Source organism: Suricata suricatta, chromosome 8, assembly GCF_006229205.1.
Source record: "Suricata suricatta isolate VVHF042 chromosome 8, meerkat_22Aug2017_6uvM2_HiC, whole genome shotgun sequence".
In the NCBI taxonomy this organism is placed as follows: Eukaryota; Metazoa; Chordata; class Mammalia; order Carnivora; family Herpestidae; genus Suricata; species Suricata suricatta.
The window spans coordinates 112,359,594-112,420,541 of record NC_043707.1 but is presented as its reverse complement, the minus strand read 5'-3'; the positions used below and the strand labels follow the sequence as shown (position 1 = coordinate 112,420,541).

Genomic DNA, 60,948 nt, shown 5'->3' with positions numbered 1-60,948 from the left:
TGGCAATCAGTAACCAGCTTAAGTTCTTAACGCTCTGACACCATTCTAGGATGATTTAAGCCAGTGGGTTTTGTTTGTTTTTAACTATTTTGCGTAGCAGATCCCTTTGATGAGCTGTTGAAGATATGGGTCATGTATTCCAAAATACACACACATACACAATTTTGTACACAATTCATGGGGTTGGTGGACTTCCCAAAGTCCATCCTCAGATCTCAGGTTATGCTTAAGCGAAGACTTCCGTGGACTCCGGAATGCCCTTAAAGACTTTTCAGAAGGCTCCTCTCTTCCATTATGGGGACTAGAGCGGCCTAGACAGGTTCATTAGAAGGAGGTTTACCCGATTCGGAGACACCCGACCCCCGCGACCCCTCACCGGCCACACCGAGCTCTCCCCTCCCCCACGCCTCTGCCGCGCAGGTGCGAAGAGCTAAGGGGCCACTCCGGCGCAATGGCTCGAGGAACTGTGGGGGACGCCGGGTGGGGGTGGGGGATGATGAGACCCCGGGAGGGGCGGAGGCGGGGGTGGGGGCCTTCCCCAGGTTGCTTGGCGACCCAACTCTCCGCCCAGACTGTTCCATTTCCTCAGCGGGGGGCGCCACGGGCCGGAATGTCGCTGACAGGCCTCCCAGAGCGGCCCTCTTCCGGCTTCTCCCCCTCTGCCGGGCGGTGGCCAGGGCTCGTGACGTCACAGAAGGCGGGGCCAGTGCCGCTGCCGGGTGCTGGAGGCGCCATTGGAGCCGGTTTGGCTTGCGAGCTCCGCTGAGGAGTCGGAGGTTGGGCTGCAGTTGCCTCCGCGTCCGCTCCCGGTCTCTGGCCCCTTGGCGGCATGGCGTGCGGGGCGACTTTGAAGCGGCCCATGGAGTTCGAGGCGGCGCTACTGAGCCCTGGCTCCCCGAAGCGGAGGCGCTGCGCCCCTCTGCCCGGCCCCACTCCGGGCCTCAGGCCCCCGGACGCCGAGCCGCCGCCGCTGCTCCAGACGCAGACCCCATCGCCGACTCTGCAGCAGCCCGCCCCGCCCGGCGGCGAGCGGCGCCTTCCAACACCGGGTAACCTACGCTGCGGGCTTGGCAGGAAGCCAGGCTCAGGCATTTGGGGGAGGGGGGCGGCTATGGGCGCTGGGCTCATTCCCCCACAGACCCCTTTGCCCTCAGAAACGGGAACTGGGGTGCGCTGGGCCTTGTCGCTTCCGGGGATGGGAGACATCCGGGAGGGGTGGTGGGGCCACAGTGTCCGTTTTCGGCTTTCCTGGAGCTGGAGAGACTAGAGGGGTGGACAGAGGAAGATGGGAATATCCCTGGCCGCTCGGGGCCCTTCCCGTGCGCGAAGCCCCTCCTGCCTTCGCTGCCCGGGCCTGCACGGAGCCGCCCAGCAGATCCAGTGGGCCATGGAAAATGGGATTCTCCTCACGAAGCCGGCCTTGAGGGTGGGGGTTGGGGGCGGGTTCCTGGGAAGGGGCCTGAGTGCGTGCTGTTCACTGTGCTGTAGCTTGGAGGGAGACCTGATTTCCAGAAGGCTTTAGGAACCGGAGGCCGTCGCAGAAGTCATGGAATCCGATTTTAACCTATTTCTAAGGGACTGGCCATGGTTTTTTTTTTTTTTTTTTTAATTGTATAGCTATTGTCTTGAACCATATATGGCTTGAAATCGGTAGGTCGTTAGCTAAAATTTGAGAATCCTTAAACATACAGAGGTTCCGGAAGCAGGAATTCAACTCTCTTTAACTGAGACTCTCTTTGAATAAGGATTCCACATTGGCCAAGGAAAGGGAAGAGCTAGTGTGACCTTAAATTTAGGACAACCCCCCCCACCCCCACCATTGTACAGGAATATAGGGGAAGGTGCATCAGAATTAATATGTAGCAATTTTAAAGGGCTCCTGAAGATGGGGGAGGGTCCTCAAAACTGGACTCGGGCAAAGTCATTTCTTTGTGTGTGTTTTTCTATTCCTCAAGCATGAGCAAAACCATAGGACTGCCTTAGTATCATTCTTTCCTTACCCCTTTTTAATTACCGATGCCTTTGGACTTTTATTTCCCTTTTCCTCTGCATGTCCATAATGCAGATTTCATCCTCTCCCACCAAGATTCCTGCACTTGCCAGCCAAGCTCTGCCAGACATTTTATCTTCCTTGGGTTCACCTTTTCTTTATCGTCACATTCAAAGGATTTATCAACTATAACTATATATGTCTTACCTACTCTTTCACACATTTCCCCCCCCAAACTATGCTTTTGCTCCTTTTTAAGTCTCCCATTCATTACCTGACTCTCCTTGCCTCACAAGGAAGTCTGTTCCACTTTAAATTCCCTGACCACTTACTGTTGCAAAGCCTTATGTACTGAATGAGATATTGTTTGCAAAAGGTGTTTTGTTTTTTTTTTTTGGGGTAAAGAGCCCTTCAAAAGCAGGGGTGCAAAAATGCCCACTTGAAGTGATAATTTTGTTCTGCTGTACATACAGACACCAAGGATAGTCATATAATTTTTCTGGATCTCCTGCAAAATAGAGTTAATACTTCCTCTATCTATCTTGATGGATTTTATGCAAATATCTTATTTCTTCTAATACTACCCTTTAGACTAATTCTGCTGTAGTTCACATTACAGCAAATGTTTAGTAAATGATTATTGAATGCTTTTGGAAGCTTCAATATTGCAGAGTGCAGTGATGGGAGTCAATTTTTATCTTAAATTTTAGTTTTTGCATGGATCATGCAAACTACCTTCTTGACACATTTATATTAAAATATTTTATTTAAAATATTCATTTGTAAAGATTGATCAGTTAAATTCCTTAATGCTCATTGGAGTATGGTTCTGTCATGAAAGAAACAGTATGAATGATTATATGATGCTTTGACTTAAGTGAAAGATGCCTTCTGGATTAAAAAGGAAGAATGGGGGAGGAAATTTTAAGTTTTTATTTATTTAGAGAAAGTGACAGCAAGTGAGGGAGGGCAGAGAGAGAGGGAGGGAGAATCCCAAGCAGGCGCCACACTGTCAGCCTGAAGCCCAATGTGGGGCTCGAATTCCAGAACTGAGAGATCATGACCAGAGCCAAAACCAAAAGTGACACTTAACTGACTGAGCCACCCAGGCACCCCTGCTTCACTTTAAAGAAAAGATAAGTGTCCGAGCACTTATTCGTGGAAAAGCACATAAAATTAAGCCTTTTATTGCTTAAATGAGCTAGGTGGATACCAGGCATAGGGAGGGTGTTACTAACCTGAGGAAGATGTTTGTAAACATGGTGTGAGTCTAGGTGTAGAGCAATTAATTGATCATGACTTGAGAGTTGGAGAGTAACATCCAGATTGATGTAGCATATTAGCTGGGTCTTTTTTTTTTTTTTTTTTATGTTTCCTCATTTTTGAGAGAAAGCGAGCAGGAGTGGGGGAAGGGACTGAGAGAGAGAGAGAGAGAGAGAGAGAGAGAGAGAGAGAGAGAGAGAGAATCTGAAGCAGGTTCCAGGGTCTAAGCAAGCTGTGCCGTGCTCAAACCAACTAACTGTGAGGTCATGACCTGAGTCAAAGTCAGACGCTTAATGGACTAAGCCACACAGGCGCCCCTTAGCTGGGTCTTGAATCATGTTGGGGAAAGATACCCACATTTCAAACAAGGGAAACTGCTTGAGCAAAGGCCAGAAAACGCACAAATTAAGGAAAGGATAATGTAATGCAACTGGATTATAGTGGGAGATGGAACTGGAAACAATTTGGGGCCTAGTCTCAGAAGGCATGGTAATTTCATGTTTAATAAGAGTTTGAATTTTGGACCGTAGCAGCTCGGAACCCTTGTAGAATTTTGAGGATGGGCTTCGTCCGATATAACCTGGAAGCATAACCTTAAATAATAATAGGAGGCAAGAATTAACGTTAACGATCCACTGTTTGTTTTTCTAATGTTTATTTTGAGAGAGAGGGAGAGAGAATCCCAAGCAGGCTCTGTGCTGTCAGCACATCCGGATGCAGGGTGCCATCTCACGAACTGTGAGATCATGACCTGAGCCAAAATCAGCAGTCCAATGCTTAACTGACTGAGCCACTAAGGTGCCTCTAAAGTTAACTATCCGCTGTTAAAAAGAAATTTGTGTTTTCTTTTTTTAAAGAGTGGCCTTTTTGGAGAGAAAAATCACATCTACTTCCTTATTTTTCTCCTGTGCATGCCATATTTAGATTCTTTGACTTGCTAGTCCTTTAACCAGCCTTAAAGTTGTATCTTTCCATTTCTTAACTTTGCCGTACAGGAGGCAATTAGAGGTTTATCAAAGACCTGTTCTCATGAGCATTGTCCTCATACTTGTCCTTTCTTGTTTCAAGCCTTCCTTACATCCTTGTATTGAATCTTGCAAGTATGTGCTGGAGAATAGTATGTTTTAAAGATGAAGTGAAATCTTAATAAATTCAGGAGACTTAAAATAGGAACTTCATAGTATTTTTTAAAGGAAAGTTTTGCTAATCCCACATTGTGTGTTCAGGCTGAAGGTCAGTGAATTTAGCCGTGAGTAGAGCCACTTTGAGTCAGTATCAGTTCCTGGGCTATACTGTCACTTGTTAGAGCATTATTAAAATCTTATTTTGATTTTCAAAACGTTATTGGGCAGGAATTTAACATTTTTATTGAAGAACTAGGCTAAGATCCTGAATGACTTTTCCAAGATCATAGTCACATAACTAGGAAGAAGCAAAATGGCATTATTAACACTTAACCCCCATAAAAAAATAAAATTATAGCAAACTATACATTAGAATAATGTGAGTGGGGTGGTGATATGCTTTCTGGTTTGTTTGTTTTTTATAAAGTAGCTTTATTATCTGGAAAGTGGTTACGTATTCTACTACAAAAATGAAAAACTTGAAAACCACCTCCTTCCAGACTCTGTGTTGTCTCTAGGAATGTACTTGAAAGTGAATTTGTGTGTCCTGGATTCCCTTCAATAGTGTTAGCAAATTTAGTTCAGGACTGCCATGACTCAGAATAGTAATCTGAATCTTATCAAATATTACCTCTCCCAGGATCAGAAAGTTCTTTTCTAAGCCCTGATCATCAGTTCCAAAAAGTACATCTCAGGTCTTTCCATGGTCTGTGTCCAGGATTTCTGGTGTCCTCTCACCCAAAGATCTTGAGTCCCAAATGGGACAAGAGCTTCATTTTTAGAAGGCCTGTATAAGAGAATCACCCCAATATGCTAGTTTGTAAAATTGTACAACTTAATAGAGATCAAAAATAGCTCCTTGTTAGGTGGAGGATGGGTTTTTTATTTTGCTGCAAGTTGTACTCATTAATCCTAAAGCAAACAGCAGATCTGGTCTTCACTGTCACAGAAAGATAAGCAAAGGGAACTATCCGGGAGCTTATGTTAAACTAGCTGCTCTCCCATGTATTGTTGAAATAGCAGGAGGAGGGCACACTGGGAGTTCTGGGAGGAGTGTTTTTAGTCATTTTCGACATTTTTCTTGCTAATATTAATAACATGGAAGAAGAGACAAGTTTGAAGGAATGGCACAATAAAGTGAATGCTCAAGAAGTGTGTTTCTTTTTTATTAGAACAAATTTTTCAGAACATAAAACAAGAATATAGTCGTTATCAGAGGTGGAGACAATTAGAAGTTGTTCTTAATCAGAGTGAAGCTTGTACTTCGGAAAGTCAGCCTCATTCTACAGCCCTCACAGCACCTAGTTCTCCAGGTAAGCAAGTATTAATGTGGGCAGACCATTTAAGAGTTTGTAGATGGAAAAAAAATTGTAAATGGTACTTAAAATGATGGTTTCCTAATCCAGAATTGATTTCATCTAAAGTAATAAAATTGGTAAAAATGTATGCATCATGTTGCTTACTACTTATAGTTTTGAAACCACAGAGTCATGAAATTAGGAAAAAGCCTTAGGTTGATTTGCTTTGGCTTCCATCTACCCGATACCTTCTGTAACTGCAGTGTCTAATGCCGTAGTCATTACATTAGCCACGTGTGGCTGTTTAAATTTAATTAAAATTTAATAAAATTTTAACGTGTAGTTTCTTGGATGCAGGAGCCCCATTTGAAGTGTTGAGTAGCTACACGTAGTTTTTGTATTAGCACAACTATGGGACATTTCCATCATTGCACAAATTTGTGTGTGACAGCACTGCCCTATAACCTTGACAGGTGGTCAGAGAGGATGTGCTCAAAAATAGAATCTCAGGGTTGGAGAATCTTCATGGTCACGTAGTTCAGCCGTCTTGTCTGCCATATCCCTGCAAATAGTCAACAGGCCAATGTTCTAACATCTCCATTGGTGGTAAACTCTTGTCCTTTTAACACTAAAGGAGGTTATTTCCTCCCAAAGTATTCTACTTTTTAATAGTTCTGAGAGTTAAAAATTACCTTGATTAAAAGTTATCTCCTTGCAGAACACAAATTGTGTTGACCAGGAGCTAGGGAGAGAGAGGAAAAGGGGCAGGAAAGCTTAACAGGTAAGGGATGTTTCTTTGGTGTGATGGAAATATTCTGAAACTAGATAAATGTAGTCCAAAATTGTGCCTATACTAAATGACACTGAATTGTTCTCTTTAAAATGGTCCATTTTATGTGAATTTCACCTCAAATAACCCAAAGGTCTTCGTTCTAGAATAACATCCTTTTTAACGGCTCTTGTACATTCATGAGTGGCAGAACTTTATTTTTCTTTTAATGTTTAATTACTTTTGAGAGAGAGAGTGTGTGTGAGAGCAAGCCAGGGAGGGGCAGAGAGAGGGAGACACGGAATCTGGAGTAGGCTCAGGCTCTGAGCTGTCAGCACAGAACCTGACGTGTGGCTCAAACCCACAAACCGTGAGATCATGACCGGAGCCGAAGTTGGATGTTCAATAGACTGAGCTACCCAGGTGTCCCATGAATGGTAGACCTTTCAGTGATATTAATTAGCAAGTCTGTCCTTGATTTTCTTTTGAGATTTTAGTAATAGAATCATGAAGTAATAGAATATGTTATGGGTGCAGGAAAAAACAATACTGTGATGCCTGGGTAGAACTTTTGGTCAGGCTTCATTTGTAGAGAAGAAATTTTGGTTTAAAAACAACTTGTTTCAGAGTGTTAAATGGTTTATAAAGTGGGCTGAAGAAACCATTTCTAGGCTGAAGTCATAATTGGGCTACCAGAGGAACTGCTTTTTTCCCCCAGGATCAGGAAGCCAATTTCTGTGTTTTCTGGCATTCCAGTGGATGTTTTGGTTTCTAACTCCATCTTATGAACATTTCACTCTTCTCTTCCTAGATTCAAAAGGGATCAAGGATGAGATATGTAGTGCTTAACTGTCTCCTTCATTCATATTTCAGTGACTTTGCTAACAGTTTTTTGTAATGGGCAAGTCAGTTGGTCTCCTAAGCTTCAGACTTACCAGATTCTTATCAGAATCACCTGTGGCACTTAAAAAGCGGCCAGGCCCTAACCCATAATTAAATCAGAATGTGGATCTTTTGTAAATTCTATGGGTAATTATGATGCACTGCCTCACTTAAACAGAGGTGTAGACAATCTCTAAGCGTTTGGGAACCTCTGTGAATCTGCTTTCTCTAATCTAGACTGGAGCCTTTGTATCAACTTTTTGTTTTTGTTCTTTACCAAGTGAGCATTGAATATGGGCTTATGTTATGTCATCAGAACTGTTTTTCTGTATACAGATTAGCTAGCACACCTGGATACACATTGTTCCTCCTTGTCAATTTATCTTTGGCCTTTGTAAAACTAATGGCAGAAGTTCAGAGAATTTTATGAAAATATTCCATGTAGAGTTGTGAAAAATAACATTTTTCTAATCAGATTTTCTATCTTAGAACTGTTTGCATGAAGTTATTAATTCTGAACCTTAGAACTAGAATGTACTACTGAGACTAGATTTGTCTTGGAGCACCCAGCTGGATCAATTGGTAGAGCATGCAACTTTTATTCTCGAGGTTGAGTTTGAGCCCCACATTGGGTGTAGAGATTACTTAAGATCTTGTCAAAACAAAACAAAACTAGGTTTGTCTTTTGGCCAGGTACCTCCTGGATGAAGAAGGACCAGCCCACCTTTACCCTCCGACAAGTTGGAATAATATGTGAGCGTCTCTTAAAAGACTATGAAGATAAAATTCGAGAGGAATATGAGCAAATCCTCAATACCAAACTAGCAGGTAGGCTGAGGCAGTGGCTATGCCATTGTTAATACAGTTCAGTCAGATGGTAACTTAGAAAAAGAGCAAGACTTCATGCAAGAAGGTTTAATGAGTTGTGAATATTAAGTTACTCTCTGGTGATGCTAACGTTTCATTTATACATTACATGGAAGAACTTTGCATTTATTTTTCTGAAACAAGATAAACTAACCTTTCCTTTTGAAAAATTTCCATATGAATAAAGGCATTAAGTAGGTTATTTGAGTTAACAGGTGGTTGGGAAGAGTGGGGTATAGTCAACATATTCAGACTTCCTGGTGGGAATGACCTTATGGATGTGGGAAGTCAAACATCCTGTGATTTAGAGGGACATTAAAGTGAGGTTTGGAAAGCAAAGCTCAGGTTAGAACAAAGGGAGTTGATAGTGATGTTAACAAGTAGATCCTTTTGTGAAAGGAAGAGATCTGAATCAGGAATAGAGAGTAGTACCATGTAGTGAAAGGGGACAGTGATGTGATCAGAGGCGTTTTAGGCAACAACTTCTTCCTGTAATAGTCTTATTTCCTAATCTGGTGACCCACACCACATGGTTCCTCAGAATATTAGAAATTCTGCTTTATATTGAGAACTGTTGGTTTAGCAACAAAGTTAAATGAGTTTCTTTATAGTTGAACTATTTTGATCCTTTAATACACTAATTATCGTTTCCCTTCTCCTACCCTCACCCCAAAATTGTTCAGTTGATTCTAAGTCATTTCTCTGTTCAAGGAGTTCCCCCTTTATTTTTTTAAATTAAATTAATTAATTTTTAAAATTGTATTTTATTTTATATTTCTGAGAGAGCACATGCACAAGTGGTGGAGGAGCAGAGAGAATCCAAGCAGTCTCCATGAGGTCAGCGTGGAGCCTGACATGGGGCTCGGTCTCACGATCTATGAGATCATGACCTGAGCTGAAATCAAGAGTCAAACTAGATGATCAGTGACCAAATGTAGGAGGCAGGGATTTGGCTCTGGGATCTAAGAGAAAAGAACAGTGGCTGTTACAAAGGTGAATTTAAGAGTAGATCATTTAAACTACGAAGCTAGCTGTGATCCTGACACTTGATTTTCAAAAGTCAGGGGAGAATTTCTGGAGATAGTATATGTTATCTTTCCCTTACAGAACAATATGAATCTTTTGTGAAATTTACACATGATCAGATTATGCGACGATATGGGACAAGGCCAACAAGCTGTAAGTATTGACAAGTTTTTCTTTGAATTTTCCAACTTCCAGGAGCAAAATCTTGATACTGAATACCTGGTCTCCTGAGAGCAAAACCCCTGTGAAGTAAAATAATAGCCAACATTAAAAAAAAAAAATGTCTAGCACAGTGCAAAGCCCTTTAAATCCTCATGGAGTTTATTTAATCTACAGTAACTCTACTAGGGAGGAACTATCATTAGCCCCCATTTAACGGGTAAGAATAGTGCTTAAAGAGGTTAAATAATTTGTCCAAGCCCTTAAGCTAGTAGTTCAGCCAGGATTGAAACCTAGGGAGTCTGACTGCAATGCCAATTTGTGTGTTACCTGGCTTTTCCTGCAGTAAGGTAGTTTCAGTTGTTAGTTTATGGAAGTTAATTCCTTAAACTAGTTTATGAAATGTGTGGTGAGAATTTCTTAATTCTAGACGCCTTGGAAGTATGAGTTACTCAAAGCATAAAGTAATAAATAGCTGTATATCTAAACTGAAACTGAGTCAGGTTTCTTAAATTCTGGAAAACTTAGGACCTTTTAAGTGTTCAGTTGCATCTTCCATGCCATTTATCACATTTCCTATTGGTTAATATTTTAAAAAGTATGTCACTATAGCTTTCTTAAACACTTTTGTTTTTATTCCTAATTTATAGATGTGTCCTGAAGCTTTCTTGCATATCTGGGTACCAGGTTTGACCTCAAGAGATGGCTGCTGTACACTTTTTGCAACTGGTTTGATATCACATTTCAGCTCCAACTTTGCATCCTGAGAACACTTAAACGTTTCTGCAGGTCCATTTTATACAACTTGAAAGACCTTAAAACTTTCTGGTTGCCACAAGCATATCTTTCTTTTCTGCTCATCCAATAAACAGCTGTGCCCTACTGTGATAGATTTTCCAAACAAAAATACCTGGAGCAGCAGTTTAGCAAAATATGCCCTCAGTGGCACTCAGCAAATGGAGATTCCCCAAGCACAGTTCTGTAAGAAGTGTGTGTGAGAGAGAGAGTGTGTGTGTGTGTGTGTGTGTGTGTATTTTAAGTTATTATTTGTATTGTGCAAATTTTTTGATCTTGGGGAGTCTGGCTGTGAATTTGATGCACGACAATTATGGTTAAAAACATTTGCTTGGTCTACAGAAGATCATTAATGTTTTGTGGCCATATAAGTTGTAATGGTGGATTGTTTTATGTGTAGGTATTATTATTAAATACAGGGACTGTTTCCAGGCACAGAATATGAATCATAAGTTAGGATGGACATTAGATGTGATTATGATGACATAGCAAAGGTCTGTGGTCCTAGGTCTACAAATGCGTGGTGAGGAATTAGGACAGGACAAACTGGAGACGGGCTGTTTGACACGTGGACTCTGCCCAGCCATGTTGAAAAATACTTGACTCCAAGCCTTAAAATATCCATGTGGAGTCTGTGCTCACCTCATTCACACAAAGAGCTCCCTGGACACTGAACCTCTAAAAAGAAAAAGTCTCCCCTGGAGCAGGAGCATCAGGGTTTGCTTGGGAGCACAACATAGGTGAGTGCGGGGCTGGGCCAGCCCCTGGTGGCACTGCTACTTGGGAGGAGCCGCTTTGCCTTTGAATCGGTTATTACAAACAGAATTAGGGTCCTTTGGTCAGGTTCCCCCAAATTCTTTTTAGGAGGTGACCATGTTCAATTGCTTGAGCTTTGTTTTGGCAACCCCCCTGCCCAAAGTTGCTTACAGACTGTTCTTCACCTTGTTCCTGAGGCCGAGGAACAGAAAGTAGCCTCTGTTTTGAGGAGGTGGAAGTTATGTATACATTTATTTTTTACTGTGACTTGTTCAGGACCACATTTTACAAAATGCCTTGTTTCCTTTATTATTGTTTCTGGAAAGGAAAGTTCTATTAAAACTGTTTTAGTTTGACTATAGAATAGTTTTATTAATTAGGGCTTATTTTGAAAAATTCTGAGTTATAAATCAAAAGTATGCCAGTACCTTCCAAAGTAAGGTAATATTCAGAGACAGTTGTTCTGATCAGATGGCTTAGAGAAATTCTGGAATATTCATATTCGAAGATTCCTTATTAATGAATGTCTTTGACTTAAATCTAACCAAAAACTGCAACATTATTCTTTGTACATTTTCATTATATAGTGTTAACAAGCTTAGTTGCAAACAAATAAAATACTTAAGCTATTTTGTTTACCTTGCTTTCTTAATACTGTGATAATGTTTATTCAAATAATTTATGGGAGGCTGCTATAACCATTTCCCCAGTAAAACATGACATTTAAGATTTATAGACTTTTTTAAAAGCCCATCAGTGATCTTTTAATAATTAAATAATTATCTTACTTCACATTTGAAGGGTAGTTTGTTTTATCTCTTCTTTTTCCAGGGTAGTCACTTGTTCCTGGAAGAGGAGCATAGCGGTGGCTGTCATGGGCCTTACAGTGGGATAGTCACACCAAAACAAGGGTAGGGCAGCCGTGGGGGCCATGAAAAGTCCTGGAATAGGGAATGCTGCTGCACTGAGTCTTATTTTGAAATCAGTGACATGCTTGCTCACTATTGCAAGGGTCGGCCCCATTCCCACTAAATACTTCTGGTTGGGAGGTAGAGTAGGTTTCTATAAGGAAACCCATAGACACTCTCACTGCACCCAGTGTTGTTAGGCTGTTACGGTATGGTTGCCCTGTGGGGCCATAGGGTAAGACCACCATGGGTGGGTTTTAGAACCTCCTCACAAGGAACTAGACATGTTTGTTCATAGTGTTTTATCCAGAGAAGCGACAGTTCCTAGGACAGAAAACGGAGACCTATAATGTAGGCCTTAGAATAGCAAAAGGATTTTTTTCCCTAGAGCTTGATTGCTAGAGCTTAAACTTAAGGGGCATTGCCAGGTAGGGAAATGTGTTTGTCCCATGGAGGTAAGTCACTGTCCAGGGAAGAAGTTGACCCACAGAGATCTCTAATGATGGGCCAAGACCTGTGGTCTCAGAACAGTCGTATCTAGCTAGTTAAAGTTTTCTGTTTTAATTCCATTTGTTACTTTTTTTTGGTAAAATCTAAACTGGTAGGGGAATGAAAGGAGTAAGTGTTCATGCTTAGGTCCAGAGGAGTACAGGGGAGATTGAGGTTACTGAGATAGAGATCATTGTTAAGAGCTCCCCAAGGAGAAGAACATAAGGGAGTACAAGGATTTGGGCCAACCTCTCACACATGGTGACTCTCTTCTGCCCGCCAGGGAGAGGATTGGTTGGCTTGTGTAGTAGTTAAAGAATGGCCTTTGGATGTGTGTAGCCCTAGAGTTTTAGTTTGTTATGTGAGTCTTGCCAAACTCCTTAACTTTGTGAGCCATAGTCTTCTTATCTGCAAAATGTATGTATGTACATCATTGTATGTACATCATTTGGGTTTTGTTTGCAAATGCAAGATTAAATACCCCATGTGAAGAAAGTAGCCACAGCCTGGGACACAAAATATGCATCTGAAACTGTTAATAGCAGGTTTCTTTTACAGTGGTCTTCATCAGACCTGAAGACCAAAACCTTCCTTTCTGCAGCAGCAATTCTCAACTTTCCAGTATGAAGAGCCCTTTGTTAACCTCAAAATCTCCCATTCTTTAATTAGAATTTGTACTTTCAGGTGTTTGACTAAGAAAACAATAAAAGATGAATGACAAATGAATTCAGTAATGCCTTTCAGTGAATCTGTATTTTGTTATTCACTATAGCAGGGGTCAGCAAACTAAGGCCTGTTTGTAAATAAAATTTTACTGAAATATAGCTACATCTATTTGTTTGCATCTGTGGCTGCTTTCACAGTTTGCAAGTCCAGAAACAAGTCTTCATGGTCTCTGGATTTTACTGATTGTTACAGTGTTTTTGTCTCTACATGTGCCAGGTTATCTGTGAGCTGGATACTATATTTGAACAATTAATTGTAGGAATAAACAAACAGGATAAGGATGGGGCATCCACTTCTCGAAGGATTTCTGGTTGTCTTTGCCTAGGAATATTACCAAACTTTAATTCATTCTGAATGCTGGAGGTTCCCTACATCATCCAGATGGCACACCAGGTCTCAAGTCAGTGCAAAGACTGGATTACTTTTGTTTCAGCCTTACCTGAAAAGTGTGATACTTTGAAATCTCAGTCTGTGCTGGGTGTTTCCACCTTTAGCTAGCCTTAGGTTTTGATTTTTGTCCCTTTCAGGCCATGAAGCTTCTGAAAGTACAGTGCAGGTATCCAGGGGCTTCTTCCAGATTGGCAGATGACTTAACAGAAAGCTCAGCTTTGAGTTCTAAGCTCTCTGGGTTTTCAGATTTTTGGCTCAGTAATTATTACCTAGTTAGTCTTTCTCTGCTTTTAAGAAAATAATTTTTATATTTCAGCTGCTTTTTAGTTGGTCTTAGCAATAAGCTGACCCACACTTCCTGATGCTCAGTTTCTGGATGTACAAGTTTCTTTGTGTTTTTTGTCTCATCAGAGCTTTGATTGGTGAAGGTACTTAACCTGGCTTGGTACCCAACGTACCTTCATGTTAGTGGAAAGACATGTTTATACTGGCTTTGAGTGTTTTTCCAATCCTTGTATCTTCTAAGTTCTTTATTTGTGGAGGGCAGATATTTGAGTTTTTAAAGTAGCCCTAGTCGGTCTTATGTCCTCAGTACCTGATACGGAATTAACATACATAAATAACTTAGGCATTTGGATCTTGACCTCTGAGAGTCAGTCTAGCAGGGAATGTAAGAAGGCAAGGTAAAAGTTGCTAAGTGTTGTGTGAATGCTACAGATAATGGGGTAAGGGAAAGAATCAATGGTTCTAAGCAGTAGTGATCAAGGAAGTTTTGGGGGGATGTAGAGCTAGAGCAAGGTTTCAAAGGATGAATAAGGCTCAGGTAAAAGTAGGAGTTGGGGACTTGAAATGAGCAAAGGCTAGGTGGTGGGAAATCATAGCAGTGTGGAGAAAGGACATTCTTGTTTAATCAAAGTAGAAAACTCTTGTAGATCCCAGAAAGAGCATGAAGCTAGGCAATAGGGGCTAGGTAGATAATGAAGGGTTCTGGCCACTAGGCATTTAGCTGTTAATCTGTGGGAATCTGGAGAGTTTGGGGGAAACTAATTCAGTAGTAAATATAAGACAGAAGGGCAAATACCAAACTAGAAAACGGCTTGACCAGTTAAAGAGCCTTTCTTTGGTCCAGAAATAACAAAGGCCTATACATTGATTGGGAAGGATACTTCAACATGACTCTGCCTTTGCCTGGCTAAGAAGACCATGGTCAGGTGCCTGGGTGACTCAGTGGGTTAAGTGTTTGATTTAGGCTCAGGTTGTGATCTTGTGGTTCGTGAGTTTGAGCCCCATGTTGAAGCCTGTACTGATGGCGCAGAGCCTGCTTGGGATTCTCTCTCTCTTTCTCTGCCCTTCTTGTGCTTGCATGCCTTCTCCCTCTCCCCCTTCTCTCAAAATGAATACATAAAATTAAAAAAAAAAAAAGAGCATGGTCTTTGTGAAGGATGTGCCTAGTCTCATTTTCCCTCTTCACAGAGACAGACTTTGAAAGATCCTTTTTCTTTTGGTTTGGCTTGTCGCTTTGCCCCCCAGTTAGCTAATCCAGCCCAGTTCCATAACTTCTGCTGTGAGTTGGGGTTTGTTTTTGTTTGCATAGATTCTCTTAAATCTATCTCTTAAATCTCTTAAAAGCACTCTGTGTGGATTATTGAGAAATTTTCCTGAAACTATGCTCTGTACCAACTCAGTCTGGTTTATTTATTTTTTTTATTTGAGAGACCGAGAGACAGCGGGAGCAGGGGAGGGTCAGAGAGAGAGGGAAATACAGAATCTGAAGCAGGCTTCAGGCTCTGAGCTAGCTGTCAGCACAGAGCCTGACGGTTCGAACCCACAAACCACAAGATCATGACTTGAGCCAAAGCCAGATGCTTAACTGACTGAGCCACCCAGGCGCCCCTAGTCTGTCATTTTTAATGGTGCTCCAGTTCCATTGCCTGGAATTAAAGCCCTTCTTACTTGGCAATTGCCTATTCAAGTGGCAATTGTCCTTCTGCCCCCTTCTTCCAGGCTGAGTTACCTGTTCATTTGATAAAGGTTAACTGAGCACCTACTATTCGGTAAGTACTGTTCTGGGCACCAGGAATGTATCACTGAGCTGGACAGACAAGGTTCCTTCTCTTGTGCTTATATTCTTAGGAGATAAAACAGGCAAACTAGTAAAACAAGTTAATCCACGATTTAAAAGTGTTTTGGGGTGCCAGCTCATTTGCTTAAGTGGCTATTGATTTTGAATCAGGTCATGATCTCATAGCTCATGGGTTTGAGCCCTGCATTGGGCTTGCGCTCACAGTGCCTAGCCTGTTTTGGATTCTCTGTCTTCCTGTCTCTGCCCCTCCCTACCCCTCTCTTTCAAAAATAAATGTTGAAAAATAATAATATAAAATAGTAAAGTGTTAAAATAAAATGGTAATGAGAGTAACTAGGTGCCTAAATTGGATTATAAGGAAGTTCTAAGGAGGTGTACTCTTACATAGTACTTGATTTCAGCACTTCATTTTATGGTTTTATAAAACTGTATAATGCATTTATGTGTCTACATGACTCTTTGACTCTACTGAGCAGTTATCAGCACCTTGAGCTACTCTCTCTGATCTTGGCCTTTTTTTTTTTTTTAAGATTTATTTTTTTGCCTTTAAGGTATCTCCACACCCCGAATGGGGCTTGGACTTAACCTTGAGATCAAGAGCCAGCCAGGTGCTCTATTCAGGGCTCTTTAATGATGAGTGACTGAATTATGTGGCTGCTCCTTCCCTTTTCCAGTCAGTGCACTACCTGAAACTACTCTGACTCTCAGATCAAGGAATTTTAAGCCTTTGGTAGGTTGTGTCTCTACAGCCAGGATTACAAGAGATATAGTTCTTACCCTAGAAAAGCTTTGGGAAGAAATGTGATAAAACTTGTTTTGATACATGTACTGTGCATCTGGACAGAGATCAGGGTGTTTCCTGGGGAAGACTACTCTGCTGCCCTGGCTGATCTGTACTCAGGAAGGCTGATTCACTAATAAATCTATATTGGTCTATAAACCAGACTCCAGTGTGTTCATTTATTTTTATTTTAAGTATGCTCTATGTCCAGAGTGGGGAAGTCACGACTCTCAGATCAAGAGTCTCCTGTTCTACCGAATAAGCCAGCCAGGCGCCCTCCATACTTGGGAATAAGTGTGTCAGGTGCAGTAGCCTACCCCCATGAACCTTAACAGCGTGGTTTCTTCATGCGATCGTAACACTTGGGAAACCTGAAGACAAGGGGCAGCTTTACATGTCAGAATGAGGGGCGTTAATTATAGTGATGGAATATTTACCAATATTAAGTTACCCCCGGGGCACCTGGGTGGCTTAGTTGGTTAAGCCTCTGACTTCGGCTCAGGTCAGATCTCACCTTCATTCGTGGGTTCCAGCCCCATGTCAGGCTCTGTGCTGACAGCTCAGAGCCCTGGAGCCTGCTTCCGGTTCTGTGTTTCCTTCTCTCTCTGCCCCTCCCCCTCTCATGCTCTGTCTCTCTCTGTATCAAAAAATAAAACATTAAAAAAAAAGTTACCCCTATCACCATGAACCTGGCACAGCCTTCCCATTTAAGTTATGCTTCCTTAGTTCCTGGTCCTTTTGCATCTTCAATTTGGCATCTTAACCCGCAGTCCACACATTCTTTTGTAGTTTAAATGATCCCTCTGGTTTCCAGTATATTCCAGGCCATCCTACTCAAAAAAGTTTCCTTTTTGTAGTAATCTCTACACTCAAGGTTGGGCTTGAACTCACAACGCCCAGATCACATGCTTTACCCACTAAGCTGCAAGCCTCTGCTTATTGGCGTTTTTTTGTAGCTATCACATAGCTGGAGGCTTGGGCGTGTGAGGGTGGGGAAATCTTCCCAATCCTCTTCCCCAAATGTGCTAGGACCCTCAGGCTACCCCGTTGTTGCACAACTGTGGCAGTGGTATCAGATACAGGCCTGAAGTTCCCAGTGTGTCGAAGGGTAGTGTTAAAGCTTTTCTCGGATTATGACTAAAGTGTGTAAACATGAGGGAATCCTTGAGGTCTAGGACAGAAGTCCCAAGAATGGAGATGGAGGCGGATCTCTAGAAGGCCGTCCACAGTCTGTGCTCATACTGAGGCTAATTTTTAAAGATGTGGGACTGGGGGCTTAGATTAGGTCATCAGGCCATTCTCTTGTGCCTGATGTCTGGAAGCTGGGAGCAAGGTTCTGCTTGGTTAGAATAAATCGTAGCGATCGCGGCGGCAAACGCCAAACGCTCCTGGTCGTATTCCACTCCGTCTCCGTGCCTCGGCTTCCGGAATACCAAATGGAAGAACTCGACTGCTCAGGCTTGCTTCTGCACATAAAGGTCTTTGAGGTCGTCCTAAAATCACACTTCTCCGAAGCAGAGAATCCGCAGAGCAAGTTAAAGGGAAGCTAAACGGAGGACCTAAGAGAAGCGACCAGGCACCCCGTGTAGAGAGCTACGTCACTTATAACGTAAAGCGAAAGTCCTAGAGGCCGGGCGTACTCACCATAGCAACGGCGCAGGCTTAGTTCTGGCGTGGGATTTCCGGGAGTTGTAGTTTTCCAATATGCGCCGTTCAGGAAGACCTGTCAGTCACCCTTGCTCACCGTTCTGATACGGAGCTGTATGCTTGGTCCAGTGGAGGGGGCCAGCCTATCAAGAGTCAACAGTATCTGCAATAGAAATCTACAAGGCTGGCGGGACATTAAGAAAGGTCTAGTAAATGCCTGAGGAATTCGAGAAGCTTTCACCAGAAAACGCTGGAGGGGCGCCTGGGTGGCCGACTTCAGCTCAAGTCATGCTCTCATGGTTCCTGAGTTCGAGCCCCACATTGGGCTCTGTGGTGACAGTTCAGAGCCTGGAGCCTGCATCAGATTCTGTGTCTCCGTCTCTCACTCTCTGCCCCTCCCCTGTGCTGGCGCGCTCTCTCTCTCTCGCTCTCGCTCTCTCTCTCTCTCTCTCTGTCTCTTTCTCTCAACACATACACACACACACACACACACCAAAAACCCTAAAAATTTCAAAAGCAAATGTTCGATAAATGGTCTGGGCAGATTAGTCATTCACCTGAAAGGGGGTGGGAAGCTGGCAGCGAGTGGGTGGGATGTTCCGGGCAGAAGAAACTGCTCCTACAAAGTTTGGAAGAAGGAGCAATTCTAGATGGCTGAGAATACAAGGAGGCTGAATAAGCAATTGTATCTGAGGATTTAGAAATGGGAAGAAATCATGGATAGATCGTGAATGCCAAACCCAGTAATCTGAACTTTTTCTTTTATACATTCACACCTCACACACAACCCAAGAAGCATGAATGTCTCTGTACTTTGTTCATCTTTATCACTTGCTACAGCATTCTGTGTCTTAGTCCCCAGAGCTCCATAAGGGCCATGCTATATGATAAGAGCTCAGGAAGTATTTTTTGAATGATCAGTTTTGAGTTTTAGAAAAGCAACTGGCAGTAATAAGGAGAGTAAGAAGAGAGAAAGGCTGGATGTAAAACACCATCAGAGTTCCAAGTAAATTGCTTTCCCCACCTTCAAATTTCCCTCTATCCAAAGGAAAAAAAAAATTTCCCTCTATCCAAGGGTTGAAATCTGGCACATCAAGCCATTTCTAATGTGAGTCTTGTTTGGCCAGCACTTAAAAAAAATTGGTTGCCCTACATTTTAAGTGTGGTCGTTTTCAGGGTGCCTGGGTGGCTCAGTCGATTAAGTGTCTGACTCAATTTCCGCTTAGGCTGTGATCTCACAGTTTGTGGGAACTGCGCAAAGCCTTGCCACAGGCTTTGCACTGACAGTGGGAAGCCTGCTTGGGATACTCTCTCCCTCTCCCCTGCTAGTGCATGAGCACTTTCTCTCTCTCTCTGTCTCTCTCTCTGTCTCTCTCTCCCTCCTTCCCTCTCTCTCTTTCTCTCAGAATAAACATTTTATTTTTTTATTTTTTTTTAATTTTTTTAATGCTTTTTATTTATTTTTGAGAGACAGAGAGAAACAGTGCGAGCAGGGGATGGTCAGAGAGAGAGGGAGACACAGATCTGAAACAGGCTCCAGGCTCTGAGCTAGCTGTCAGCACAGAGCCTGACGCGGGGCTCGAACCCACGAATTGTGAGATCTGACCTGAGCTGAAGCCGGATGCTTAACCGACTGAGCCACCCAGGTGCCCCCAGAATAAACATTTTAAAACAAATAAATAAAAGTGGAAGGTTTCTGGGGTGCCTGGGTGGCTCAGTTAGTTAAATGTCCAACTTTTGATTTAGGCTCAGGTCATGATCTCACGGTTCCTGAGTTTGGGCCTGGCATCAGGTTCCATGCTGACAGGGCAGAGCCTGCTTTGGATTCTCTCTCCCCTTCTCTGTCTCCCTCCACCCCCACCCCCCACCCCCACACTCTCTCTCAAAATAAATAAACTTAAAAAGAAAGTGGTAGGTTTCACATTTAAACAATAACAAAAGATTTCTGGCTTCTTTTGAAAAATTCAACCAAAAAATTGCAGATTTGACAATTTGGGGCCCTGATTTTCTTCAACAGCTATAGGATGGAGTGGAATAGCTGTTTCTGCCTTCAGACAGGACAGACCCTCTCCAGTTTGTCACATTCCACACCACGCCTTCCATCATTCAGACGGAAGCCAAATACCAGTTGCCATTTACTGTGGTGCTTCTGTTTTTATTTCCTTACTGTGCACTCTTGTTTGACCTTGGAAGTATTTGAGTGAACCATCTTTGTATTAATCTATCCTGCCTGGTATCCAAGGAGTGATACAATAAAATTAATATTTTTTAGAAACATTATTCAGTGCAAAACAGATTGAAGTGAGGAGCTGCAAGGTAGAAAGTAAGAAATAAATTGGTAGCCTGTTGTAGAAGTATTTGAAAGAATGGCCAGTAATTAATTAAAGCTTGGATGAAAGTTGAGGAAAAGGCAAAACACAACTTCAGAGTTCCCTGGCTGAAGGACTAGGAAGATGTCACCAATATAAACAAGAAAGTGGAAGAAGTGGAAAGTGGAGTGGCCACCAGTATCTTGCTATCTCCACTATTTTCTGAGCAAAGCCCATGAATTACTAATCCCATAATCTTCCAGTATTTTGCTGGACATGTATTAGGTGCTCAGGAGACTCTAGTTGAATTGGAACTCTGATCTCAGTTGGGGGAGGGATGTATATATCTGATGGGCTAGGGGGAGCAGAGGGATAATTGGAATTCTTGAAAGAAACCAATTAAATTGTGAGACCATAGGAATTTTCTCCAGAGTGGGTATTCCTGGGGCTTGGAGGCAGTTCACCCATTTTGGGGAAAAGCTTAGGCCAAAATCCTGAAGCAGAGCAAGAATTTGGTATGTAGAAATGGAGACAAGGTGGAAATAGGGTCGTTCCAGGGGGAAGCAGGGAAAAAATCAGAGACTGGGTGGCATGGCTTTTCCAAGAATAAGATGCAACAGCAAGCTCTTAGATGGGGGATTAGGCAGAGGACTTTGGACAATGAGACTGGGAAGGTTGGAAGGCTCGACTTCTTTAAACGTTTTTGAAAACATATCACTTAAAAGGAGAATAAATATTCAGCCCAAACCTCAAACTTTTTTTAAATGTCTTTTATTTATTTTTGAGAGACAGTGCAAGCAGGGGAGGGTCAGAGAGAGAGGGAGACACAGAATCCAAAGCAGGCTCCAGGTTCTGTGCTGACAAGAGACGCAGGGCTCGAACCCACGAACCGTGAGATCATGACCTGAGCCGAAGCTGGACGCTAAACCGACTGAGCCACCCAGGCACCCCAAACATTTATTTTTTAAGTTAGAAATTAAAGGGGCACCTGGCTGGCTCAGTCAATGAAGCCCTGGAACTCTTGATTTCAGGGACGTTAGTCCCACTTTGGGCATGGGGTTTATGTAATAAGAAATAAATGATTAGATTAAAAGGTATTTGAGTATTTTCTTCCCTCCCACCTGGTGTATCATATCACACGCTCCACTTCTGAGGCCCTGCTGTAATCAGAGAGCCACTGGATGTTCTGAAACACAACATGGTCTCTTTTACTTTCTTGAATTTGTAAACTTTAGAAACAGATATTAAGGAACTGTGATTTTAAATAAAAATTAAAACCAAAAAACCAAGATAACAAAGAACTGTGATTACTTTGGAGAACTTTTCACGTGCCTGGAGCCGCCTCAATGTTTTATATTTAACTCATTTAATCCCCAGAGCAACCCTAGGCTGTAGGTACTCTTATGTTTTAAGATTATATTTTTATTTATTTACTTTTTAAGGGCTGAACTTTAATGTTTATTTTTTGAGAGAGAGATAGAGCGTGAGGGGGGTAGGGGCAGAGAGAGAGAGAAAGAGAGAGAGAGAGAGAGAGAGAGAGAGAGAGAGAGAGAGAGAGAGAGAGAGAGAGAGAGAGACTGGGGGAGACACAGAATCCGAAGCATGCTTCAGGCTCTGAGCTGTCAGCACAGATGCGCGACTCGAACTCCCCAAACGGGAGATACGGGAGATGATGACCTGAGCTAAGTCATTTGCTTAACGGATTGAGCCACCCATGCGCCCCAAGATATTTTTATCTTAAGATGAGAAAACTGAGGCATAGCAAGGTTAAGGCACTTAGAGTCACACCTCAGTGGTGGAGCCATAATTTGAATCCACCCAGCGTCAGGTCCACAGCGTATGAGCTTAACTACTACGGGCGGGGATGGAGGTGGGGAAGGTACTGCTTTTTCTCTCCTGTGGACTTACTTGGTCATGTCCCTCACCAATCCGAGCTGTTGTGAGGGTGCTAGTCACCGGCCTGAGCAGGCAGCAGGAACTCACTAACCGCTACGCCGTGTCTAACGCGGTCATGTAGAGGTCACTTTTACCTGGTCCAGACCCTCAGAGGCTGAGGACCGCGCAGGCGCAGACTGATGGGCTTGGTTTCTATGGTTTCCGGGCGCGACTGCAGAGGAAAGGTGTGGCCTCGCGGTCGCGCTGCAAGAGTCGCACTGCGGGCGGCCTTTACGGCAGGCCTCTGCGTCGCTCGCAGATCATCCGGTAGCTGCGGTCAGCGAGGAGACAAGGGCGTTGCAGCGGGAAGGTAGGAGCTGCGTTTGTCCGCGGGCAGTTTAGTGAAAGAGATTTATTCCGAGATGCCTTAAACGAATTTCTTCTTGCTTTCTTGGGTGTCTGTTGTCCAAAGCCCGAACTCTGGGCATGTTTCCTGCGTTCCCAGTCCCCTACACCCTGCCTGTGGGGAAGGCCGAAGTCTGTAAAACGCGTTTCTCTCGGATTTCTGCCGGACTAATGCTTTGGCCGTCTGTTTCTTAACCCGAACTTCGCCCACCTTATCCTGGCTTTCAGGGCCCAGAGTGTTGTCGGCTCCGCCACCCTCCAGTTCCTTTCATTCTTCATCCCGACGTGCGCCCTGCGCTCCAGCCACTCCTGGGTGCTCGTCGCTCAGGCATACCCAACACCTCCGGGTGTAACTCGTGCTGTGCCTTATTGGAATCCCGTGTTCACTGACCTTCTCTTGGCAAAACGCAACCCATCTTAAAGGCTTTTTGCAGTCTCCTAGGCAGAGTCGTGCTTCCTCCTTCCAGCTCTTCACCCTCGTGCTCTTTGCGTTCCCAGCTTCTCTCTCTCCAATCTTATGCTTGCTTTGCAGCTGCTGCTTTGCCCGCATTCCAGTACCATGAACGTTATTACTCAGTAAAGGAAAGAATGGGTAGAAAACATAAATTCACCTGTGAATCCTTATTGACATTTTTGTGCTTCATTCCAGTGTTTTGCAGTTTTTCTTGGACATGGTATACCCTTGATCACTTAACATGTATGTTCAATGTATATTATCCGTTTTTCCTGTAGTCTGCCATATTCTAATAAGTGGGTGTTAGATTTAATTATCCATTTCTCTATTGTTGCAGACTTAAGTTGTTTGAAATTCTTTTTTTGTTTTTTTTCCAACAGTTACTGAGCCCCTACTTGGTTCCAGCCCTCACAGCACTCATTGTGCAATTAGGGAGACATTCAAGTTAATCCATTACAGGGGCATGGAAAGTAAAGTACTCTTATGGAAAGTTGAGATGCTATGTGAACACAGATGAGGGACACCAGATTCAGGATGGTGTCACAGAATTGTCATCTAAGTTGATACAGAGAGAAAAATGTCAAGAAGATGTTTTTGTGCTTGGGCTTTTTTGTTCTTTTTCACTTAATTTCTTCAGACCTGTCTCAAAAACTGGGATTCTTGAGTCAAAACATAAACACTTTTTTTGATTAAAATGACCTTATCAATACAGAAATGATTTTTATGCATTTTTTTTTTTAGGTCTAGTGTTTCTTCCCCCGAGTTTTATGGCAACAAACATATTGCTCATCTACTAAAAACTGGAAGAACTTGTCAAAAGAAAAAAAATATTAATGAGAATATGTTGGGAGAAGAGTGTAAAATATCTTTCTAGAGGGATATATATCATAATTATATCTCATTTTTCTTGGAAATTTCTCATTTGATTGCACTTTTATGGCATTATTTCTTTTTTATCTTCCATTTCAGCCATGCCTTTCTTTGATGTGCAGAAAAGGCTGGGCCTTAACTTAGATCAATGGATGACAATCCAAAGTGCTGAGCAGCCTCACAAGATTCCAGGTCGATGCCATGCTTTTGAAAAAGAATGGATAGAATGTGCACATGGAATTGGTGGTATCCGTGCAGAAAAAGAGTGCAAGATAGAATATGATGATTTCATAGAGTGTCTGCTTCGGCAGAAAACGGTGAGGAGTGGTGGAGTCGGGACTTGAATTATTTCTTTGTTTCTTAGGGCTACTTTATGTGTTTTTAATTGGTTGGCAAGAGCTTGACCAATGTGAATTGGCAAAGCTTTCATGGTGAAACACTTTCTTTATGTAGGTACCATGTCAAGGAAGTTAAAATGCCTTCAGATCTGGGGGGTGGGGAGAAAATATCTTCTGACATATTTTCCTTAGCATTGAACCCTCCTGTAGCCACCAGGTTAGAAATTACATGCGTGTATGTAGTTCCATTTTTGTAGTAGGTTATAAAGCAAAAGTTATCAACCAGCCTTTGTTGTTTGTCCTTGAACATCTCTGGGTGAAAATGTTTCAAATGCACTGAACTGTCATTGGAGAAGAGGGTAAAACCCTGTGAGTCTGTTACACTGAATGTGATAGAGAATCTCTGGGTTAATTTCTACTCTGGAAGGTGGAGGTGTTAGTGAGATTGCTTTAGATCGGTCTGACTGAAGAGGCAGGGGGCAAGGATGTTGACAGCATGATGTCTACCTCCTGGAGGTTGCAGGAACCCCATCACATACAGGCCTCTGTTCTCCCTTAGAGAAGAAATCTTTGGGTGTGATCTGTTATTTTGCCTATTTCTGTGCTCCAGGTATAACAAATAGAAACATTTTTATGACTCCCAACTCCTTGGAGTTCAGGAAAGCAGTTTCGATTTTTAGATAAATTTATTACAAAGTTGTCTGTATCAAAAATTTTACTCTCCTGTCTTTTAACATCTGCTATTCCAAACTTGGAAGGAATTTGAGGGCATCAGGTATTAATTCTGTATTGCTCACTGAGGGAATATCGATGATTAAGTGAGTAATATTGTAGTATGACCGAGGGACAGTATGAGTAGGTCATGGTTAGCCACCTACCAAGCTATTTATTCATAATTTATCTTTTTTTAAATTTTTAAACATTTATTTATTTATTTATTTATTTTTTTTTTTTAATGTTTTTTTATTAATTCTTGATACAAAGAGAGACAGAGCATGAGAGGGGGAGGGGCAGAGAGAGAAGGAGACACAGAACCGGAAGCAGGCTCCAGGCTCTGAGCTAGCTGTCAGCACAGAGCCTGACGCGGGGCTCGAACCCACGAATGTGAGATCTGACCTGAGCCGAAGTTGGAGGCTTAGCCGATGAGCCACCCAGGCGCCCCAAACATTTATTTATTTTTGAGAGACAGAGTGTGAGAGGGGAGAGCAGAGAGAGAGGGAGACACAATCTGAAGCAGGCTCCAGGCTCTGAGCTATCAGCCCAGAGCCCGACGTGGGGCTCGAACTCACAAACTGCTCATGACCTGAGCAGAAGTCAGCCACTCAACCGACTGAACCACCCAGGCACCCCATTCACAATATGTCTTAACTTCTCTTCTTGTGGCCCGAGTTACTCATTGTTCAGATTAAGACCGCTCTGCATGTAGTTAACACCAAAAGAAGGCAGTGTGGTGAGGTGGAAAGAACATTGGATTGAGAATTAGGAGAACTGTTGGTTTTTTTTTTAATTTCTTTTTTTTTTTAATGTTTGTTTATTTATTTTGAGAGAGAGAGGGAGAGAAAGAATCCCAAGCAACAAGGAGATAACAGCACAGAGCCTGCTGTGTGACTCAGTCTCAAACTGTGAGATCATGACCTGAGCCAAAATCAAGAGTCACATGCCTTAACCAGCTGAGCCACCCAGATGCCCCGAGAGTTGGGTTTTGATGCTGCCCATCACTAGTTTTGTGACTTTGGGCAAGTCCCTTCCCCTTTTGGTCTTGGTTTTCTTATGTGGAGATATTAAGGAGTTGCTCTCAGGCCACTTACTCATCCTGTGAATTTGTAAATAGATCTGTTACTACTGTTTTAGATGTCACCCTAAATGATTAGCTGCTTAGCCCTAAGTGAAGATACTAGTGAATCAGGGAATTAAAATCAAATGCTGGTCTGAGTTCTTAGTGCATAAGAGTGGATTTATTTCACACATTAATCCTGTGAGATACATTACTATAATTTTTCCACTATACAATTAAAAAATTGCGGCAAGACCAAAAAATCAAGGCCATTGCCTAAGGCCATGTAGCTGGTAAGTGGTGGAACTGGGATTTGAACCTGGCAATGCTGGGTCCAGAGCCTGTGCTTGTATCCACTACACTAAGTGGTGATTTGTTATAGCTCAGAGAAAGACTGGGTATTAGTTGTTGTGATAGCTCAGTCATGACTAGCCCTCTGTTGAGAGGTTCTTTAATACAGAAATGTTAATAATACAGTCTTTTATGTTAACAATACTGGAATTAAAAAAGGAGTGCAATCTTTTAAAAATACTAATTTTTGGGGTTTTAAATTTATTTTTATTAATTTAATTTATTTATTCTTATTTTTAAATTTCCATCCCCATTAGTTAGCATATAGTGCAATAATGATTTCACGAGTAGAATCCCGTGATTCGTCCCCTACATGTAACACCAGTGCTCATCCCAACAAGTGTCTTCCTTAATGCCCCTTGCCCATTTAGCCCATCCCCCCACCCACAACCCCTCTAGCAACTCTCAGTTCTCTGTATTTAAGAGTCTCCTATGTTTTGTCCCCCCAAAATGCTAATGTTGGGGTTAGTATTTAGGATGCCTAGCGTTTTTTCTTCTGAAGTTAAACCCTGGCTGATTCTTTAAGGTTAATGGTTAATTAACCTTAAGGTGGCTTAGTATAAATATACTAACTCTTCATGCCTTTGTGAAACCTTACCAAAAAATTATTTATTGAAGCACTATTGTAGGAGTATACAGTAAGCAAAACAGCGAAAAGTGCCTGCTCTAAAGGAGCTTACATGGGGTGTCAGAAAATTAACAAGTTAAAGACACCAGTGTCCGGTGTTGATAAGTACAGTGGGGAAGACAGAGATAGAAAGCACTGAGCAAGTTAAGTGGATACTCTCTTAAAGAGGGTGGTCACAGAAGAGCTCAGAGATCCAAGACGTGAGCCATGTGGGTGTGAGGGAAGAATATTCTGGTTAGAAGAAAGAGCAAATGCACAGGTCCCTGAGCTGAGGCAGAGAGTGAGGGAAAGTATTAACACTAAAGTCAGAGGTAGGCCTAGTAAGGCATTATAGGGACAGATTCAGCTGTTTGCTCAGTAAGATGTGAAGCCATTGGGTTTTGAGCAGAGGAGGAATGCAGTCGGGATCAGTGAGTGTGTTTTCTGTATCGAAGAATCCACCTGAATGACAGCTTTCGTACGGTCTTATGTGGCCTGGCTTTCTTTGGTTAGGAAGCCACCAGTGCCCTACCTGAGAGAAAGAGCAGAACTCGGGGCTCAGGAGTGACTGATAGCTGAGCACACATCTGACCTTTATTTCGGCGTGGTAAAGAGAAACCTCACGTTGGCGATTTCTGCTTCCTTCACACCCAGTGAACAGTCACCAGCAGCAGTAGCAGTTTCACACAGACAGCTCAGGAGTGTATCAGCTGTGAGATGATCTCATCTTTCAGTACTTGAAGGATTTAAGTATGCTCAAGTATGCCTCTATGCTTTATTATTTGTAAATACCTGGATTCCTGTATATAACAGGAACATTTTAATTATTTTTAAAGGAGGTATTATTATTCATACCAGAAATTTAGTTAAAGCTTGGGGAGTGATTTCAAGTTGTTTCTTTAAAGAAGGGTTTCGTCTCCAGGGCTCCCTAGGATGAGAAGCTTCCATATTTTAAAAATGAAATCAGGGGGCGCCTGGGTGGCTCAGTCGGTTAAGCGTCCGGCTTTGGCTCAGGTCAGATCTCATGGTTCATGGGTTCGAGCCCCGCGTCGGGCTCTGTGCTGACAGCTAGCTCAGAGCCTGGAGCCTGCTTCGGATTCTGTGTCTCCCTCTCTCTCTGACCCTCCCTTGCTCCAGCTGTCTCTCTCTGTCTCTCAAAAATAAATAAAAAGCATTAAAAAAATTAAAAAAAATGAAATCAGTTTTCAATCTGTTTCTCTAGCCCTCAACTTTATGGCACATATTTCTCCTTTAGTTTAAATACTTCTTTCCTTTGACAGATGAAACGTCTGCATGACATCAAGAGGCAGCGGGATAAACTGATAAAGGAGGGGAAGTACACACCTCCGCCTCACCACTTGGGCAAGGAGGACCCTAGGCCCTGAGCAGAGCTGCTGCTGATGGCTGCTTTTCATGTTTTCTCTTCTCTGCTGGAAAGTTCGTTTACTGAAAATTTCTTTGTGAAAGTGTCTAAAAATAAAGGATTGCTCTATCCTACTATTCTATTTTCTCGGATCATACTTGTCTATGAAATCAAATTGCAACCTATTTTTTAAGTTAGGAAAAATGCCTCTACCTATGCCTTAAAGAAATAGCATCTAGGTAGTAATAAGCAGCATTTAATGATGCTTACTATGTATAAGTTACTTTAAATACGTTAACTGGTTTAAGAAAGTTGCAGTATTCTTTACTGCTTTCATTCTGGCTTATTGTCCACACAGCACAGACTTGGGCTGGGAGAGGAGGCAGTAGAGAGAGTGGTTGTGTTTACTGTAAGGCTTGTGAAGTCTAACTTTAAGGCTAAGAAAATGTGAAGTTTGGATAATTTTGAGGAAGCAATACCACCGTTTCAATTTGCTATCTTACATCAGTGTAAGTATATTTTTAAGTTTTAAGTATATTAGTTTTAAGTATGTTAGTACTTAAATTTTTTTTTGTGATGTCTATTTATTTTGAGAGAGGAAGAGCAAGCACAAGTCGGGGAGAACAGAGAGAGAAGCAGACACAGAATCTGAAGCAGGCTCCAGGTTCCAATCTGTCAGCACAGAGCCCAGTGCAGGGCTAGAACTCACAAACTGTGAGATCATGACCTGAGCCAAAGTCAGATGCTTAACTGACTGAGGCACCCCTCGTATATTAGTACTTCTAATTGACATGCTTAGAAATGGCTCAGTTGGTTAAGCATCAGACTTTGGCTCAGGTTATGATCTCATGGTTTGTGAGTTTGAGCCCCACAGTGGGCTCTCTGCTGTCAGCAAAGAGCCTGCTTTGGATCCTCTGTCCCCCTCTCTCTGCACCTCCCCAACGTGTGCTCTCTCTGTCTCAAAATTAAGCAAACCTTTAAAAAAAAGAAAAATCCAGGTGCACCTGGGTAGCTCAGTTGGCTAAGCGTCGGATTCCTGATTTTGGCTTGGTCACAGTCTCATGATTTGTGAGATTGAGGGCTCCGTGCTGACCGCGTGGTGTCGGTGTGGGCGTCTCTCTCTGCCCCACCCCTGCTTGGGCTCTGGGCCACGCACTTTCTCTCTCTCTTTCTCTATGTAAATAAGTAAGTAAGTAAATAAATAAATAAATAAACGTTTTAATTTATTTTTTTAATATTTGTATTTATTTTTGATACAGAGAGAGACAGAGCATGAGAGGGGGAGGGGCAGAGAGAGAAGGAGACGCAGAACTGGAAGCAGGCTCCAGGCTCTGAGCTAGCTGTCAGCACAGAGCCTGACAGGGGCTCGAACCCACGAACGTGAGATCTGACCTGAGCCGAAGCCGGAGGCTCAACCGACTGAGCCACCCAGGCGCCCCTAAATAAACATTTTTAAAAGAAAAATCCAGATGTAGAAGAGAGGTATGAACCGTAGAAAATAATGTGTTGATATCCTTCAGAATTTTTTCCAACTTTGTGTGTGTGTGTGTGGTAAAATACCATCTTAACCACTTTTATTCCCCATCTTAACCACTTTTAAGTACACAGTTCATTGATGATAAGTCTATTCACATTGCTGGGCAAGCCATCGCCACCATCTACCTCAAGAACCATTTCCATATTGCAAAACTGAAGTTCTATGTCCATTAAACAGTAATTCCCTACACCTTCTCCCCCACTGTTCTACTTTCTTTCTCTATGGTTTGGGTTATTCTGCTTCACATAAGTGGAATCACACAGTATTTGTCTTTTTTATGACTGGTTTATTTCACTTAGCATATTATTCTCAAGGTTCACCCATGTAGCATATTGTAGAGTTTCTTTCCTTTTTAAGGCCAAATAATATTCCACTTGTCTATACTGCTTTTTGTGTCTTTATTTATCTATCAGTGGACACATCATTTGCTTCCATGTTTTAGCTTTTGTGAATAATGCTGTTATGAAAATGGATGTACAGATGTCTCTCTAAGACTCTGTTTTCAATTTTTCTGAATATATTCCCAGAAGTGGAATTGCTGGATTATAAGATAATTCTGTTTTTAATAGAGGAATTCCCGTATAATTTTCCATAGCAGCTGCACCATTTTTACATTCCCACCAACAGTGCACAGTGGTTCCAGTCTCTCCATATCCTGTTGTTGTTAGTAGCAATCTAATAGTTATGGGGTAGTATCTCATTGTAGTTTTGATTTGCATTTCTTAGTGATTAGTGATGTTGCATCTTTTCATGTACTTATTGGCCATTTGTGTATCTTCTTTTGATAAATATCTATTCAAGTCCTTTGCCTATTTTTAAAATTTTTAAAAAATATTTTTTTAATGTCTTTTGTTTTACTTTGAGAGAGAGTCAGAGACAGAGACTGAGTGGGGGAGGGGCAGAGAGAGAGAGACAAGAATCTGAAGCAGGCTCCAGGTTTTGAGCAGTCAGCACAGAATCTGATGTGGGACTCAAACCCACGGACTGTGAGATCATGACCTGAGCCGAAGTCAGATGCGTAACCGACTGAGCCACCCAGGTTCCCCCATTTGCCCATTTTTTAATTGAGTTGTTATTTGTTGAGTTTTATGAGTTCTGTGTATATTTGGGATGTTGATTCCTTATCAGAAACATGATTTGCAAATATTTTCATTTTGTAGGTTGTCTTTTTATTCTGCTGATAATGTCTTTTGATGCATCAAATTTTAAATCTTTCATGAAGTCTAATTTATTTATTTTTTCTTTGTTGCCTTGATGTCCTATTCAGGTAGTCATTTCATATCCACTGTTGTAAGCTTTTCCCCTATGTTTTATTTTTTTCTTTTAAAGATTGTATTTTTTTTTAAGGTTTTATTTTTTATTTTTATTTTTTAATCTCTACACCCCCAATGTGGGGCTCAGAATCACAATTCCGAGATCAAGAGTTGCACTCTCTATTGATTGAGCTGGCCTTTAAAGATTTTACTTTATTTTATTTTAAGTTTATTTACTTTTAAGAGAGAGAGGGAGAGAGGGAGAATGAGCAGGGGAGGGACAGAGACAGGAGGGCGAGAGAGAGAATTTCAAGCAGGCCCACACTGTCAGCATAGAGTCCAGTGCGAGGCTTGATCCCATGAACCTGGAGTCATGACCTGAGCTGAAATCAAGAGTCACACGCTCCACCGACTGAGCCATCCAGGCCCCCCAAAGATTTTATTTTTAAGTAAACTGCACCCAGTGGGCTTGAACTTACAACCCTGAGATCACGAGTCACATGCTCTACAACTGAGCCATCCAGGTGTTCTTCCCCTATATATTTTTTAAAATTTTTATAGTTTTTAAATCTTATGTTTAGGTCATGGATCCTTTTTGAGTTAATTTTTGTATATGGTGTTAGATAAGGGTCCAATTTCATTCTTTTGCATGAGGATATCCAGATTTTCCAGCATCATTTGTTGAAGACTCTCTTCCTTAGTGAATGGTCTTGACACCATTATCAGAAGTCATTTGGTTGTACATGCAAGGGTTTATATCTGGATTCTGTTCAGTTCTGTCCATATGTCTGTGTTTATGCCACTACCACACTGTTTTGATTACTGCAGGTTTGTAGTAAGTTTTAAAATCAGGAAGTGTGAGTCTTGCAGCTTTTATTCTTGTTTTCCAGGATTTTTTTTTTTTTTGACTATTCAGGGTCCCTTGAGATTCTGTAAGATGAGTTTTTCTATTTCTGCAGAAAAACTGGGATATTTATAGGAATTGCATTAAATCTGTAGCTTGCATTGGGTAATACTGACAACAACAATAAATCTTTCAATCCATGAACATAGGATGTCTTTTTGTGTGTTTCTGTCTTTAATTTCTCTCAACAGTGTTTTGTGATTTTCATTGCACACGTATTTCACCTCCTTGGTTAAGTTAATTCCTAAGTTTGGTGCTATAGTTTTTGTTTTGTTTGTTTTTTTAAATGCAGCTGTCAATTTTTCAAGTTTTTAAAGAAGTTTGTAATGTAGGGTTGAGCTTGAGCTCACCACCTAGAGATAAAGTTACATGTTTTACCAACTGAGGCAGCCAGGTGCCCAAAGAGTATTATTTTATTTTTTTTTAATGTTAACTTTAAGTAGAATTGGTTTTGTTAATTTTCTTTTTGTATTCATTATTAATCTTGTAGCATTTTGAGTTTAAAAATATCAGTTGTAGAGCTTGAATATAAGGTTCTCCTCAAAAGAGAAAGTAGATTGCATTCTAGCCCCAAAATTGGAAAAAAAGGATTTGGCGTTTGAGCAATGTCCTGCTTATTCTTTGTGTTATAGGGCAAATCTTTAGCCAGGCGGCATTTTCTTAAACTAATCACCAGTCACAATGGAGAAATAAGCTGGAGTTCTTCCAGCAAGATCCCATGCTATATCCTGTGTCAAGTTGTTTTACTGTGCCCCCATGCACACGAGCTTTTCTGAGTTTTTAAAGTCCAAAATGGGATTCAGTGCATACGTGTTTTTGGAAAGCCAGGCAAATTGGGAGTGTCAGAGAGGAAAGCAGAATATTAATCAAGGGTTAAAGTAGGTACGTCCCTTTCACTCAAAGATCTCATTCCTGAGCTCTTGGTTGTTGAATGAAAGGAAACCGAATTCCATTAGATTGTATTAAAGGTAAAAAATGAGTTGCAGAGAACACTTCATTGTGTTTGCTGGAAAGCATTGCTTTGATATCTTTATAGAATATCAGAAGCCTTCATTTATATGATACTATACCCATAAATAACTCTGGGACAAGCAACCTTGCCTTTTGCCTTTATTTTTGGTCAATTTTGTTCCTGTATTGCTTTTTTGAGTTGTTATTTTTTTGGTTTTTTGTCTTGTTTTGTTTTGTTTTAATGAACCAGCTCTAAGACCCCCGTTCTTTAAGCAGTTTGAATAAGAACAAATAGGACTGTATCTTTTCGGCCAACTAGGTTGGTGCAGAACTGGGTTTGGGAAGCAGAAGAGACAAAGCTGTGAGATTCTTTGCAACTGATGATTAAACACTCAGAGGGCAAGTTACTTGCTCCCTCAAAACAGCATTGTTTGTTGCCCTTGCCTCTTCCTTCCCTGCACTCTGGGAGGCAAAACTCATTAACTCCTTTGGCCTGTGCTTTTCTACCCTGACTGCTGCAACTCAGCGCACAAGGGAAACTACTGAGTGCTTTTGCAACTCATTTAATTTAATTTAACTTTTTTGAATAGGTAATTCACTTGGCTCAAAATTTAAAAGATAGGGGCGCCTGGGTGGCTCAGTTGGTTAAGTGTCCGACTTCGGCTCAGGTCATGATCTCACAGTTTGTGAGTTCAAGCCCCACATCAGGCTCTGTGCTGACAGGTTAGAGCCTGGAGCCTGCTTCAGATTCTGTGTCTTCCTGTCTGCCTCTCTCCCGTTTATGCTTTGTCTCTCAAAAGTATATATTTTTTGAAAATATTTTTTTGTTAACATTTATTTATTATTGAGAAACAGAGACAGAGCATGAGCATGGAAGGGGCAGAGAAAGGGGGAGACACAGAATCTAAAGCAGGCTTTAGGCTCTGAGCTGTCAGCACAGAGCCCGATGCAGGGCTCCAATCCTTGAGTGGTGAGATGACCTGAGCTGAAGTCGGATGCTCAACCCACCGAGCCACCCAGGTGCCCCTAAATAAACATTAAAAAAAATCAAAAGATAGAAAAGATAAGTAATGAAAAATCTCCCCCAGTCATACAGTAGTACCCATACCAGAGGCAAACAGGATTTTGAGTATCCTAGAGATACTGTGTGCCTCTACACACATTTTCTTTGTCCTTTTTTAAACAAAAATGGTAGCAAATGATGCACATGATTTCTGTATTTTGCTTTCTTACTATATTTTATAGAATGTTCCACATCATGCACATGACCCAGTTGAAGCCAATGATTGAGACTTGTTTGGTTATTAGAAGAGAGGAATGATGTTTCCTCTGGATTTAATGCAGAGGAGGTTTAAGTTTATAGTGCTGTAGAGATGTTTTATTTATTTGATTAAGCAACTGCTACTAAGAGGAGAAATATAAAGGTATATATATGTTCAATAGATGAAGAGGAACAGCTAATGTGAGAGAGAAGTGCTGTCTGGTAACATGAATTTCTGCATCAAGTCCTTTATAAAACTAGTGCTGTCCTGGGGCGTCTGGGGGGCTCAGTCTGTTAAGCATCTGACTTCGGTCATGATCCCATGGTTTGTGAGCCTGAGCCCCTCATCGGGCTCATTGCTGTCAGCACAAGGCCCATTTTGGAGCCTCTGTCCCCCTCTCTCCCTGCCTCCCATCCTTGACTCTCATGTGCTCTCTCAAAAATGAAACAACAACAACAACAAAAACAAAACAAAAACCTAGTCCTGTCCCTGGGCTTTGAAGTTGTATGAGTAAATAAATTTCTTTTTTCCTAAGCCAGTGCCAGTTGGATTTTTATTTCTTGTAATAAAGAGGCCCCACTGAATAGCAAATACATCAGAGTTGCCTCATTTTACGTCTTAGGAAATAGGCTTAGAAGAGTGAAGTAACTTCGTTGGTATCAAACATCTAGAACCTAAATCTAGACTTCCACTTCTGACTATGTAGATGACTTTGAGAGACTGTTGCTAATGTGATAAGGAAAACCTGGACAAAATAATTCATAGTTTTCCATGGGACTAACAGAAAACGGTATTATACGTAAGGAAGCCTTGAACTGAACTCCAGAAAAAATAGATAGGTAATTGAATTGGTCATCTTCCAGTCTGGGGGTGTGGGCTCCTGTTGTGAGTATGGGTAGGCCTGCCATAGAGAGGGAGACATTGCAGGGTTGAGGGGAAATCAGATGGGTCTAAGATAACCGTTTGGAGTGGGAAGACATCTTGGAATCTGGAAGAACTTCAAATGCAAATTGCCTGGTTCAACATTCTGCCTTCCCCCATGTTTTGCTAAGGAGATAGCACTGAAGAAGGGGCTTATAAGCATAAATAATGTAGCTGTGCCCATTCTTGGGGGTGATTACATTCTGGGACCCTGTCAGAGTTGACTCCAAAGGTGAACTAGGAATATCTAGAAGTGCATCCAAATCAAATTCTTCCCAGCTCAAATTCTGACAAGATCTGATAGACAACATCTAGGAAGGTTGGGAGTTGGGTAATCACAGGTGATATCAGTTCAACTAAAGCCATAACACACCCCCAACCCTACTCTACGATGAATCTGAATGATAACCCCTCTAATGGTTAGAGGGAAGGGTTTCTTAAAAAATTGTTTTACTTTATTTATTTTGAGAGAGAGAGTGTATGTGCATGTGCACAAGTGGGGAAGGGGCAGAGAGAAGGGGAGACAGAATCCCAACCAGGCTCAGCACCATCAGCTCACAGCCCAGTGTGGGGCTCAAACCCACAAATTACGAGATCATGACATGAGCCAAGATCAAAAATACCATGCTTAACTGACTGTACCACCCAGGTGCTTGGAGAAAAGTGTTTCTAAAAAACAAGTATTATACTTTACTCTTATTATGCTTTATTTCTTTTTTATGGTTTCTTATTATACTTTTTCTGTTCTTTTATATATAGCTTCTTTTTTAAAATCACATTTATTTTTCTTTCTTTATTTTTTTATTTAGTTATTACCAAGTTGGTTTTCATTATATATAGTTTCTGATACATAGTATCAAATTGTAAGACATGCAGAGAAGTGAGAAAATGTGACCCATAATCCAGGAGAAGAAGTCAGCAGAACTATTATAAATAAATATTATAACCATGAAAATTACAGAACTGAAAAATACAATGTCTGAAATAAATGCATTGAATGGATTTAACAGGTTGGAGGCTGTAAAAGAATCAGTGAATGTGAAAACAGATCAGTAAAAACTAAAGCAGAGAGAGAAAAAAGTTTAGAGAAAAAAGGAGTCTCAGTTACCATGGAATAATATAAAGCAGTCTTCATTTCACTGGAGTTTCAAAAGGACAGGAGAGGGGTGCCTGGGTGGCTCAGTCGGTTAGGCCTCCGACTTCGGCTCAGGTCAGATCTCACATTCGTGGGTTCAAGCCCCGCATCGGGCTCTGTGCTGACCGCTAGCTCAGAGCCTGGAGCCTGCTTCCAGTTCTGTGTCTCCTCTCTCTGCCCCTCCCCCTCTCATGCTCTGTCTCTCTCAGTATCAAAAATAAAAAAAAAAAAATTAAAAAAAAAAGGACAGGAGAAACTATCATATATATGAAAAGAATCTGAAAATGCAATTAAGAGAAAAATTCTATTTACAATAGCATTGAAAAGAATAACACTTAGAAATAAATTTAACAAAAGAAGTGTAAAACTTATACTCTTAAAACTTCAAAACATTGGTCAGGGGCGCCTGGGTGGCTCAGTCAGTTGAGCATCCAACCTGATTTCTGCTCAGGTCATGATCTCCTGGTTTGTGAGATTGAACCCTGCATTAGTCTCTGTGCTAACAGTACAGAATCTGCTTGGGATTCTTTCTCTTTCCTCTCTGCCCCTCCCTTGCTCACGCTTCTCTTTATCTCTGTCTCAAAATAAATAAACTTGAAAAAAATCCACAAGACTTCAAAACATTGGTATAAGAAATTAAAGAAAATATATAAAACGGAAAGACATTGTGTTCATGGATCAGAAGATACTATTGTGAGAATCACAATACTTTCCAGATTCATCTTCACATTCAACATAATCCCTGTCAGAATCCCAGCTAGCTTCTTTGTAGAAATTGACAAGCTCATTCTTAAACTTCACATGTAATTATAAAGGACCCAGAATAGCTAAAGCAATCTTGAAGATGAAGAACAAAGTAGGAGGCCTCTCACTTCCTAATTTCAAAATTACTACAAAGCATTAGTGATCCAAGATAGTGTACTGGCTTAAGGACAAACATAGAGATCAATGGAACAGAATTGTGAGTCCAGAAATAAACTCATATCTATTGATCAATTGATTTTTGACAATTTTTGACTTTGGATAAAATCACATTTCCACAGAGATCAGTCAGTAATATGACTATCTGACAGAATAAAATCAACACTCTTTCTTAAAATTTTTTTTTAAATATTTTATTTTTGAGAGAGAGATAGCAGGAGTAGGGGAGGGGCAGAGAGAGACGCGCGCGCGCGCACACACACACACACACACACACACACACACACACACAGAATCCCAAGCAGGCTTCAGGCTCTGCACTGTCATCACAGAGCCCAATGTGGGGCTCAAACTCATGGACCACAAGATCTTGACCTGAGTTGAAGTTGGACACTTAACCAACTGAGCCACCCAGGTGCCCCAAAATCACCACTCTTGAGAGAATAATAACAGAAGCCAGAGTCTTTACTACTTATATCACTCACAGTGTTCAACATATGGTAGACGTGTATACTGGGAAATGTAACCCACAGTAAAGGAAAAAAGCAGTCAACAGAAAGAGACCTTAAGATGATTCACAAGTTCAGTTAGTAGACAAGGACTTAACAGCATCTATTAAAAATATATTCATGAACTTAAAAAGATCAGCATGATGCATAAAGAAATAGGGTATCTTAGAAAAGAAATGAAATCATGGAAAAGAAAGCAAATGAAAATTTAGAATGGAAAACTACCATATCTAAAATTAAAAATTCACTAGATGGGCTTAACAAATTGGAGACAGCGAAAGAAAGTTTCAGTGGAATTGAAGATCAATCAAAGAGGTTTAATACAAAGAGAGATAGCAAAAAAGCTAATAAAAGGAATCTCAAAAGCAAGTCACGTGAAAGAAGTCAGGCACAAGAAAATCTATATACTGTATGATTCCATTCATAGAATTTCAAGAGCAAAATAATTTCTGGTAATAGAAAACAAAACAGTAATTGCCTAAAGAGGGGCAGATGGATGGGAACTGAATGGGGAGGACATGAGAACTTTCAGGGGTGATGGAAATGTTCTATGTATCTTGCTTGTAGTGGTGATTACATGGATGCACATAATTGTCAGAACTCATGAAACTGTATACTTAAGAGCTGTGTATTTCACTGTATGTACAAGATGAACCTAAAAGAAGGCAAGAAACAAACAGGAACAACAACAACAGGTGAAATAAATAGGAAACAAATAGCAGACTGGTACACTTAAACCCAACCAGATTAATACTTAAATGGTAAATCTATGAGTAGAGATAAAAAGTCGCTTTTCTACTTCTCTTAATGTCTCTGGAAACTATAAAATGAGGAGAAAAGTCAAAGACAACTGTGGTAGGCTGCTTCTAAGATGACTCCCAGTGATCCCTATCCCCTGAAACTCATGTTCTGCGTAATCCCTTTGCGTGGGGTGTCAGCCTGCCTTAAATGACTTGCTTCTAATGCGATACAGCAGAGTGACAGGATGTCATTTCTGAGATTAGGTTGCAAAAGACTTACTTCCATCTTGCTGCCTCACTCGTTCTCCTTACTGGCTCACTCTGAAGAAGCAAGATGCCTTGGACTTTGAATCCTAGCCCACCACCCAGCAGCGAGGTAACTCACCTGTCTAGGGGAGGATTTGGGAGATGAGGAAACTGGTGAAAGAGGTTCTTTATTTATTTAAAAAAAATTTTTTTTGAGAGAGAGACAGACACAGAGCACGAGTAGAGGAGGGGCTGAGAGAGAGGGAGACACGGAATATGAAGCAGACTCCAGGCTCTGCACTGTTAGCATAGGGACCCCTGTGGGGTTTGAACTCATGGACCATGAGATCATGACCTGAGCTGAAATCTGATGCTTAACTGACTGAGCCATCCAACCACTACTGAAAGAGGTTCTTTAAAACCTGTATGTGAAGTCCTAGGCAGACCCCAGAATGACTCACAGGACAAAATAAGTAGAATTCATACGGCAAATATGTAGGGGCTGAATTACGGTGAGTAATACCGTGCGGGTTTTCAGATTGGTCTCTGGTCGCACATGAACAAAGCAGACCAGAATAGGACTGCGAGCAGTCTGAAAACTACATTGTCTTTGGCATAACAGCCCTCAAAATGAAGCCGGGACCTGGGCACTAACCTAATACTGTGACTTCCAGCTAATACAGATATAAGTAGGATCAGGAGTCTCATAACATAATATCCAAACATGTCCAGGTTTCAATAGAAAAGCACTCATCATGCCAAGAACTAGGAACTTGAATGAGAAAGCATAATCAACAGATGCCAACACAAAGATAATTCAGATGTTGGAATTATCTAAATAAAGATTTTAAAGCAGTCGTCATAAAAATACTTCAGTGAGGAATTATAAACTCGAAACAAAAATCTCAGCAAGTAGAAAAATATATGAAAGAATGAATCTGAAGTTATTGAGCTGAAAAATAGAGTGACCAAAATAAAAAACTCACCGGATGGGTTCAGTATCCAAATGAAAATGACAGAAGAAAGAATCTGTGAACTTGAATATAGACTAACAATGCAGTTCTAGAAGAAAATGTAAGAGAATATATATGTGATCTTCAGTTGGCAAAGATATCTTACAAAGAACACAGAAGTCACTAACCATTAAGAAAAAATGACACATTGGATTTCACTAAATTAGAACTTCTGCTCATCAAAAGACAATATAAAAATGAATAAGTAGGGGTGCCTGGGTGGCTCAGTTGGTTGAGTGTCTGTTGATTTCATCTCAGGTCATGACCTCCAGGTTGTGGGATTGGGCCCTCCAACAGGCTTTGCCCTGAGTGTGGAGCCTGCTTAAGATTATCTCCCTCTGCCCCTCTCCCTGACTCGCAGTCTCTCTCTAAAAAAAAAAAAAGAAAAAGAAGAAAGAGGAGGTGAAGGAGAAAAGAGGGGCAGTGAGAGACGGAGACAGAGAATCCAAAGCAAGTTCAGCACGTCAGTGTCAGCTCAAAGTCTGGCAGGGGGCTGGAACCCACAAACCGTGAGATCATGACCTGAGCTGAAGTCAGACACTCACCAACTAAGCCACCCAGATGTTAAGCCCATTTTTTTAAATGCAAAAGACTTGAATACATATTTCCATAAGGGAAGATACACAAATGGTCACTGAGCACATAAAAGATGCTCAAAAAAAAAAGAAAGAAAGAAAGAAGAAAAGTGCTAGTGACACCTGGCTGGCTCAGTCAGTAGAGTGTGAGACTCTTGATTTGGGATTGTGAGTTCAAATCCCATGTTGGGTGTAGAGATTACTTGAAAATAAAGTATTTTTTTAAAAAGTGCTCAGTATTATAAGTAATGCAAATTTAAACCATAATAAGATACCACTTCACACCCACTAGGATGGCCAAAAAATTTTTTAAGCTAAGAATACCAAATGTTGGTGAGAATGTGGAACATCTGGAACTCTCTTACATTGCTGATGGGAGTATAAAATGGTATTGCTTTAGGAAATTATTTTCCAATTAAAATTTTTTTTAATGTTTATTTATCTTTGAGAGAGAGGGAGAAAGAAAGGGAGAGAATGAGTGGGGGAGGGGCAGAGAGAGGGAGACACAGAATCTGAAGCAGGCTCCAGGCTCCAAGCTCAGCTCAGAGCCTGATTCGGAGCTCCAACTCAAGGACTGTGAGACAATGACCTGAGCTGAAGTCAAATGGTTAACTGAATGAGCCACCCAGGCGCTCCACCTTTTTTTAAATGTTTATTTATTTTTTGAGACACACACACACACACACACACACACACACACACACACACACACACACAGAGTGGGAGTGGGAGAGGGGCAGAGAGAGATGGAGACAGAATCTGAAGCAGGCTCCAAGCTCTGAGCTATCAGCTCAGAGCCCAATGCCAGGATCAAATTCAAGAGCAGTGAGATCATGATCTGAGCCAAAGTTGGATGCTTAACCAACTGAGCCACCCAGGAGCTCCTTTTCCAGTTTCTTAAAAAACATAGGGGCTCTTAGGTGGCTCAGTCAGTTAATCCTCTGACTTCAGCTCCTGTCTCTCAGTTTGTGAATTCAGGCCCCGCTTCTCTCAGTGCAGAGCTCGCTTCAGATCTTCTGTCCCTTCCTCTCTCTGCTCCTCCCCCACTTGCACTCTCCCTCTCTAAAAAATAAATAAACATTGAAAAAAAATTTTTTTAAGTTAAACATACATTTACCACATGACCAAGAAGTTTCACTTCAAGATGTTTTCTCAATATAAGAGCAAATGAAATGTTTAATCAAAGTTGCATTGAATGTTCATAGCAGTTCTAGTCATAATAGCAACAAACCCAAATGATCATCAATAGGATAAACAAATTGTGGTATATCCATATAATGAAATACTTCCCAGCAATAATAATGAATAAACTGAATTTTTAATTTTTAATTTGTTTATTTTAGAGCAAGTACAAGTGAGGGAAAGGAGCAGAGGGAGGAAAAGAGAGAATCTTTAGTAGTCTCCATGCTCAGTGTGGAGCCTGACACAGGGCTCAATCCCATGACCCTGGGATCATGACCTGAGCTGAAATCAAGAGTTGGATGCTCAGCTGACTGAACCACCCAGGTGTCCCCTAATGAATAAATTTTAGAAATATGCAAGCACTTGGATAAATCTTAAAGTCTTTATGTGGAGTGAAAGAAGCCAGAGTACCCATTGTATGATTCCATTTATACAAAAGTCTAATCAAGACAAATGGAACAAATGTAAAGATGGCAGATCAGTGGCTGTGCAGAGGGAGGAGGGAAGAGGGCTGACTGGGAACCAGCACAAGAAAACCTCTTGGGGTAATGGGATATTCCACATTTTGTGCTTTGTTTTTTAATATTTATTTATTTTTGAGAGAGAGAGAGAGACAGAGCATGAGCAAGGGAGAAGCAGAGAGAGAGGGAGACAAAGAATCCGAAGCAGGCTCCAGGCTTTGAGCTGTCAGCACAGAGCCCACCATGGGGCTTGAACTCATGAACTGTGAGGTCATGACCTGAGCCAAAGTCAGATGCTTAACTGACTGAGACACCCAGGTGCCCCATTCCACATTTTGATTATGGTGGTGGTTACATGAGTGTTTACATTTTTCAAAACTCCTAGAACCATATACTTTTAAAATGTGTGCATTTTATTTGTAAATTTTACCCGTTTTTTAAAAAATTCTGGTTTCTTTAACTCCAGAGCTCAAACTCTTGAAAGATATTGAATCCACACCCACATATCTGTATTCTCTGGTTAAAGCATTATGATTTATCAATGGAAATAAAAAGTAAATTCCTTGGAGGGACTTACAATTTAACCATAATTCAATGCACGCTAAGATAAAATACAACTGGAGGGAAATTTTTAGACTCTGAAGAGGAGTTGGTTTCTGAATTACACTCTACTGAATTTTGTCACCTAAGGAAGTCACTTAAGCCTATTTGAATCACCATTTCCTGAAATGAAGGGTTTGCATTAGGTCATTTCTAAGTTTTCTTGCAGCACTCGAGTTCATTGACCTATGAACTTCCAGCTCATCTGGTGCAGGTTGCATCAGGGCCTTGAAAGGTGGGGCAGGATTTTTACTGGCAAACTTGTGAGCATGGATGGCAATTCAGGGCAGAGGATCACGTGGGCAGTTGGAAAGCGTATCTCTGCTTATGGAAGAGCAAGAGTCCTATCTTCAGAGTGAAGTTAGGGATTGTCGGGGAGTGATGGGGAGGAAACCTAAAAAGGGAGGTGAGGCCAAATTGGGGCAGTGATTGCCAGACTCGGAATCTTACTGAAGAGTACAGGATTCCAGAAGTGTCTAGGAAAGAGGGGGCAGCAGAAGGAAAGCAAACAGACCCTAAATTGAGTCCTTGCCTGCATGTATGGCCTTTTTCTTGATGTTTACATTGCAATAAAAAAAGGTCCCAGATTTGAAAGGTATTGCAGTCTTACTCAACATCACTGCTGTATTTCACCTAATGGTACTCTTGGTCATGTGAAAGAGAACACAAGAATCAAGCTTTCAAAAGGAATTTAGAACAGTGTTTCCTCCATGTGTGCTGTGGAACAGTACTTTTATGAGATGTCACTATGTAGTTTTTGGGGAATTGGAAAAGGTCAAATACAATTCAGTAAAGCTGAGTAAGCCAAGTTGTTATTTTTAACTGTAGAACTTAGAATTTTACTGTGCTAATAGAGTTTGTGAATCTCCAAGTAAAGGATAGACTATTCAATGTTACCCAGCTGTATTTGGTGCAAGAAGCCATTTTTGATGAAGCATCTCATGGGCCTGATGTTCTATATTACCCAGTTTGGAAAATGAAGGATTAGAACTTTCTTATTGATGGAGGAAAAACAGGTACTCTCTTGGGCCTTGTGGAAGAGTCAAAGGTGATAGATCATGGTTCCTACCCTCATGGAGCTCACAGTACAGTGAGAGATGAAGTATGGACACAAATAATCAGCTCATGGTAGAAAGTACTTACTCAGTTCCATGAGGGATTTTCAAGTCCTGTGTGAGCCCAGGGAAGGGAGACGGCCTTGTTGGTGTGAGAGTGGATGCTGGGGGTCAGGGCAGCAGGGATGGGCTGGGGGCTTTGTGGCACTCATGTTGAGCCGTAAAGGATTGATAGGGTTCAGACATGGACATTTGCCAGGTATTCTGGGCAGAGGGTACTCAAGCAAAAGCCCGGAGGTGCTCAGAATCACTTGGTTCAAGGACTGGTTTTCAAGCAGAAGGAGAAAATGGATTATTTAGCAGCCCCCCTCAGTTCCTCTCCACCCAGAGGTCCTCATTGTGAAATGGCTTTGTGTACCATTCTGGTACAACCAGAGAATGCTCAAGAACCATGGGGCTCAGGGGCGCCTGGCTGGCTCAGTCGGTTAAACGTCTGACTCTTGATTTTGGCTCAGGTCATGAACTCACAGTTTATGAGTTTGAGTCCTGTGTCAGGCTCTGCACTGCAGTGCTTGAGATTCTCTGTCTTCCCCTCTCTGTCCCTCTCCCACCCTCTCTGTCCCTCTCTCACCCTCTCTGTCCCTCTCCTACTCACTCACTGACTCTCTCTCTCTCTCTCTCTCTCAAAATAAATAAACATTAAAAAAAAAAAAAAGCATGGGGCCAAGGGGGAACAAAGAGACCTGACTGAATAGGGTGAGATGAGCCGTGAACATGAGTGCAGAAGTTTACTGACAGCCCTGGGGAACCTCTACAGGTTAAGGAGCAAAGGAGTTATGTGATCAGAACTTTGGAAAATCAGTTAGGTAGTCTCTGAGAGGGATGGGTGGTGGGGGCAAGAAAGGCTAGATCTGTGTTTTTAGGAGGAATGTGTTGGCCCATCATCTCTGGCTTAGAAGAAGCAAGGGAAGTCGAGGAGACTAATGCAAGGGCCCAGACTTGGCCAAGAGTAGTGATGACAGTAGAGCAGAGGAGGGTAAAGCCCTGTCACTCCTAAGAGGGCAGCCCTGAAGTCCCTGCCTGCAGTTAGTCAAAATGGTGTCCTCTCTCCTGCCCCACTGCCCAGTCTAGGCACATGGAGGACTTACTCCATTCCAGTGACCATTCAAAGTGACAGTGGCACCTGTCAGTTGCAGACAACAGAGATATGAGCATAAATGACCCAGGCCAGGGTTACTTAGTATTGATTTGCATGTAATTTAGAGGCGCTTACCTGCCCATCCTGGCTGGAGACCAGAGCAACCCTGGACTGCCTGGACTTCTCCTCTTCCTCATACTGATTACTACCATAGTATATATGACCAGCCCTCTTGAAGGGTCTCTTTTAGTTGAGTTTCCTCCTAGTTTGACAATAGCATTTTTATTTCCTTATGGCACAGAGGGCCAGGCACAGGGCTCTGACCAAGGAGAATGATGAGGTCCCTGGACAAACACACCCTCAAGATGCATCGATCCGGGGCCCTTGTTGACAATCCGAATTGTTTTGTTTTTGATCTCCCAGAGACTGAGCACATAAAGGGAAGCAGGGTTCCTCAGGAAGCTCATGCCCTCTGTCACTTGTTGGGCATTGCTTTATCCAAACAGAGCAAAGAGGTTGCCCACTGTTTCTTAGCTCTGGCCAGAAGTGATGGTACACTGGGTGCTGTTGTACACACAACCAGAGGTGAGGTCTGGGGCCGGAGAGGGGTGAGGATTCAGGCAACAGAAGATCGGTAGCTTCCTCTTGATATTTCCCTCTCAGGAAGAAGCCAGGGCGCAGTGGATCAAAGAGACTAGGCTGCTCATGATGCCTGATGTCTCTGAAAGGAGTTTGTGAACTCAACAGTTTAAAAAGATGTGCCTTGAGGGGCCCCTGGCTGGCTCAGTGGGTAGAACCTGTGACTCTTGATCTCAAGGTCATGAGTTCAAACCCCACGTTGGGCACATGGGGCACATTAGAACAATCTGTGCTAAAGCAGAGTTTTGTGCTGAGAGAGAAACATTTCTTCAATGATGTAGCATTGGTTTTGATTTATCAATCAATTTATTTTATTATTAAAATTTTTTTTAATGTTTATTATTTACTTTTTGAGAGAGAGCGGGGAGAGAGAGGACTGAGAGAGAGAGAGAGAGAGAGAGAGAGAGAGAGACAGAATCTGAAGCAGGCTCCAGTCTCCGAGCAGTCCGCACAGAGCCCAACATGGGGCTCGAACTCACGAAATGTGAGATCATGACCTGAGCCTAAGTCGGATGCTTAACTGACTGAGCCACCCAGGCGCCCCTAAATAAATAAATTAAAAATAAAAAACCCAGAAAGAGAAAAGAAAATATCTGCCTTGAGGGGCGCCTGGCTGGCTCAGTGGGTAGAACCTGTGACTCTTGATCTCAAGGTTGTGAGTTCAAACCCCATGTTGGGCAGAGAGCTTACTCAAAAAATAAATTAATTAAAAATAAAAAAGATAAGAGAAAATATCTGCCTTGAGCGTCGTTCTGCCGCCCCACCGCTGCTGATAAGTTTGGGCACTGAGATGGCAGACAGGACCAGGCTAACAGAACCACTTGTTGGAATCCGTGATGAGAAATGGGCCATTTTTAGGCCTTTCCCTGGCCCCTACTAAAACTCCCACATTGCCGGGATCATCCGTCTGGCTGGAGCTTCCAACACAACATTCTTTGCCGTTTTAGAACACAAAGCTGCCTCCCCTCGGGGCTTCGCTCCGTAGCCACCAAGAATCCAAGGCTTTTGCTGACTTCGGTGCTTCTACGGGCCAGCGGCTTACACTATAGCGCTTCCACAAGAATGGGCTGGGAGCTTAGCTCAGGGTCACGTCATGATTAGGGGTTCGCAAACGAGGAATGAGCTAGCTGGTCCCTGAGAGAGTCTATTTTTTATTTATTTTATTTTTTGAGTTTTTACTGTAGCTGCTTAGAACAATCTGTGCTGAAGCAGAGTTTTGTGCTGGGAGAGAGAACATTTCCTCAATGATGTAGCGGAATCCTCTAAGGATCCTGCCAGTGGCTCCTTTTCTGTTGTGACATCCAGTCTTCGTTGTACCAGCACTTCCTGAAGATCAAACACAAGTTCTTCGTTTCTTTTTTAAATGTTTATTTTTGAGAGAGAGAGTGGGGGAGGGGCAGAGAGAGAGGGAGACCGGGGATCCGAAGTAGGATCTAATGACATAGAGACTACCATGTGGGGCTCTAAGTCACAAACCTGAGCCAAAGATCAGGTCACGACCTGAGCCAAAGTCAGACATTTAACTGACTGAGCCACCCAGGTGGTCCCCAACACCACAAGTTCTTATACAGAGGAAACAGGTTCAGACTCCTATAGGAACGCAAGGACTAGTGATACAAACCTTTTGTAGGTATAAACGCGTTCCCTGGGAGAGGGCAGGGCCTCTGGTAGACTCATCAGCAGCCATCCGCAGCGGCTGATGTCCAGCTCCAGCCAATGGTTACCAAGCAGAAATGCGGGCCAGGATGACTTACCTTCTAACAGTTCATGAGAAGCCAGAGGTCTACATTTTTATGAGAGATGTGTGTTTTTCAATGTTGGCCTTAATTTTTTTTTAAGGATGTAGAATGACTTCCCTTTCTAGAAAGATGGAGCAGACGTACTCTTCCCTGTTCCCGCTGTTAAGTATAGCTGAAAACCCTGGATTAAGTTAAGGGTCTTGAGATAAAATCATCCTGGATTATCTAAATGGGCCCTAAATCCAATGACAGGTGTCCTTGTAAGAGAGAGAAGAGAAGACTCGGTTATACTGGAGAAGGCCACTTTAAGATAGAGATGGAGACTGGGGTGATGCAGCCACAAGCCAAGAAGCTGGAAGAGGCAAGGGAGGATTCTCCTTTCAAGTCTTTGTTTTTTTTAATTTTTATTATTTTTAAAATTAAAAAAATTTTTTAACATTTGTTTATTATTGAGAAACAAAGAGAGACAGAGCAGGGGAGGGACAGAGAGAAGGGGAGACACAGAATCCAAAGCAGGCTCCAGGCTCTGAGCTGTCAGCACAGAGCCGGACGTGGGGCTTGAGCCCACAAACTTCGAGATCATGACCTGAGCTGAAGTTGGACACTTGACCTACTGAGCCTCCCAGGTGCCCTGGATTCTCCTTTCACATCCTCGGAGGGAGCGTGGCCCCGTTGGCACTCTGATTGAGGACTTCCGGCCTCTAGGTATGAAAGAATAAATTTCTGTTGTTGTAAGTCACCAGGTTTGTGCCAATTTGTGATGGCAGCTCTGGGAAACAACTACAGCGTGGAACGCTATGGATCACCGACAAGGACCAAACTTGATACAGCAACAATTAGATGGATCTCAAGGGCTGAGGAAGGAAAAGCCATCTCAAAAGGCCACACACTGTATAATTCCATTTATATAACATTTCCAAAAAGACAGAATTGCAGAGATGAAAAAGAGGTTACTAGTTAGTTGTCAGAGGTTAGGGACGATGGGGTAAGCGGAACATGATTATGATGGGGTAGCGCTAGGGAGATCCCGGTGATGATGGAACAGATCTGTATCTTGACTGCGGGCTTGGCTATGCGAGTCTCAAAGTGATAAAATGACACAGAGCTATTTATCCACATTAACTATTTATTCACATCGTACAACTGTAAAGTTCTGCTTTTCATATGTACTATAATTATGGAAGCTGTAACCATTGTGGGAAATTTATGAAATTGATTAAAGGGTACATGGGATTGTTATGTACTATCTTTGCAACTTTCTGTGACTCTATAATTATTTCAAAACAAAACGTTTACAAGCTAAAGAGCAGGGGCGCCTGGGTTGTTCAGTCAGTTAAACATCCGACTTTGGATTAGGTCATGATCTTGTGGTTTGTGGATTCGAGCCCTGCATTGGGCTCACTGCTGTCAGTGCAGAGCTACTTCAGATCCTCTGCCACTCCCCTGTGCTTGTGTAAACACACACTCTCTCTCTCTCTCTCAAAAGTAAATAAATAAAATAAATGAATAAGCATTTTTAAAAAAGTTAAATGGCATATGGGGACTTCTGGGGGTGATCAACATGCTCTATAGGCTTTGTGGTTACCTAAGTGAATACGGTTCTTAAAACTTAACTAACCATTCTTTTAAAATGGGTGCGTGTTATTGCATGTAAACTTCACCTCAATAAGGTATTTTTAAGTTAAATAACACCAATGACAAAAGAATATGGAGTAAACAAATACTCGAATGCTGGGTTCCATTGCCTCCTCAGCATCTGACAGGAATAGGTAAATGTCTACCAAGTGAAGGTGCGTAGAAGACCGTTGGAGAGGAGATAGAGACTCTGGCCTCCTCCCTAATGGAATAATGTAGATTGTCTCTCGCTTACATATCCGGAGCCATTCTGTCTCCTGATAGTCCAAGGGAGCAGGCACCGAAAGCTGACCAAGCTTAAGTTATATTCTCTCCACCTGGACAGTAATGCTTCAGCACATCAGAGAAGAAAAGTCTGGACCAGGGGTGATTACTCACTCACTGTATCACTTCGATTGTTATTTCTCTTTCTATAGCCTGTTTCTCTGTTAGACTGTGAGTTGGAAGGCAGGGACCTTTCTATGTTGTTCTAACCCTCTCATTGCTTACGTTGAATTCAGCAGCTGCTCAAGAACCCTTCGCCACTGATGAACCGTAATACCATTTGTTCAGGGAGATACCCAGCTACTCATGATATGAAGGGGAACAGACTCAAAAGTGGACCCACTTTTTGTGCTGAAGACAGCAGGTAAAATACTCACGTGGAAGTCTTTCGCATTTGAACCAACCTTCTTAGCTTCAGATCAGTTTATCATTGAAAGCATCCAACGATCGCTTCTAGGAACAAAACCTAAAGAAATAAATAGCACATGTACATAAAAATGCACATAGAAGAACATTTGTTGCAGCATTGCTGGGATTTAACAAATTGAAAATAATCAAAATGTCTAAGAAGAAATTGTTAAGTAGATTATTGCATACCCCAAAGGTCATACGAGGTAGCCATAACTTGGAGAAGTTCTACATTAAAAACAAGATACAAGGCATCTAAAATAAAATAACAAACAGCAATATAATGGGCAAAACATAAAAAAGGAAGAAGGGGTGCCTGGGTGGCTCAGTCAGTTAAGCACCGACTTCGGCTCAGGTCATGATCTCATAGTTTGTGGGTTCGAGTCCCACATCTGGCTCTGTTCTGGCAGATCCTGGAGCCTGCTTTGGCCTCGGTGTCTTTCCCTCTCTCTGCCCCTTCCATGCTCATGCTCTGTCTCTCTCTGTTTCTCATTAATAAATAAACGTTAAAAAAAATTTTTTTTAAGAAAAATGCAGGTTTCAGAGTTCAGGTATGTTATACACATATATGGATGGATACATACATATTTTTTAAGTGAAAATATATAAAAGTATATGAATTTAAGGAAAAGTCTGGAAGATACATAATAATGAACACTAATTGCTTTTGGGATTAGAGGCAAATTTTTATTTCTTACTTTAGAGAATTTTTTAAAATTTATTTTTATTTTATTTAATTTTTTTAAATGTTTTTATTTATTTTTGATACAGAGAGAGACAGAGCATGAGCATGGAAGGGGCAGAGAGAGAAGGAGACACAGAACCGGAAGCAGGCTCCAGGCTCTGAGCCAGCTGTCAGCACAGAGCCTGACGCGGGGCTCGAACCCACGAACGTTGAGATCTGACCTGAGCCGAAGTCGGAGGCTTAGCCGACGAGCCATGCAGGCGCCCCTATTTTTATTTTAGAGAGAGAGTGCACATGAGCAGGGGAGAGGGGCAGACAGAGCGAGAGAATCCCAAGCAGACTCCATGCTGAGCATGGAGGTAGATGTGGGGCTCCATCCTATGACCCTGGGATCATGACCTAAGCCCAAATCAAGAGTCAGATGCTCAACCCACTGGGCCACCCAGGCACCCCCAAGAATTTTGTTTTAAGTAGCAGGAGTTTTTTTAAAGTAAGCTCTATGCCCAACATGAGGCTTGAACTCATGGCGCCGAGATCAAGAGTCACATGCTCTACTGACTGAGCCAGCCAAGTGCCCCAGAAGGAGGATTAAAAACAACAACAACAACAACAACAACTTCTTAAATCCATGAAAAGCTGCTCACTCTCACTCTTAACAAAAGTAGTGTGAACTAAAACTCACCAGCATTTCACTTTTCACCTGTCAGACCGTCAAGGATAAAACATTTTGGTGATATTGTTTCGGCCTGAATATTGTCAGCAGATCTCACACACCTCAGAAGGGAGTTCACATTGCTACAACCTTAATTAATGGTGGGCAATTTAACAACATCTATGAAAATTATAAATGCATATAGCTTTTGACTCGGGGATTTCATGTCTCAAAATTTATATTTTAGATATGACATATCTGTGAGAATTGACATTTATACACAGTTATTCCTGGCAGCATTGTTTATAATAGCAAAAGATTCTAAATCACTGGAAAGTCCGTCCTTAGGACACTAATGACATTGTGATATCCACATAATTAAGTTATACACAGTAATTTATAAAGAATATAGCAGTTGTGTATGTGTTTTTCTCTGAATTGATTGTGGTGGCAAAGAAATACAATGTCTTGATTGGTTTAGGCTTAGTTCACAAGACCTCTTCAAGTGGATTGGGAAAGAAGCTCTGAGCTTGAATCCTGGACCTTTGTCTTTCTCCTAAAACCAAGCTGTACCTTGGCCAGTTCTGGGCACTTGCTCCCTGCTTTGTATTTCTTGCCTGATTTCATCTCTGGTTGGGTTTTGACCAGCCCTGTCATAGACTAGAGTTCGGTCGCGCATCCCTCATTCAGGAAATATGTACTGCATACTGTTTTGTGCCACATACTGTTCTGGGGATGGGGGTATAGCAGTGATCGAAGAGACACAAATCCTTGCCAGCACAGAACCTACTTTCTCTAGCTGTCCCTGGGAACGAGTCCCCATAGCAGAGTCCCATTTTCTGCTGCCTGCGCCCCAGCCCATTGCCCAAGTGAGAAGAGACCTGTGGAACGCACCTAAAACACAGTGCGGCATCATAGAATGAGGTCAGTTTTTAGAGTGTACAGACTTGGGGCAAATCTTCCCTCCGGCACTTACTGGCTGTAAGACCTTGCCCCAGATGTTTATCCATTCTGAGCCCTGACTTCTTCATCTGTGAAATGGGATTCTGACAGCACATACCTTGTAGGATCCTAAGGACTGAATATACTGCTATTTGTGAAGCACGTAGCGCCATGCCTAATCATGGCAGATGTTTGAGTTTTGGATGTCAGAACCAGGAGACTTGCTGGGGTGCCTGGCTGACTCAGAGGAGCATGCGACTCTTGATCTCAGAGTTGTGAGTTCAAGCCCCACGTTGGCTGTAGAGATTACTTAAATAAATAAAAATTTTTTTTAATGGGGGAGACTCTGGGGCACTTGGGTGGCTTAGTTGGTTAAGTGTCCGACTTCGGCCCAGGTCATGATCTCACAGTTTGTGAGTTCGAGCCCCACATCGGCCTCTGTGCTGACAACTCAGAGCCTGGAGCCTGCTTTGGATTCTATGTCTCTCTCTGTGTCTGCCCCTCTCCTACTTGCACTCTATCTGTCTCTCTCAGAAATAAACATTAAAAAAAATTAAAAAAAAATAAAAGGGGGGAAACTCATGCAAAGGGGTTGGAAGGTAGAACTGGGACCAGAGAATGGAAGGATAAGGGAGAAAAAGACTCTAAGAAGCAGTTCCCAACCAGAGCACAGGAGCTCGGAGTAGAAGAAGTGGCAGATGGTGGGCAGCTGCTCTGCCAGGATCATCTCTGGTCGGGAGGGCACTGAGAGTGACTAGGAGAGAGAATAGTGGTCAGCGGGACCGAGGGAGAACGCAGATCCCAGGAATCCAGATGGCAAAGGGTCAGAGGCCGTGGAAGGCTGGAACAGAGGCAGCTGAGCCTGGTGCCACCGAGTCCCCAGGCCTACCTACCTCCCCACCTAGCCTTCCTCCACTCCATAGCCAGTCCCTGCTCTTCAGGAGCCCCACGCCCTCTGTAACCTATTCTTCCCATCCTCTCCCTCTCTACTGCTTTCAGATCAGTTCACAATCATGTCCAAATCTTTCCCTGCATAGAAACAAACGAGCAAACAGGCTCCACATCCTTCCAGTTCCTACCCTATCATTTCTCCTTCCCTTCACTGCCAAACCTCTCCATCTCCTTCTCAACTCCCTCCAGCCAGGCTCCTACCTCAAAAGTCGGCCGAGCCTGTTTACATCCAATCACCAATAACAAGAAAAGATGTGCTGTGCATCCTGGTGCAAGTGCTCTTTGTCTCTGGGCCTCTGGTCTGCACATGTGAAATTGGGAGAGAGATGGCTGGCTTCCCCCTGCAGCAGAAGAGGGATCCGGGGCCCCACACTGCCGCCCCTATAATTAGAAACAGTATAATGATAAGGAACATGTGCACTGCATTTCATGTCACAAAGGACTTGCCACGTTCCCTGCTCTGAGTGCCTCAGTGCTTTTCTGATCACACTTAGAATAATTCCAGACTGCTTAATCCAAGCCCCCCCTCCCCATCCCCCAGGGAGCTCCTGCCCTTCTCTCCAACCAGCCTCATCCCGGTTCCGCCCACTCACCCCTCGCACCTTCCCGTGCCTGCTGGCTCTGCTCAAACACAACAAAACTTATCCTTGCCTCAGCACTCTTGCGCTTGAAACGTTCTTCCTCTGCATTGCCCAATTTGGAAACTGCCAGCCACATGTGGCTGCTCCAAATTGAGATGTGCTGTGAGTGTAAAAGGCACACGGGAGTTTGAGGACCTAGTTCACCAAAAAGATGTTGAAATACTGGGGCACCTGGGTGGCTCAGTCAGTTAAGCGTCCAACTCTTGATCTCAGCACAGGTCATAGTCTCATGATTTGTGTAGTTCAAGCCCCAGGTCGGGCTCTGAGCTGACAGCAAGAAGCTTGCTTGGGATTCTCTCCTCTCTCTCTCTCTCTCTCTCTCTCTCTCTCTCTCTCTCTCTCTCTCTCTCCCCCCCCTTTCTCGGCCTCCCCTGCTCACACACTCTCTCTCAAAATAAATAATTAAACTTAAAAGATGTTGAAATATCTAACTAATTTTTAATGCTGATTACATTTAGAAATGATATTTTGGATATGTTAGATATGTAGGATTGTTGTGAGGACTGAATATGCCATTATTTGTAATATATTATTCAAATTTCACCTGCTGCTCTCTACTTAAGTACACTTTATTTCATTTTATTTTTTAATGTTTATTTATTTTTGAGAGAGAGAGAGAGAGAATGAGAGAGAGGGTGGGGGGCAGAGAGAGAGGAAGACACAGAATCTGAAGCAGGCTCCAGGCTCTGAGCTGTCAGCTCACCAACTGCGAGATCATGACCTGATGTGAAACCAAGAATTAGACACTTCACCGACTCTTGAGCCACCCAGGCACCCACCATTCTTACTTTCCTTAATATGGCTTCTAGAAATTTTAACATCACCCCTTTGGCTTGCATCCCATTTTGGCTGGAGAATGCCACTCTAGATGTTCACAGGCCTGCCTCCCTTCCTCTCTCCAGGCCTCTGCTCCAAGATCACCTCTGCAGTGAGGCTTCCCCTGATCTAAAATAGCAGCTCCCATGGTTGTGTTCTCCTTTCTACCTTATCCTTCTTCCTGGCATTTATTAATAATGGTAGCACACTGAAATCTGGTGTTTTAATTTCTGTCTCCCCTACTAGAATTTAAATTTTGTGGGCACAGATACCTCCTTTGTCTTGTTTATCACTGTATCCCCAGCTCCAATAATAGTAGCTGGCACATAGTAGGCTCCCAATAAGTACTTACTTAATTAACTTCAGTATTCCTAAAGCTGAAAGTGTCTTGAGCCAGCTAACTGAAATGACAATGATGACAACAAGAGTGGTAGTGGAAGTGTCTCCTGGTGGCTCTCTTGAGAGTAAGGAATCTTTTTTTTTTTTTTTAATCCAAGATGAAGGGGGTTTTGTTTTGCTTTTTTTTAATTTTAATTTTTAATGTTTTTAATTTTTATTTATTTTTTGAGAGAGAAAGACAGACAGAGCATGAGCGGAGAAGGGGCAGAGAGAGAGGGAGAACCAGAATCTGAAGCAGGCTCCAGGCTCCAGGCTCCAAGCTGTTAGCATAGAGTCTGATGTGGAGCTCGATCCCATGAATCACAAAATCATGACCTGAGCTGAAGTCCAACACTTAACTGACTGAGCCACCCAGGAACCCCTGTTTTTGTTTTCTTAGAGAGAGAGAGAGAAAGAGAATCTTAAGTAGGTTCCAGGCTCAGTGTGGAGCCCAACTCAGGGCTCGATCTCATGACCCTGGGATTATGACCTGAGTTGAAATCAAGAGACAGATGCTCAAACAACTGAGCCACCCAAGCGCTCCAGGAGTAAGGAATCTTCTTCACTGATCTTCTTTGATCTTATTCATGTCTCTCTGGCCTAAAGTGGCCACAGGGCCATGCCAAAACCAGACCCCATGGCCAGAGGAAAAGCCCATCACCCACTGCCTTAGGCACCATCATTTTCATTCCTTTCCTCGCTCAACTTTTCAGCCACTTCCTTCTGACTGAAAGCCTCCTCCCCCATTGTCTCCTGACACTTTTCTCCTTCCCCTTAGGGTCCAATCTTGATACAGCTCAGGGCTCTCTCTTCCTCTCTCCTCACTCTTTACACTTGCCCTGGGTGAGCTCAATGTGAATGCTCAACTTTCTGCCCTTAGCCTTATGCAGACAACCCCCCCAATGTCCCCCAGTTCTGGCCTTGACCTTTCTCCTGAGCTCCAGACTTGGATATCTCCACTGGGCAGCCCAAGGGTACTTCAAAGCTAACATGTCTAAAAATGAACACAGTATCTTTCTCCCCAGACCTGTTCCTCCTTCTATGTAGCCTTAGAAAATGATGCTATTAATCTGCCTGAGTCAGACATCTGGAAGTTATGCTTGGCATCTCTTCTCCAGCACCCTCCACATCTAGTTCATCCTTAAGTCCTGTTGATGCCCCTTCTTAAAAAGTACACTCTACCACCAATGTGGGGCTCAAACTCACATTCTCCACTACTGAGCCAGCCAGGGGCCCCTACTGATGCCCTTTTAAAGGTCTTTGAGTCTATATAATTCTCCCCATCTTCACTACTATCATTCTTGTCCAGTCTTGTCAGGACAAGTTTAAATGTCTTTTAATTGGGATCCGTCAGTGGCTTTCTCACACTCAATTTAGCCTCCTCATAGTCTATTCTCACAGCACCCAGAGAGATTTTCTTTCCATAATGCCTATTGGATTAAGCCCCTTTCCTGTTTGAAACATTAGTATGACTATCAACAAAAAGACCATAGATAACAGGGGTGCCTGGATGGCTTAGTCAGTTAAGCGTCCGACACATGGTTTCAGCTCAGGTTTTGATCTCAGTTTGGTCAGTTTGAGCCTTGCATCAGGCTCTGTGCTAAAATGTGCGAGATTCTCCCTCTCCCTCTCTCTCTCTGCCCCTCCCCCGCTCACACTGTCGGTGTCTCTCTCAAAAATAAATAAACAGAAAAAATGTTATATGTATATGTATAAAAGCAAAGATAACAGATGTTGGTGTGGAGCTGGAGTAATGGGAGCCCTTGTGCACTGATGGTGATGATATAAATTGGTGCAGCCACTGTGGAAAAAAGGATAGAGGTTTCTCAAAAAATTAAAAATAGAACTACCATATGACCCAGCAATCCCGCTTCTGGGTATATAGCCAACAGAAATGAAAACAGGATCCTGAAAAGATATCTGTGCCCTCATGTTTACTGCATTTTATTCACAACAGCCAAGATACGGAAACAACCTAAGTGCCCATCAACACATGAGTGGTTAAAGAAGATGTGCTGTGGGGCGCCTGGGTGGCTCAGTTGCTTAAGCTGCCGACTTCGGCTCAGGTCATGATCTTGCACTTTGTAAGCTCGAGCCCCACATCAGGCTCTGTGCTGACAGCTCAGAGCCTGGAATCTGCTTCAGATTCTGTGTCTCCTTCTCTCTCTCCCCTGCTCATGCTCTGCCTCTCTGTCTCAAAAATAAATAAACATTAAAAAAAACTTAAATAAAAAGAAGATGTGCTGTATACGTATATACATATAATACAATAACAGAATATTACTCAGCCATGAGAAAGAAGGAAGTCCTGCCATTTGGACAACATGGATGGACCTTGAGGGCATTATGCTAAGTGAAATAAGCCTGACAGAGAAAGACAAAGACTTAAACTTACATGTGGAATTAAAAAACAAACAAACAGGTAAACTTACAGAAACAGAGAGTATAAAAGTGGTTGCGAGGAGGTGGGGGAAATAGGGATGGGTTGGTGAAAGGGTACAAACTTCCAGCTACAAAATAAATAAGGTCTGAAAATCTAATGTAAAATATGGTGACTATAATTGATAAACGGTTTTGTATAATTGAAATTTGCTAAGAGAGTAGAACTTAAATGTTCTTGCCCCCCAAGATATTGTGTGTGTGTGCGTGTGTGTGCGTGTGTGTGTGAGGTGATGGGTGTGTTAATTCACTGAAGGGAATGCTTTCACAATGTATGCATATACCAAATCATCATGACGTACACTTTAAATATCTTACAATTTTGTCAGTTACACCTCAATAAAGCTGAAAAAAAACAACAAATTAACAAAAAAACAAAAAAACCAACCAACCCTCGATGACTTCACATGGACGTTGGAAGAGAATGTAAAACCCAACATTCTCCATAATTTCCCTGACTGCTTTTTCAGGCCTCATTCTGGATGAAGGCTAATGCTCTTCATGCCAATTATTCTGAGCTTCTTTCAATTTCTTCAGCATTAGCTACTCTCTCAACTTCAGGTCTTTGTACATACTGATCTCTCTGCTGGTAAGTCTCTTCCTCTGCTGTTCTCATTTCATTCATTCATTCATTAATTCATTCACTCATTCAAGCTTTCATCCATTCAACAAATGTCTACTGCAAGTGTACTGTGTGCCAGGCACTGTAGGGATACAGCAGTGAACAGCATAGTGTCCACACTCTTGTGGAGCATCCTGGTGGGGAGACAGCAGATAAGCAAACAGTAAGCAAGATAATGACAAATGATAAATGTTACAATGAAAATAAAAACATTTAAAGGAGGTGGTTACTTTAGTTTTTATTCTTAAATACTTAAAATTTTTTTCTGTATGACATTTTAACATGTTTATTTATTCTTGAGAGAGAGAGAGAGAGAGAGAGAGAGAGAAAGAAAGAGAGAATGAGTGGGGGAGGGGACAGGCAGAGAGAAGGAGACACAGAATCTGAAGCAGGATCCAGGGTCTGAGCAGTCAGTACAGAGCCCGATGTGAGATACGAACCCACAAATGGTGAGATCATGACGTGAGCCAAGGTCAGATGCTCAACCAACTGAGCCACCCAGGTGCCCCATGAAGATGGTAACTTTAGATGGGTGGTCACAAAAGGCCTTTTTTAGAGGGTGAATTTTTTTTTAAGTTTACTAAATTATATATTTAAGTAATCTCTACACCCACTGTGGGGCTTCAACTCATGATTTTGGGATCAAGAGGCACATTTTCTTTTGACTGAGCCAGCCAGGCACCCCTAGGGGGTGAATTTTAAGCTCAGTCCTGGATAATGAAAAGAGTGCCAATTATGCAACACTTTAGAGAAGGGAATTCCAGGCAGCCAAGACAGCTTTGCAAAGCCCTGAAATGGGAATGAGACTAGCTTGTTAGAGGTACAGAAAGACCACCTGATGTGTTGGAATCCAGTGAGCAAGGGGCCTTGAGGTTGGGTCTAAGCAAGGACCAGATCATTACGGATCATTATAAGGAGTTTGTATTTTATTTTAAGTGCACATTGGAACTGTGTGGGAGGTGACATTACATGATCTGTGTTTAAAAAAGCTCACTCTTGGCTGCTTCATGGACTAAAGTGAGTGGGAGCAAGAGTAGAAACAGAGACCATTCAGAAGGCTAGTGCCGTTGTCCAGGTGAATGATGGAGTAAGGTGATGATAGAAAGATGGAAGTGGAAGAATGCAGGATACATTATAGAGGCAGTTTATCAGCCCTTGGTGATTGGAAGAGAATGAGAGAAAGAAAAATCAGGAGTAACCACTAGATCTTTGACTTGAGTAAGTGCACAGGCAGTGGAGCCATTCTCTGAGATGGTGGGGGGTGGGTTCTGTGTGGGGGGGGGTAGGGGCAGATATTAAGAACTCTGGGTGGGACATGTTGAGTTGAGATGCCTATCAGATATCCAGGTGGGGATGGGGATGTCAAGAAGGCAGTGGATGTGAGTCTGGAGCTGGGATGAAGTACAGATGGGATACAAATCTGGACGTCCTCAGTGTATGGATGTGAGGAATCACTCAGTGAAAGGTGGGAGGAAAATGTTCTAGGCAGAGCTTAGAAATCTTCAAAGTCCCTCCTACTATGGGGAACCTGTGCTATTTCCTCTGGAGAGCATTACTTCACAGGGCCCCAGCCTCTACTCATGTTCATGTTTTACCTCCACCTTCCATTGGGTGCCTGTCTGATTCCAAATGGTCCAAAGGAATAGGATGGGATAGAGGATAATAGTGGAAAGAAAAGCCAGTATGGAAGAGTGAAGCTTTTCCATGTAGATAGATGACTAGAGGAATTTCTACTTAAGCAAATACCTGGAAACACAAGGATGAAAGTGCCAGTAATATGACCCGACCTCAAGCTCTGGGACATGTCCCCATTCTGTGCGCCCTCCCAGGGCGCCCTGTACGTTCCCCATCTCCACACCATCAGCTGAAGTATAATTGCCCTTGTCTATCTCCCCAACTAGAATGTGAGCCGCATGAGAATGGGGGCCATGCCTGTGGGATTTGGTTTGGAACCAGCAGCACAGCACAAAGCTGGGTGCTTGGCGGCGAGTCCAGGCTTAATTAGTGTTTGCTGAATGGATGGATTCGACAGTGAGTGTCATTTTCCTGATGTGGCTGGAAACCTGGGGCCCCAAGCCATAGCCCAGGGGCCTAGTTCAGGACTCCAAATAGTCCTTGGTAAGTTGTTTTGATGCCCCTTTGCAGAGAGAAGCCTGCTCAGGTGTTTGGGTGTGAGGTTCCTAGTTCCAAAGCCACAAACTTCTGGAAGGAATTAGCAGAGGCCTTCAATTGGTGAAATACGAGTTGGGGGGTACTTTGGAGGGGAACACTTATCAGGCCCAGAGAACATTGTAGAAGGGAACAATTTTTAAGTGCCTGTTCCCTCTACTATTCTACATATCCTCAAGGACAAAGACCAGAGTCACTTGTGTTCCCGACAGAGCGCAGAGCTGTCCCCAGCACATAGTATTCCTCAATAAAAGATTGCTGAAATGAATTGAAGCCCAGTATCCCAAGGTTACTGGACAGCTGCCAGCCGCAAAAACCTTGGCAGATCTTACCAGCGGCTCAATCCCAGGGCAGCACTCCTGGAGCTACAGCCCTGGGAAGACGTCACCAAATGTCCTAGGTCCTAAGTCCGGAAGCCTCTGGAACCTCCACCTTCTCACAGCCCACGGCATGAATAATTCAGGACAGGATTGGTGGTCAGATTTGGGAAGGACAGTGAGGTTGAGAAGAGGCAAACCTTTTGATGCTCTCCAGTCAGAGAGGCTGGGACCGCAGGCTTCCTGGTGATGAGACAGCCTTGCCTCATGAGCTCTCCCCGGCTGGTCCTGTCTACCGAGCTCTAGACCACAGGTCCCAGGGCTGTGGACGCTCGGTTTCATACCCAGCCTCCCTGCACCCTTGCTAAGCTTTCAGTTTGTCTTCCTCTTGGCACCCATGTTCCTCTCTCACTGAGAAGGGTATTTGCTTTCTGCTTCTGCCTCACGGTTTCTCACCATCCCCACAGGACTTTAGAACTAGGCTGCAGAATTCTCCTGGGCTGAGGCCTCTGCAGGCTCCCATGGAGAGATGTCCCACCCAGGGGCCTGCGCTGCCGGCCCAGCTACACTTTAGGTTACACTTGTGGACCCCCGACCCTTCTCTGGAAGTCTAAAAAGTACCTGTGATCCAAGGTAAAGAATGCTTGGCTGAATCAAAGACTTTGGTTCCTTGTCTTGGCTTCAGACAGTAGACAGCAAAGGGTATGGCATGAGGTTTAGAGAGAGGCCTGGGCTCTAACCCAACCCCAGCACTAGCTTGCTTTGAGGGCATCCTTTAATCTCTCAAAGTCTCTATTTCCTTATGTGTAAAACGAGAATAATAAAATTACCTATTGCATAGGGTTATGAGGAGGATTTAACAAGATAATATACACAAAATTCCCTAGGGCATTACCTAGTGCTTAGTAGAAATTTAGCAATGGTGGTTCCTTTCCTTTATTTAACATGG

At 42.5% G+C, this 60,948-nt stretch overlaps 2 protein-coding genes and 1 long non-coding RNA gene across 3 annotated transcripts; 2 read left to right on the top strand and 1 right to left on the bottom strand.

The window, feature by feature from the left end:
• Window positions 1-703: 703 nt before the first annotated feature.
• AKIRIN1 (akirin 1) lies at window positions 704-13,052 on the top strand. The gene is made up of 6 exons (XM_029946506.1): window positions 704-1,049; window positions 5,550-5,690; window positions 8,020-8,154; window positions 9,301-9,372; window positions 10,029-11,840; window positions 12,885-13,052. The coding sequence occupies exons 1-5, from the start codon at window positions 830-832 to the stop codon at window positions 10,037-10,039; spliced, it is 579 nt and encodes a 192-aa protein (XP_029802366.1). The 5' UTR covers window positions 704-829; the 3' UTR covers window positions 10,040-11,840; window positions 12,885-13,052.
• LOC115298126 lies at window positions 9,034-22,339 on the bottom strand. The gene is made up of 3 exons (XR_003911612.1): window positions 22,171-22,339; window positions 17,951-18,096; window positions 9,034-9,461 (listed from the first exon to the last, which is right to left on the bottom strand). It is a non-coding gene; the product is annotated as an uncharacterized LOC115298126 (long non-coding RNA).
• A 60-nt stretch (window positions 22,340-22,399) lies between these two features.
• On the top strand, window positions 22,400-28,441 carry NDUFS5 (NADH:ubiquinone oxidoreductase subunit S5). Its single transcript, XM_029946507.1, has 3 exons — window positions 22,400-22,507; window positions 23,966-24,183; window positions 28,217-28,441. Exons 2-3 carry the CDS (start codon window positions 23,968-23,970, stop codon window positions 28,319-28,321), a joined length of 321 nt encoding a protein of 106 aa, XP_029802367.1. The 5' UTR covers window positions 22,400-22,507; window positions 23,966-23,967; the 3' UTR covers window positions 28,322-28,441.
• Window positions 28,442-60,948: the final 32,507 nt, after the last annotated feature.

What these genes read in the sequence shown, in the direction of transcription:
- NDUFS5 (XM_029946507.1), top strand. Translation starts at nt 23,968, where the DNA reads ATGCCTTTCTTTGATGTGCAGAAAAGGCTGGGCCTTAACTTAGATCAA. An exon ending in GTCTGCTTCGGCAGAAAACG is followed by an intron (nt 24,184 to 28,216) that starts GTGAGGAGTGGT and finishes TTCCTTTGACAG; the next exon opens with ATGAAACGTCTGCATGACAT.
- AKIRIN1 (XM_029946506.1), top strand. Translation starts at nt 830, where the DNA reads ATGGCGTGCGGGGCGACTTTGAAGCGGCCCATGGAGTTCGAGGCGGCG. An exon ending in GCGGCGCCTTCCAACACCGG is followed by an intron (nt 1,050 to 5,549) that starts GTAACCTACGCT and finishes CTTTTTTATTAG; the next exon opens with AACAAATTTTTCAGAACATA. An exon ending in CCTCAATACCAAACTAGCAG is followed by an intron (nt 8,155 to 9,300) that starts GTAGGCTGAGGC and finishes TTTCCCTTACAG; the next exon opens with AACAATATGAATCTTTTGTG.